Genomic DNA, 72089 nt, shown 5'->3' with positions numbered 1-72089 from the left:
TATACGACCATACTACACGCTTCTAATCATCACCAGTCCATGTTGCATGATTATGCCACTATTGGCGTAGTGCTAAAGCGTTATGATCCTTTACCAGCGGTTTTGCCTGTGCAACCCAAATCCATATGGCTATGTCATGTAACTTGCGGCGGACTGTGATTGTCGATACAGGTTATAGGGGGTGTTGCTTGAGTGTCTCACCTGCTGCGCAGTCCATGGTGGTTCTGAGGAACAATCACTTTTAACTCTAGGCGGGACCTGTTCCTGAGAGCTTTCTTCGAACCGCTGTTCCTCTTCACCGATGTGGTTTTTCGCCATGACTTTTGTACCTTACACACCGTCTTTCGCAACAACCAATACACTTGCCACTTTCGCCACGCTCGCACCAAAGCTCTGGTGCTGATTTGCCGTCTTTGGAAACTAAAGAGGCCGCTCATTTCACAGTATTCCTCTCTTCTCAGTTCACTGCACACTACCATTCTACTGCTTCTCGCGTAGTACGGAGTTTATACTAAAGCACTACCACTACCAACCACACCAATCACCACCTGACCGTTGTCAACACAGACATCTGACTTGTTTCCAAATCCAGGCGTTTCCATTAAATTGATAAGGAAGGACCTGTATATATATATATATATATAAAAGAGTAAATCACTATTCACTAATCTCCGAAAATAATAAGAATAAAATCTTGAAAGTTTGTAGAAAAATGACAGCACATGAGATTTTGAGAGATGCAATCTCTAAAGGAGAAAAGAGGATGATCTTGAAAGTTATATGCTATTTTTCAGATCTCCGATACTAGGCAGAACTTTGGAATCTATTATATAAAAGAGAACGCACAAATCCTTTGTTAGCTCATCACGCTAATACGGCTGAACCAATTTCTTTCATTTTTGGGGGGTTATTAGGATTTGGACCCTAGATGGTTTTTATCATATCACTTTAATTTTTAATTACCAGTGTCTTGAGATAATTGACCATTCAAGTGTCCATAACGTACAAATCCTTTGTTAGTTCATCATAGGTATAAAAATAAACGTATTTATATGCAACCCGCATGACCGTGTCACTCGGCGGGTTAACATAAATGACAGGCGATATAATGTTAACATTTACTGCAATCTACTATGGTTTTTATCATATCACTTGAAAGCGAAAAAGTAAAAATTATCTAAGTAACAAAGTTTATTGCGTTCCGGGGTGACCGCAGCGAAGCGGGGCGGGTTAACATAAATGACAGGCGATATAATGTTAACATTTACTGCAATCTTCTATGGTTTTTATCATATCACTTGAAAGCGAAAAAGTAAAAATTATCTAAGTAACAAAGTTTATTGCGTTCCGGGGTGACCGCAGCGAAGCGGGGTGAACGCTGCTAGTTTTCTATAAATACTAGTATTCTCCATATAACTTAGGCTGACAATAATATGTGGGTTTACTCAGCACCGTAACTTAGATTTTTTTCTGGGGGCCAAGCATTAATACGCGTATTTGGGGCCCCTAGAAAGTTTCTCTAATTCTTGGGCCCCTCTTTCCATCTTTCTCTTACTCCTTATGGCCCCCCGAGCCTGTGGGCCCTTCCGCACAGCAAGGTCTGCGGGGCCGTTAGTTACGCCCCTGGACTTGTTCCATACATGACAAATTAATTAAGGGAATAATATTGACAAATCTAAAAACCATACGAATAAATATTATTTCTAGGGCCCCTAATAGTAAACAGTTTTTACTGAAATGGGCCCCCGACTCTTTTTTGTTTTATTTACCTTTTGTGTGCTGTTTTATTTATATAATGTAGTGAACCTGTTTGATGTTTCATTTATAATTTCGTGTTCGTATCGTATATGGAGTAAGAAAATTTTGCCTTAAAATGGTACCCCCTCGAACATCGGGGAGCTTACCTGGGGAGCAGTTGTCCCCTGCCCCACAACAAGTCACGACCCTGGGTTTACGAAATATGATTCCTAAAGAAACAAACAAATGAGCGAGCGTTTACTCTACTCCAGTTAGATTGAACTTGGATCAACAATTACTTTGATACAAACCAAAAGTATTTATCATCCAAATACGAGGCTTTGTTCTTCCCGTGTGAGTGCGAACGAGAATTCTGCTATGTATTTTATACTTTGAAGTAGATGTGAAGATCAACATGAAACATATGTACTGATCTTCTAAATCTAAGTATTTTCGTAATTTATCACATTCTACATTACGAATAATCTATTTTAGAACTTGGAGACTATAATCATAACCTTTCTTATTCTTCACTTGATAGTGTTATCCTTTTAAAAAATATATCTTCAGGAGAGTATAATATCAAACGTACTCTACAAAACTCATTCAATCTTGATAAAACATAATATGGGGATCGACCTTCAGTTGTTTAATGGCCATTTACCAAACTTGAAGCATTGAGCTAGCGACATTCGCTTAAACGTTAAAGATTCTCGTCCACAGACGATACAGGAAAGCTGTCCGGTGCTATCCTCTGGTTCATATACTTCGCATCCAAAATAAATCTGAAAGATCCTGACTGCTTTTTCACGTGAATGGGGGAATTGTATGCTGATACTCACATTTTGTTTAAGAAAAAAACTCAATCTGTTTTTTGACCTCATTTCGTAAGTTAAACGGAATAAGATATTGGTTTTTGAAACTGGAATGTTATCTGTGATTCTAATCTGATGTTCGTACCCTTTTGCTACACTAAAATCATCTTCGGATAGTGAAAACAGTCTCTAAATTCAATGAGAGAATATATATATATATATATATATATATATATATATATATATATTTTTTGTCATTAAGCTGTGGGTCAATGTCAACACGCCTTTTGTCAAAATATGCAGGAAAACAACTAATTTCCAAACTATTTACCAAACCATTGTTTTCAACAATATCTATATCATTTGTATAATTTACGTCTAGCCTAAGATCAATAGCAATCCCAAGATAAAGATCTCATTCCGAAAACAACTTGACTATTCTAATGACTGGATTCGTAGAATCCACTCTAAACTGCGTAACAAAAATTTCAGATTAGAAAATATTTTTGTTGGGTTGCAGAACATTTTTTTGCACCAATCAGATCATTCAATTTACGAACGGAAACAGAAATTCATGATTTTAGTGGCAAGGTCACAGATTTTGTCGTAATAAAGTATGCTTGCACGAGATTCACAGTTTCGTCCGATACTGTACCAAATGCATAATTTTGAGGCACTGAAAATTCAGTAGGTTTTTCAATCTAACTACATGAATATCTTGATTAATGATAACATGTTGTGGCAGCATCCACTCTTTTTCTAAAAGAACGGAAGATGCAGATTCCTGTACAATTCGGAAAGTATGAATGAATAAATGTCCCTCAATTTTGAATTTTAATACAGCTTAAAGTATTTGTTTCAAGACTGTTGCCAGTCGCGCCACGAATAATAGTGCTTCTGTTTATCAGTTTTACATCGGGAGGAAGAACTTTCCTTGTACAAATAGAAATTTGACTGTCAGAATCTAACAAAACTTTGTAATCCTTTTCATCTATTTGAATTTTAATGCAAGGAAGAATTCGGTTTCGAATAATAGATGTCGTAATAGTAGGACTCCTAATTGCACGTCTCGCTTCGTTTTCAAAACGTTTTTCAACATTAAAAACTTGACGATCATTAACTTTTGTCTTACATTGTACCATGTTGCATTCTAATGCTTTGGGAGGGCAGTGTATAAAATTTTCATTTTGCTTCGTTTTCTGTGGGCGATTTTTTCTACAAGGGATGGAACGATACCTCCTATAAGCTCCCCAGCACACACTCAAAATAAACAAATAAAATCATTTCTCGAGTGCAATTACCATTTCCATAGTGAAAAGACTTATGACTAATGGGAATATTGCTTCCCAGTGCAGCAAATAAGAGCATACCTAGGGCCCCTTGGCGGGAACTATGCTTCCCATTGCCCACAAAAGGGTTAACTATTACGAATGTCTCACTTGTTAGTATGAGCAACGGAACACCTTTGGACTCTGTCATATTAGCATTATACAATTTATTACTCTCAGAAACTCTCGGAAAGGATAATGTCTGAAAAGAAACTATTTATTTACATTATCTGTCTCATTCATTTTCTGAGGCAAAGAATACCAACTATCGTGTTTTTTCGCATTCGATGACGGTTCACATCCGTTGCGAAGTGCTAACTTTCTGAGAAAGGCGAAAAGTGAAGTGAGAATCCAACAGATTATCTGGTAATGTCGATTTAGCTAAATTTGAAATTACCGCTTGCGAGCTTTATTCTAATATTTCATTTTTACACCTTCCTTTGATTGAAATCCTATAATTAACAACTAACTCAGCTGTCTGTTCTTGGAGCAAAAAATTACACAACGCATCTACACATGTAAAACTTTATTACAAGCAACTTTAAAATACTGAGCAACAATAAACCTTCAATCAAAAAATTGATTTGGTGCTGAGCAGGCACCGTTTTGTCAAAACTCAAAATCAAATCTAACTTTCTGAAAATATGACACAATGTACCCACCACACCGCTGTTCACGTGCCCTGATTATGCTTTCAGTTACTTGCTTGAGTCTATCAAATATCGCAATGAATCTCCGTTTTATGTCATTGTAGGACATTCGAAAATTCATCGGTCCTAGTAAGAGCCAAAAACTACACTAAAGCTGTATCTCTTAACATGTATGGAAGAAAATAACGTTTCTTCATGGCATTCAACTCGTAAATTTTACACTATAGCATTCGAAAAACCTAAAAATATCCTCCCCATAATTGCCATTAAAAGAAATCTAGGCAATACAATCGAATCAAACTTCGTGAACCGTGCTTGTGAAATCGCGCCCGGGATTACCGATGTCTCAAACTATATCTGTAAATATCTCGCTAAAAGACACTCAGATAAAACTAATGTGCACTATAAAATACAAGTTTCAGTATATTTCACTCAAATTTATATTCAAATTGCCACACAAAGCATACAAAAAAAAAAAAAAAAAGTCTACAGAAGTTTTGGGAGGGAGTCAAATTTCTGTTAACAACCAATTACATCACTAAAACAAAATAGCAAAAAATTGCACCCAGATGTACCAATTTGGTCAGTGTTGCCAACGAATCGTAAGTACAATGTTGCAGGTGCTTTCTCTACCACTGGATGTATATCCATGTAACGTGGCATAAACATGATTCGTCACTAGAGAAAACATATTGTGGACGTATTCCTCTCTCAAGGACTCCAGTTTGTCAGTGTTGCAAACCAATTGTAAAAATGAGAATATGTAAAACAGGTTCGTACGATAAGACGTTTGTACACCAAGCTTGGCAGAAACATCACACGACATTATAGCAAAAAGACGTTGAGTGTCAATGCCATTCCAGGTTGTCAATGTTGTCAACCAAGTGTAAACATCACAATGTTGCAAATTATGTGCGTGCCACTGAACGAATATATAACAAATGTGGCATAAGCAGCATTGGACAATCGAAAACATAGTATGAGTGTCCCCGTCTCACAAGTACCCCAGTTTAGCTGTGTTGCCAACCAATGCGAACATTCAAGATTTTTTCATGAAGTCTACAACATTAGCGGACATAATTACACTGTGACCCATGCTAGGTTTTCCATTGTCCGATGTTGCTTATGTCACATTTGTTATATATTCGTTCAATTGCAAGCACGTCATTTGTAATTGGACTTGGTTGGCACTAGTGACAACCTAGAACAGCGTTTTCCAACCGGTGTGCCGCGAGAAATTCGAAACAAAATTATTAATTCTATAGCAACCACATTGCAAGACATAAGGGAAAAAGTATATTTTTGTATTTCACAATACTAGAGCAACCTAAAAGCATAAAAAGTATAATAGCAATTTAGACATACGGTTGGTACCTTGAACATGGTTGTGGTTATTTAAGGGTCCAGAAAAAACTAATTTTAAAAGCATAATTTTAGAAAATAAAGCATAAAGCACAATTTAAAATATATAGCACAATTCTTGGAAAATTGTGTTTAACTGCAAGTTTAACATACTATATTAATATTTTTAAAACCAATATTTACAAAGCAAAATCATTGAGAACATAACAATGCAACAATGAAAAGCTAATTTTTATTTCTGTAAACTTTTCGGTGTAGGCCTAATCCTTTGATGTGGAGGAAAAAAAGAAAAGAATAAAGCTTTCCGCCAAAACGAATAGTACACAAGAACTCCACACTATATTGTTATATGTAGCTCTTGAACTTGAGCACTTTCTTTTTTTTTTTTTTTTTTTTTTTTGTGATATCTTTTACTTTCCCTTTCTGTATATATGCACCTCTAAGGCGCACACTAGTGGAACAAAAACTGACTCGAGTAAAGCATATCTCTTTACAATGCACTAAGTAGAAATTTCATTAAATATGAAAGAAACTGGTTTCATAAAATATTAATAAATAGATCAAGATATTTAGAATGTTTAATCTATAGTAAATATTTTACATTATACACGATTAATATAAAACAGTGACTGAAATTAACAATAAAGCATAATTACACAAAAAATAAAGCATAATGTGGCTTACTATGAATTTCTACCATGGAAAAAATTACTGTAATTGTAATATATTATTCAATATCTATTACTGTGTAGCAGACAGTATTTCGGCTCGTAAATATTTCCACGGTTAGCTGCTATGTTACGCTTCAATTGAGTGATACTAACACAGAGAAATGGAAGCACTTGTACGGTACGCGTCATGTGAATGTTCGTAGAACACTCATTCGCACGTGAATGACAGAACACTTTATTCAACAGCTGTGTTTTGACTTCGACGCATCGCAAGCTGTGTGATTGCAATAATATGCACCGGTTTTGGTTAAAACAGTAAAGTTAAAAGTAGAAGGCATTTATTTATTCGTTCGTTATTTAGTGATCTTCGTTCTTAGTGAAAGGTTGGGTAGTTTTCGAAAAAGAAAGCATATTTTTAAAAATCTGAGTCCTATATTTAATTGCAATTGTTTTCTATTTTAAAATTAGAATAAAAAAAATAAGCATAATGAATTAGCATAGGGGAAAACCAGTGATCGAGCTTTCATCTCTGTGAGCAGATCAGTAATCATAGAAAAAAAAATACCATGGTATTTTATATTTGCAAATAATATCTATGAGTGTGCCGCACGTTGAAAAAGGTTGGGAAACGCTGACCTAGAATGATTGGATGATGGTCACTCTCAACGTCTTTTTGCTATAGTGTCACGTGATATTTCTGCCAAGCTTGATGTACAAACGTCTCATAGTACGAACCTGTTTTACACCTTCTCATTTTTACAATTGGCTGGCAACACTGGCAAACTGGAGTCCTTGAGAGAGAAATATGTCCACAACATATTTTCTCTAGTGACCAATGATGTTTATGCCACGTTACATGGATATATACCCAGTGGTAGAGAAACTATTTGTCACATTGTATATACAATTCATTGGCAACACTGACCAATGGTACGTCTGGGTGCAAATTACCTTATCAAACTCTTGCCCGAGTCATGCTCTAGCATTGAGCTGAAAGGGACATAATAGGCTCAGGCGTGATGCATCGTAACATTCATTTTTACTTCTGGCGAATATACTGGACATAGGGTCACAAACACCAACAAACGGGCCCCTTATAGGGTCAGATTGCAGGTTTGCCCGTGATTTGAAAACGGTTTCGTACTTCTCATGGCAAGAGCTTTCAGACGATATATAGGTTTTATCCAGGTATGGAATTATCCCTAGTTAATCAAATTTCCACATATATGATTTTGTGAATAAATAAAGGGAAATTTCAATATTAAAGAAATATACCCTCTTTTTCTTTAGGAGCGGAATTGTCGAAAAATGGTTAAATATGTGTTCTCTTATTTGTATATATGAGTTTATATACCGAATTTCTCATTTCTAATGGGGCGTTTACACTTAGTCGATTTAGTCGCACGACTAAATCGACTCGCTGCATTTGCCACTAAATCGAAGCAACTAGGCCGAATCAGATTGATGGATGTGTTCAATTATTTCAACCACAGAAAATAGAACGTCTTTTAATTCAGTTGCCAGTCGATTAGTCGCCTTCGATCAACAAGCGATTAAGTTGAAGTCCAGTTTACACGGTCGATTAAGTTGAAAGTGACGTCAATTCAACTGAATCGAACGCAAATCGACTAAGTGTAAACGCCCCATAACTTAATTGATTCCCTACATTCGGCACACTATGAAGAAACAATGGAAAATTTCAATAGTATAGAAATTAGTCCTTTCCCCATAGTAGGAATAGAATTTTCAGAAACACTGAAAGACGTATTATCCTATTTTTATGTATTTCCAACTTAAGCGAGTCCTCGCATTAGACACCTTCTGAATAAATAAAGGGAAATTTCAATATGTTGAAATTGTCCTCTTTCCTCCCTTAAAAGCGGAATATTGGAAAACTTTGAAACATGTATTCCCTTATCTTCATTCAAGAGTTTATATACCGAATTTTACATCTGCAACTTAAGCGAATCCTCATATTCACCACTTTGTGAATAGGTAAAGAGAAATTTCAATGTGATTGAAATTGCCCTCTTTTTCCTCTTTGCAGCGGGATTGCCGGAAACGTTGAAATTAAAGATTTCCAACTTAAGCAAATCCTCACATTAGACATTTTCTGATCAAACAAAGGGAAACTTGAATATTTTTATACATTCCCCTCTTCGTCCCCTTTGGAACGGAATTTTTGAAAACGCTGAAACACGTTTCTCTTATTTTTATTGAAGAGTTTATTTGTCGAGTTTCATCTCTTTAATACCAGGGATTCATGAGATACATCACTCTTGGAGAAAATTTTGAGCCCCTATGCCCCCCCCCTTCAGAATTGTTATTTCCAAAAATTCTTCCTTATCTCTTACTTTTGTAACAAAGGGAATATTTTCTCCAAGTTTCACGTTCATACCTATAATAGTATGACCTAAGACGATGATGAGTTACCTCTTCTACTCTTTTATATATCTAGTAGGTATCGTATGAAATAAAAAAAAAAAAAAATGTTCTTATGATTTTTCTTACTTTAGCCTTTTTTTTTCCTTAATCTTTTCTATCAAACACCCCCTTTTTGTTTCAGTGGCCTCTTTGGAAATGAGAGCGTCCCTTGGGGGGCATTAACGCCCACGTTGAGAACCATTGATTTTAATCAATATCATAATCTCAGATCAGCAATCTTTCGATTGGTTTGACGCACCTTTCCATCCTTCCCTCTCCTCAGTCAGACTTCTATTTTTTTTGTAGCCTTTCCTCCTAACATCTTGCATTATTTGTATCTTGTTTGTATTTCAATCGTGGCTTTCCTACAGGTATTATTTCTTGTGCAATTCCCTCCATAACTACTAACGAGATTCCTCCACGTCTCCTAATGTATCCAATCATCCCATCTCATCTTCTAGAAATATTATTCAGCACTCCTTTTTTCTTCTACCATTTCCAATACTACTTCATTTGATGCCTTGTCCTCCCATATAATTTTCAACATTCTTGTATTGAATCACATTTCAAAGGCATCTATTCTGCTGTTTTCCTCTTCTAGTACGTATATCTCACATCCATATAATGCCATACTCCACACATATGCTTTCATCAGCCTTTTCTTCAGTTTTACACAGAGTTTCCGGTTAGAAGCTTTCGTTTCTTTTCTTCTTTTTTTCCCCTTTCTTTTCAGATGCGTTCTTCGCCTTAAGTATTCTGGACTTTACATCTTGTTTACACCTGTTATCGTTCGTTATTTCCATAAGGTAATCGCCTCGCCTATACTGATCTTTATTTTTCTTGTGCATTTCAACTTTTGTTTTGCTCTTCTTGATCTTTATGTTGAATTTGCTGCTAAGTACCTGTTGTATTCCATTTAAACCAGCCTCTTTTTGCTCACTGTCTGTCAACATTACGATATCATCCGCAAATCTAAGCATGTACATTTTCTGACCATGAACAGTTTATTCCTAGGCCGTAAATGCCCTTGATTTCCTTTATTGCCTTTTCAATATAGAGATAAAACAAAATTGTTCACAATGATGATTCTTGTTTAACGATTTCTAAATTGCTGCTTCTCCTCTTTCTCCTTCAACCTCAACTATTGCCTTCTGCTCTTTGTACATATATTATTCTTCGGGAATCTTGAACATTTTGTTCCACTTTACATTATCAAACACTTTTTCCAGGTCCATAAATGCTGCGTAAGTTCCTCTTCCCACTCAAACCTTTTAATGCAAGTATTGCTTCCTTCATTCTGACTTTCTTTCTTAAATGGTCATTACAAATGGTGGTTTATTCATGATTTCACAATTGATTTCTGTCAGTAGCTCACCCCCAGGTTGGAAACCACTGTAATAGAGGAATAAAGTCGGAAATGGAAACTCTTCTTGCGGTACCGATTCCATTAAAAAAAAAAAAGTTTCTTGCTATTACTTTTATATATATATATATATGGGCGATCAATTTTGAAAACGTAAATCGGAGTCTTCTACCACTCTGGTTTGAATAGAGGGATAAAGGCTCAAATGTCTTTCCAAAGAATATCTCAGCTCCTAATTAATAGGAATTCATGAAACATTGCTCTACATTATCTTTAAAGATACAGAATATCTGTACGTATCAGAGCCAATGATTTTTGAACAATTGTTATTAGTTATACACAATAACAATTGTATTAGTTATACATTTTTATACGAATATTTTTCGGAACCCTTACCCGTTAAATATTGAAAGCCTTGATGACATGGTTACTTAGTTTCACCCTGTCTTCAATGTAATTTATATTTGATTGGTGGAAATGAAATGGCTGCTTTCAAGTCTAGTAGTAAACTCTCCTGAGCAACACAAGACAGGGATAGACTAAGGTCACACGTCTAACATAACAAACATAGTACAAGTCTAACAAACAAGCTGAGATACCCATACAGTAAAAAGGCTGTTCGTTGTTGAACCGAGTCGTATAAAAAATGCACTATGAAAAATATACAACTGGATATTGTTTTCCTGTATGAATTCAAATGAAGACATTCTGCATAGCAAGTAGGAAAAAATAAGAGTATTTGGGCCAGGAATAGGAAATGAATCCACCATTCGCCTGGCTTGCAAATTTCATTCCGTTGACAACATTGCAAAATGAGTTCCGTTGATACTCACTAACATGATCGAACGAACTCTCCAGGAAAACAGAGGAAGTGGATCCTCGGAAGTGCTTATCCCATTGTAGACAAGTTAAGCATACACCATACCACTGACCTTCGGCAGGTTTGACAAGCGTTAAGGTGGAAAAGTCAATTTCTGGGTGGCACATGAATTGATACCGGCTAACAAGAATCACCATCTGGAGGTGTGTGGCGTTTTGAGTGTAAGAAATAACCGGAAAAGTTTCCTACATCGGATGGTTACTTCAGATGAAGAATTGATTTACTATAACAACCGTGATTAACGCTTAAGACAGTTTTCTAAACCACCTCTACACCCATAGGTGGTGGTGTTGAGGGTATAGTGGAAGTGGTCCACCATATTTTTCTCAGGTGAGATGAAACCATCTATATAAATAGTTACACACAACATGCTGAACTTCACAGAACGCACCGCAAACTTATCTGCAAGTATTTATCAACGGTCGGGAGAAATGGTGTTCCCATATTGCAAAACAATGTTCGCCTACATGTTGCGTTAAGGACGGTACAGACTCTCCATGAATAGCTTTATGAAACCCTTTCTCACTCACCTATTCCTCTGATATCTTTCCCACTGATTACTATTTCTTCCGGCATCTCAATCACTTCTTGGGAAGGAAGACATTTTCTGATGATCGAACGGTGCAATGAGCAGTTGAGGACTTCTTCGCATCGCAGACTTCTTTCGCCACGGAATTGAATCATTGGCTGAGCGATGGCAAATTTGAGTGGTCGCAGCCGGCGACTATTTTGATTAATTAGGTATTGTAATTTTCACTTTTCTGGCCTTTGGAAACGAAATATGTGGTCGGGATACTTACCTAATAATGCACAAGAAACATTCCAACACTATTTATTATATTAATTTTCAGCCTTCTCCAGTACAGTTGTCATTTACTGAGAGCTCTGAGTTAGAAACACTTTCTGAAGACCGTTTTTAATTTACACGCACAAAGGAAGATGAATAAATAATAAAGGATGATGAAATTTTTAAAATCATTGAATTCAAACAGAGGAAGGGACGCAATGTGTGTGAAAAACGAACAAATAGGGTATGACATCGATTTTCCATTTGCTCCCAGTACCCCGAGCCTTCACACAATGACGCCGTGCTAGTTTTAACAACATTTGTCCTTCAATAGAAATGTCCAAGTTAGAAACACCATGTGCTTTTCCAGTTATAAAACACACACATATTGCCTGCTTTGTTTCAGGTGTGTAGTGGTACCATAGGATTTGCACAAGTTCAACGACACATTTTTTTTTTTTAAAAAAAAAGCATGTAATTCTTCAGCGTACCGTGCCACGTGGACCAACAGTCGTTATTCGCGGCCCCTTGTGGACGTTTCTGAGGTTCTTTGGCACCCATCAAACATTCAATCTACGAAATTTGTCATGCACTAAATCATACACTGTACTCTACGAAATGTTGAACATATTCGAAGATGGATTCGTCCGCCAATGTGAATTGCCTCTTTAATAGCACTGAATTTCTGTTCGCTTAGAACTGTTACTGGATGCTCGCCACTTGGCAAATCCACAAGGTTCACACAGACTTTTTCTAATAATTTGTACCACCAGAGGTGTCGTTCCGTATTTGCTTTCGTTAGTGTATCGCAAAATGTACGTTTTAGTTTGAAATACACGGATTGGATATCACGTACTGATTTTTCGATTAGCTTGCTTACCATCACTTCTGGTCGGTAGCTCCGCAAGTTATTCATGATTCACGACCTAAGGTTCTTACTGCATATTTCTGCAGTTCGCAAACTTTGTGAAGACTGATAAGGAATGAGGCACCTGGAAATGTTGCTAAAGCCCATACAGACTTCCACTTACGCACACCATTTCCTTGTGAATTTAACTCGGGTTCGCTCACAAAATATACTACACCTCTGTGCTATTAACAAGTAGGTGACTGTAATACACGGTCCACCTTTGTTCAGTACTTCACGCTTCTGCAGCTAGATATAAAACCTGGGGCCTCATTCCGAATTAGCTGTCGCAAAATTTACAAACTTAACGTCACACAGAACATAAGAAAAGCAATTCGACTGAAATATGCCGAAACGCTATGCTTCATCCAATGTGAGAACTGTCCGTCATTTGGACCTTGAGGTGCTTTTTGTAGTTTTCTGTAGTTCATGTTACACTGTGCAATGTGGTGCGGAAGCACGCAATGAATGCGGGCCTTACCCAGTCGAAGCCATTTTCGATTTCCTGCCTTTGTAGTTGGTGTCAAATTGAATCGCTGGTCCATTGCACATTTGGTTGGGTGGATATCCCTGGCTCGCCAATTGGCGGATCCTCTGCAGCACTTCAGATGTCATATCCGTTGAACCCTTTTCCTGGAAATTTAAGTTGGGGTCTGTTACGTCACACGGTCCTGGTTTATGTACCGCGCCTCAGTAGCTTTAGCAGTAGTGAGCCCGAATGTGAATCCATTCTCCTGGCACTGTTTCCCAATTCATATGGAGGAAAAACGAGCATGTCATACCCTTCCAAACCCAACCATGTCCTCGTCCTTGTCCTTGTTTTTGAACAATAAATATGAATGATTAAATAAATGTATTGCAATGATGATAGCCCGTTTCGGTTCAAATCTTCAGGTGCCGAAACCGAAAAGGCTCGCCTTAAATAATAATAAAAAAAAATCCAGTAACTTAAATTTAGGCGCCACTTGACTGCACTCACCAATCTACCACTTCAGACATATCACTGCTCACGACAGTAAACGCATGGTTCTAACATCATTCCTCAGATGGCAGTGGTATTTTTAATTTGATTGAGCATAAACCGAACAACCTCTACATGTGCGTGAAACATGAAGGCTTCCTTACCAATGGTTCCCTTAACACTCTGATAGTAAGTACATTAAAATATACAGTACATTAAAATATATATTTTTACCTGAGTATATTTTGCACCTTACGCGTATTCCTCGAGACAGAACTTTACGAGATTCGAAATATTACAGAGCTTATTCTGACTTGAGGAAAGTTCACGATGTATTTTAACTCTGAAATAATGTCTTGTTGCGCAACCATATTGTTATGTATTAGTCTTCATTTTGTAAAATATTTTGAAAAATATGAGCAGGTCTAGTGACTACACTTAGTAACCAAAATGTGTTAATAACCATAAAGGTAAAGCAAAGAAAATTGAGGTTTCAAAGAACAAAGTACTGACTTCGTACTTTATATAGGGTATCCGAAAAGTTCCCGTACGCCCTAGGTTTGAATACCATAGAGTGTAATTTTAGTTTATTCATTTAGTACATATTGTAGTTGAGTATTTACATGGCAGCACATGTTTCTTTACGCGTCCCCTACGGGCCAGTCTTTGAAAACGAAATGAAATGAAATCTTTCAGTTTAAAGTCCTATGTTAAAGCCTTTTAAGTTAACGGAGAAGGATGGTTAAGGCAAGTGACTGATGATGGAAGAATTAGTTGAATGAGAATGTGGTAGGAAACGGGAGTACTCCGAGAAAGCTCACGGACACCATGTTGTTCACCACAAACGTACTTGGCCGGGGATCGAACCAAGGACCCCACGCACCAGAGGTAAACGCTCTACCACTGAGCAAACGTGCTCCTATACGCCTTGTCTGTGAGCAAACAATCGTTTCTCCGAATCAAGTAGGGTTGCTTTACGAGATTGGTCTTTGCTAAAGCGTTTTCTAAACGCAATAATTACCTGTGTCATTGTTTGCCTTGTGTATGTCACTAACCGTTCAACTGTGTAATTACAACCACTCACATCAATCATAGCTTCACGTGACATTGAATGGATGGATATCGGACAGTGCTGTCTATGACCATGAAATCAGTATTACTAATACCACAACTAAAATTACACTAACATTGTTCTCTTGGATATTCAAACCTACGGGTATAGGGACTTCTCGGACACTCTGTACAGTAGAATCAAAGAAGAATTTAGAAATACCAACTTTATTATTAAATAATTTATTTACAAACGAAGTTAAATGCCAACATACACATCACGTCTGTTGTTGATTTGCTTTAAACGTCTCCATGTTCTCCTAAAAACAAAATAGAAATAATAATTAGCAAAATCTTTTTGAATTTACACTATCTTGTTTTTTCGCAACTAGATATCTTTTCAGCGAAAGAAAATCTTATGCTGTTTAAAATTTAAAATCATAAATTCATCTTGCATAAATTCGGATTTTTATTTTATTTTATTTTTTTTATATATATATATACAGAAGGTCGTTTCACTCTTGTGGCAGTGAACTACACATGGTTTGCTCTAGGCTGTAAAATATTTTTCCCATCACCGATCATGTTTAATCTGATAGCCTGGTGATGAACAATTGCATGAATCGTAATCTTCACCTTCATTGAAGGAGGCTTCTATTCAGTATAGCCTGATCCATTTTAGCCCATTCGCCCTTGAACACTTTCCAGAGTCCCTCAAATATTGTGGCTTTACGTTGCGGGTGCGTACGATTTACTCTCACCTTATCGATGGAAAGAAGGACACACAGTGGATTTAAACGTGCAAGGGAAGTTTCTCCACAGAGTTTAAGGTAACTGGGGATTTCTGTGCCACGGGAAATCTTTCTATCCACAGAGCAGCATGAATTTGAAGGTAAATGTTACTCACTATATATAGCACGTCCTAGATCATATATATCGCCAACATACTCCTGCATTGCATGGCAATGAGACTGCCAAACTTCACATTCACAAACACACCGGCAAAACAACGATGGCCTACATGGCTCGTACGGAATAAGAAACAGGTATGAAGGTTATTCAATTTAGACACATCCCTGTTAAATTAAGAGACGCATCACAAATGGACTTCTGTGGCTTTGACCTATCAAACTGTCGAGCCATAACACTTGAAGGTCTTTGGAAAGTATTGAAGTACGAAGTGGGTTAAACTGGATGAGGCTGTGCTGAATGGAAGCTTCGACATCGTGCCATTGTTCATTGCCAGAGCCACCATATTAAACAAAATAGGTGGTAGAAAACAGGTTTTAGAACCTAGAGCAATTAACTACCATAATGATAAAACGACCTTTTGTTATTTTAATAGTATACTTCAATTAACACTGTGTGCATTCTGAGTATATACAAAGTACTTCAATCTGTAATTCTTCATATAAGAGACTCTTTGTATGTGTATTTTTGAAATACATTCAGGATACAACACTTGAAGTTAGTTTAAAAAATCCAAATTATCACATATACAAGTTGCTCCGAAGATGTGGGAACACCAGAATAACACGGAAATACAAGACTATAGGGTAATGTTATGATTGTATACTGCTTCTGAGGTGAGGGAGTAACTTTCCAACCACGTTGCCAAAATGACTGTCATCTTCGATGTAAATAAACTTCAAATGGAAACATGGGCATATTATACATAAACAACGCCAGAAAATACAGCAAAACACGACTTGAATTGATTTTTACTTCAGCATCTCTTTCGGTAACGAGATTATAAGCGACGTGGGCCTACAGTTTTATGTTGGGTCCGAACCACATGAACTCCCACCGCAACACGATGGCAGCATTAATATTCTCATATCGGTACTTATAATCAAAATATAAACCAAGATTTTCCTGCCTTGCAGATTCTGGCAGCCTTAAATAACAACGAAGTGGTTACCGTAATTGTCCGTAATTGTTAGATACATTCTCTTCATCTACTCTTCAGCATCGTACATAGAATTTTCGATGTAATGCTTGCATAACACTGTACATTTTTTCCTTTCAGATGAACAACATCCAAACTTTTACGGAGTACATCAAAAGCTTTACGTGAGCCCACTGATAAAAAATCTCGCGGGGTTAGATCAGTGCATTCAATGGGATATATGCAAACTATTCATCGTGTGAAACTGGAGATCTTGAGATTTTTTACAGCAACTAAAATATGGAAGTGCACCGTCATATCGAATGAACTCTGGAAAGCTTTCACCATCAATCACATGCGATTGGAGCACGCTTTGATCCAGCAAATGCAGATACTTGGGAGTTAAATGAAATATCAATGAAGAAGGGCCCTATAAGACGTAATCCAATATACCACTATATCATAATCTTAGCAAGAGTATTAGCAAAAGCGTATTCATTCAATGTAAATTAAATGCGAACCTGTTCTCTTCTCAGTTCAAGTAAAGTTCGTATCACTAAATGAAACCTTTGTGTGGAAAGTTAAGGTCTCCCACTACCTCTTAGTAGATTACTTGTTCCCGAAACGAACTCTCAGGTCAAAATTATTCTCACTGAGATATTGCAGCACTGGGTACCATTTGTTTACAGATACAATTCGCATAATTGCTGAACGAAACTTCCAAAACAGAGACATGGCTATAGGTACCACAATGTGGGCTTCAGTTAACTACGGCCAACACAATCCAGTTAATGTTGCTCCATCTGTATCAACTTTGGACCTGTTTGTTTTGACTTGTTCGCAATGGATTCCATTTCTGAATTTCATGTTGAGTTTTCGCAGGTGCTGCCAGAAATGGGAGCCTTGTCCGAATGATGTTGATTTAACTTTGAGGCGAAGACACTTCAGCTTCTATCACCGACCATCAGGATTCTCTCCATGTGTTCTTCTTTCATTAATTTAACTGTTCACCGTATATCCCAAAAAAGGAAAATGTGATTCTCCTTTTGGATGAATGGAATAACATAAAAACGTATACCGATAAGAATACATCAATGCTACCATCGTATTTGTGACCATTTTCTGGTGTTAATGTACGTGTAAAATATATCGAAAACGACATTTATCAAATAACGAGTTGTGATTTATTCTTATTCTATATTTCGGTATCCAATTCAGCTGACATCATCATCACAGCAAGTAAATCTGAAGAAATTTCGAACTGCTACGGAGATTACATGCCTCTATTTCTCCAAAACTACGTTCCAGGCTTTCCGTTTTCGATACGTACACTAATATCTTCTTTATTCTTTATTGTAATCTATGCCTCTAAAATTCAGCAAATGTACTGATGAAAAAGCAATACATTATAAAATTTAATTAGAACCCATCACTATTTGCAAATTTCAATTGCGTCAGCTATACTCAAACAACTTTGCCAATTACCATGTCTGGCTAATTGAATTTTTTCATGTATAGAAAATTCCCTAAAATGCTTGTGCGAACGTCTTTAAAATTCGTTCCATCCTTAGTAATTAATCTCCTCTTTCCAATATTAAATAATATAATCCTATTGTTTGTCTACTATTCTGTTTTCTTGGTTTAATTTTAGTTTCATAATTTTCACTTTATTATACATGTAAGTGCGTACAAGAATTATGAAAATAAGCATTTTCTGGCGTTGTTTCATGTGTCACACGCTATCTTTCCACTTAAAAATTCAGACTTGGATACAGGAGATAGATTTCATGACAACCATTTTGACCACTTGGTTCAAAAGTATTTCCTTACCCAAAAAGCCCATGTACGAAAACAGTATTTCTCCATACACACACGCTTCTTTGTTATTCTGATAGTTTGACACTTTTGAAGCATCCTGTATATTTTAGTAGACTAAAGAAACCTAACCTGAAACACGGCAAGAGTGTGATCACAGACAGCTTCCAGGTCCTCTAAACCTCTGGTAAGAATGTCCAAGGCAGGTACATTTTTCGTCTGGATTCTAAAATGCATCGACTTCTCAGCCGGATGGGGAATTGTGTAACCACAAAACTCAACTTCAGGGCTGAAAGTACAGGAAATCAACTTTACTCAGATATTTGATGTTAGTATATATATATATGTATATATATATATGTATATATATATATATATATATATATATATATATATATATAATAAGCATTTTTCATTTAAGAACACGTACAGCTTAACTTTAAAAAAATAATAAAATAATAAAAATAAACTAAGAATTTTCTGCAAGTTTGTCATGCCCCGACACAACTGGCATTCCATTTTATGTTGTCTTGTGTTATTTTGTGTTTTTTCTTATTTTTCAGTTTGCATGTTTGCTCATGTTAGTTTGTTTGCGTGTACAGTATACGGTACTGAAATCACGTCGTTGACATTTATTTATTTGTTGTGCAACATAATGAAACGTAAGAAATGTTGTCAAATGGATATCAACTGTTACTCAGCATATATTGTAAATTTACGAGGAATCGCGCCTGGACATAACGTGTTCAAAATGTTGACCATTACGTCGTACACATTTTCCATAGCGGTCCTGTAGATCGATGAACATGTTAGTGAAGACGGGTTGCTGGAACGACACAACAAATGACCGAATCTTCTCTTAATTCCGGTATAGTGATAGAGAGTTATCTGTTTGGAAAATTGCTTCCTTCAGCATATCCCACATGTAAGCATCTGGAGACGTGAGGTCAAGGGGATAGAAAGGATATGAAAAATCCGTTCCACGGGAAATCAAGCGATGTTCAAACTCTCGTGGACAGATGAGTAAGTGACTCACTTGCAGTGTGGGCAGTAGCTCCGTCTTGCTGCATCCATTGTTGCTGGAATAACAGATTTTTAGACGGCAAAAACCGCGCAAATCATGCAAGCATGGATCAATAATCAACTGTCGATTGATTAGTGATCAAGTTACACATGACTTTTATCACTGAGCCATATGTTGCTGATGAAATCCTCATGCTCATATGCCATAACTAACACTCCAGAGCAATACACTAGACGTACGCGCTTATCTCCTATAGTGAGACGATGCCCTACACCGTACGAACGGATATAGTGCTCGATAATAAACACCTTCTCTGTTGTAACCCCGATGGCAGAACTTTCTCTGTCTTTCTGCGATGAGCTTTAGTAAGTCAAAAATCTTCTGCAGCAATTCCAAAATAAAAAATCAAGATGACACTATCATATTTTCATTACAGCGTTGCATGGCAATTATTCCGCATAGGCGCAGCAGGTTTTTTGCAATCACATCGCAGATCGCGGCAGTTCTGCAATGGGGGTTGTAACATTATCTTCGTATCAACTACACACTATGCTAGTACACACACACACAACTGAGCACACATTTAATGCTCTAGCTCATACTACATTGCATCTGCGCACCATCCGTATACAAATTTCAGTACTGTGTTTTGCCGCATACTGTATGTATTGAAAGTCGCTTGCACTAAGATAACACTTCTGTATGCTGTAGACAACAAATGGAACTCTGGTCCAAAATTATAGAAAGTATCAACTGCACATAATAATAATAAAAGGAAAACAAAATGATATATATTGTCCCAAATCCTGAAGTACAGAAATATAAATGATCGTCGTACAAATACAAATACAAAATAAGTGAATAATACAAGACAGAATTCCAAGGAAAGTAATGAACCAACAAAAATATATTTATAAAGCCCATTTGACAAAGAATTTACAAATAATAATTATCTTCAAAGTAAGATAAGTTTTATGTTAATAGTTCTCCAAAGTAAGTAACTGTAACTGCTCCTCGGTACCATATACACTTTTGTCCCCCACTATACAAAGTAACTTAGGAAAAAATACATTTTAATATATACTTTGTGCCAAAACTAAAGCTTTTTCTATGTGTTGGTGAACAATGTTGAGGAACCAAACCCCTTTAGTTTGTCGCAGCCAACAGAATAAAACATCTTTTTATTGCAATTATTATTTTGATATTAATGATTGACTGGAAATTAAATGGAAATATCATTTATTAATTTTATTACAGATTAAAATTTTATCAAATATGGATCATTAATAATGCACCCTGAACTGACAGTTATCCTTCAAGGGGCAATTCTCAACTGTCCAACATGAATTCCTGAGATATTCTACAAAATATAATTTAACTTCTTTCTCAAAATTCAAGTATCATTTTCAATACAGGTTCAGGTTTTATTCTCTATAAAACGATATGAGTTATCGGTTAAGGAGGTAGTCACTGCGTTCAGCAACTGATATATTGCCAAGTAATGCAATTTGGCTTCAGGAAACATATTTGTAGTAAAGCTGTTTCTATATGATATAGTACTAATGGTGTTACAGTATTGGATATTTTGCATTTATATAATTAATATAAATGTATAATCATGTTTAATATAAATGTATGAAACAAAAAACACATACACATGATTGACAAAGAGAAATCTTTGTGACGTAAAGCATATTATTTGTGTGATACTTTTGTCTATTGTATGATGTTTTGATCAGCTGTTTGCCTTGATATTTTATCTGAAAAGTGCATATTTGGTATCTGTCACGTGATTTGCTGATTCGATATGGGATTATACTACTAAGATCTGGTATATTTTATAGACGATGAACATATCTTTTCAAATGAGCCTCATGAAAGCTCATTATCTTCCTTTTTTCTGTTTTTAGAATTTATTGTGCATGCTAATTTGATTTCTGTTATGCCTTTTCGATTCAATTCATTTAATTGTATTTACTCTTAAATTATTTCGTCTGTTGTTAATGGTATCGGTAAAATTTTAAATAATACACATTATATAAGTATTACGGTTTTACACTGGACTTTAACTCCAGAAAGCCCAGTTTTATTAGGACTCGATATAGCTTCTTTCTGAACTCTGAAATCGAAGAACATGTTCCGTAGGCCATACTACGGTGGCGACATCAGCTAGCTTTTGTCCGATCTTAAATAGTATAACCCGCAGAGCTGACTGATATAATGCCACACATCGGTAAAGATGGATATAAGGTCGGGGAAGCTGGCAATTGGTGTGCTCAATGTTATGGGCAGTGGGGGTGGATAAGATTATGTTAGTAGTTTTACAACAGAGCGTATGAGGATCAATTATAAATATATCATTTCACGTTTTGTGGATCTTAATACAGTGGCAAAAAATCACGAACGATGTTTGAAAAAAAAAATTTTAGTGATTTCGAATTTGATTTATTCACGACCTTAATGTTGTATATCGGTTGCAAGATACTCACAAATATAATAGGAAATTAACTCTTGCTATTGTCCTTAACTGCATTTTTTAAAACTTTCTTTAATTTTAAATTTTATTCTTATTTGAAATGGTTTATAATGATGATAGTAGTTATATCAAAATTTTAAGTTATCTGAAAAACAATAAAGAATTTCGTTTTGTTAATGTGGCCAAAATCGCTTTTAATTCTGAATTATTCTCTTGGTGCTTTTCTGTTCTTTCATTCTTGTTATTGAGATCCCAATCTAATAGTAAAGCCTATGAGGTTTTTTAAGTTTCAATAATAAACATATATATAGCCTGAAAAATCTTGTTTGCAAGTACTAGCTAGCCAAAAAATCTCTTAGCCAGACCACTCTGCAGTCACAATGTTTATACAAATAGACAAAAAACACTTTGCGACACAGTAAATATATCAATACATTTTTTATTTTGTTCATTGGCATGGCATTTTTTTTTTAAAGACATCTGCTATTTATTCTTGAATGTTTTGTGGATATGTCCAACTGTATGGTGGACTTTACTCGCCAAATGTAAAAAGGTACTCGTCAGTGGCGAGCAGGAGAGTGTTGCATTCCAATATACTAATAGATATTTGAGACCACGAGAGGTTCCGGCCAGGTACAGAGCGTATACTTAATTGGACATTGTGTCACTGGGGATCAAAGCGGTTCAAATAACAGACATGCATTTAACATAGTAATTACGTTGCTAGAGATCTTTGAAATTCCAAAATGCACACGCGATCAACTTACAGTGTATATCTCAGGGAAGAATTTCCATAAATTATGAAGACAAGTATGACTAGCTATATACAATTACATATTACAATACGCATTACAAATCAATACTTACTACCGCGCAATAATAGCTCGCAAAGCATTTCCTAGTGTGTGGCCTTCATCTTGAAATACGAATGTTCTGCAGTTTTCGCTATTCCTTTCCTCGCTCACCAACTGCAATAAACAGTAATAAAAGTAACGTTCTACTAAGTTTCACTTTTGCATTTGAAATTAATTATCTATCAACTACGAAATTATTACAGGTTGTATCAAAACAATAAATTAGGTTATTTAAATCAGTGTTCAAAGCGTCCTTTATCATTTTCAATCCACAAATTACGTATTTTTAAACACAGAAGAACATATTACATCATTAATGTTGTTGGATGATATTTTATCAAATTCAGAAGTAATATACTCTTTTAAATGGTCTAGACCCGCTTTTTAAACAAAGAAAAAAAAAAAAAAAGATTCATTACTCCCCAGAGAAGAGAGTCCCTTTGGCTGAGATCCGGTAAACGTGCTGGCCATTCAATAATACCTCGTCTGGCAATCGACTCATTAAACTTGTCGGTTGGGGGGAAGAAAAAAGGGCTCGTGAGTTTTTAACTGACTCTTGTAGTACTCGACGAGAGAAATCGATTAGTGAAGGAATTTTCGAAATCGGCGCAGGCAAACATGCAGAAAATCGTATTTTTGCATAGCGGTTCAAGTCACTTACTCAAAACAAACTAACTATGGAAGTAACTGATAAAAGTAACGGTGGAATAAAACTACTTCAGAGAAAGTATTATTATTCGATAGTTTGCACAAGGAAAACAATTGCGACGTTATTTTTATAAATTTAGTAAGCACTCTTAGCCGGCTATGAAGGCGTTTCCGCTCCTAACGACATGGACGTGGTGCTTTTCTAGGAGCATTCCTCACACACGCATTCACTTTTTTTTTTTTTTTTTTTAAATTTTTAAAATGTTTTATTCATTTCTTCCTCACAATCACACTATTTCATACAAAATTACGAACAATTACAGTGATTACTTACTACATGTTTAAATTACAAATTGCTGTTTTGAACAATGGTTCAAAATGGCCTCCAGATGGTAAGAGTCAAAGCGGTTCATGCAAATTCTTATCTGGATTGTAAGACGTAAATTCATTCATTCATTCATTCATTGTTTATTCATCCATGTCGTACATTATTGGTCAGAGACCAGTACATAGGACTTGTCAAATAATAATAAGACATTTCAATATAATTGATTTACATTATTTTACAAACTATCACCCAAGTATTCATTAATATGATAATACATTTTGTTACACAAAAAATTAAATAGTTCATTTTTGAAATTTCGTATGTTTTTGATATTCTTCAAATAACTTGGGAGCTTATTAAACAACTTAGCGGACATAGGAAGAACACTTCTTTTGGTGCACGCATAGTTTTGGTATGCTGTGAATATGTTATTCTTTTGTCGTGTGTTGTATGAATGTACATCGTCAACATGAAGAAAACTACTTTCATTTCTCTTTACATATATGATACTTTTGTATATGTACAGACAAGGCACAGTTAAAATTTTATTTGACTGAAAGACCCTTTTGCATGAGGACCTTGGTGATAGATTAAAAATAGATCTTATTGCCTTTTTCTGTAGACGGAAAGTAGTAACACTGGAATAGGAGGCTCCCCAGAAAATTATTCCGTAATTTAACAATGATTGAAACTTACCATAGTACAATAACAGCAAAGTTTCTTTTGACACTGAACCACGTAGTCTATAAATGACAAAACAGATACGACTTAATTTGCTGTTTAGCTCAGTAATATGTGCATCCCATGTAAGCCTATTGCTTATTGTTACACCTAAAAATTTAGTGGATTTTGAATAGTCTACATCAGTTGAATTTATCACAATGGGTGGTACTGTTCGAGGTGTACATGAGTAATGAAAATTTAGTGCTTTTGTTTTCTTTGCATTTATCAGCAGTTGATTCTGAGATGTCCATTTTATCAAACGCTCCACAGTTTGTTTTAATTTACTTTCTAGTTCAAGTGTATTGTCCGCTGTTACTATGACATTTACATCGTCAGCATATAGTACAATATGTTGGGGATACATATATTGAACAAGATCATTTATGTAAAATAAAAAAAGAATTGGCCCAAGAATTGAGCCTTGAGGAACACCAGCAGAGATAGTAGCAGTTGTGGATGAAAATGTGACTTGTTTATTGTTAATTATTTTTTGTATTTTTACTACTTGTTTTCTGTTTGTCAGGTACGAGCGAAACCATTCATGTACTACACCCCTAATACCATATTTCTGGAGTTTTGCCAGTAGAAGAGAATGTTGAACACTGTCGAATGCCTTGGAGAAATCAACAAATAAACCTACTGCATATTTTCCCTTATCAAGTACTGTAGAAACCTCTTTAATAAAGTTAAACAACGCTGTATCAATTGATTTGTTTTTTTGGAAACCATGTTGAGAAGACGAGATTAGGTTATGGCGGGATATAAAATTTCTCAAGCGCGATAACATTAGTGATTCAAAAATCTTCGAGAAAACAGACAAAATAGAAACAGGCCTATAGTTTTGAACATCATAAGTATTTCCTTTTTTGTGCAAAGGTATAACTTTTGCAGTCTTCAATCTGTCGGGGAAAACGCCTGATTCAAATGATACATTTACAAGAAAGCATAGTTGTTTCACTATTAAATGCGCACTCTTTTTTATAATTAGGGATGGGACTTCATCTATACCTGCAGAACGGGTACTAGAAAGCCTTTTGATACAGTCCAACAATTCTTCTTCAGTTACCGGAGTTACATACATACTATGTTTGTTGCATGGAATATTTGACTCTACAGCGAGATCCAACTTTCCAGGTGGTAAATTCGTATTAAGAAAATACTGATTAAAGACTTCAGTAATGGCAACAGGATCAGCAAAAGAATTATTTCCATAATTAACTTGTGATATTTCACGCATTGGAACAGTCTTTGATGAATTGTTTATTACGTTCCACGCACCTTTCATTTTGTTTTTATATCCGTGTATTATAGTGTCATTGTGGATTCTTTTGGCTGTTCGAATAACATTCTGATATATTCTTTTGTATGTTTTTATATGGGAAATAACTTTAGCTGGTAAATTAACACAGGTTTTCTTAAGTTTATGATAATATATAAGCTTTTGCTTTGAAACTTTTATTCCTTGCGTGACCCACTTTTTCATGTTATTAAGATCTTTCCGTAACTGTAATGGAAATGCTATGTTAAAATTATGTAAGAAAACATCAACAAAATAATTGAATTTGTCATTAGCACTAGGTAAGTCGTACAAGGGATTCCAAGATTCACGAGATAATAGAAAACAAAAATAATTTATATTTTCCGTTGAAAATAATCTGGTTGTTCTCGTTATCGGTTTCGGACTTCCCTTCACTATTCTCTCGGTAGGTATTCTACAATAAATGGCTTCATGATCAGAAAATCCAAGTTCAGTAACTTCAAACAAACATTTAAGATTATTTTTTGGAATAATAATTTGGTCGATAGCTGTCTTTCCTTGACGAGTAGGTACGTTAATAATAGTTTGTAGTTCATATAAATTTAACATATCTTGAAACTTAGATTTATCAGTTGAATTCTTTAACCAATCTATGTTTATATCCCCACAGATAACTACACTACTAAATTTTCTACGTAAGTTCGCTAGAAGTTTTTCAAAATTTTTAAAGAAAATTCCTAAATCACCAGAAGGGGTCCTATAGATACACACAATACAAATATTTAACTCTTGAAGTTTTGATGCGACTACCTCACAATGCATTTCGACGCAAAAATTCCGAACGTCAATCTCAGTTGCATGTATATAAGAGCGAGCAAAAATTGCGACACCACCTCGACTTTTTATTGTACGAGAGTAGTGAGTAATAATATTAAAATCGTTTAAACTAACAATATTAACGATATTTGCATCTAACCAGTGATCACATATACAAAGAAGCTGTACATTTGAGAAGTCGCTTTCCAACAATACCTCCAGAAGATCAATTTTATTTCCTAAACCTTGCACATTATGAAAAAGAAGGTGTAAAGAGTCAGTATTTCCTACCATAAAAAATCATCGGATAACATCTTACGCATTCTCTTCCGTCGTTCTATCTTTTGAGCACTTTCAGTTATGTTATTACATTCTTCTGCTTTATAGATTGAACTTCTTGCCCTTTGTATTAAGCTAATCCTATCAATATGATCTACTCCTACACTACCACACTCTACGTTAATATTGGAGTATGTATCAAGGGTCTTGCATACGTTATTGCTACTGTCTCTTACTACAGGTGCTAGACTTTCATTATTGTCTAACGATGCTTGCCATGGTAAAGGGATGACGCTTGTCGAGACTACAGATGATGATTCTACAAGTTCAGCAAATTTATTACACATTGAACGTTTTCCAGTGTTGTTCAAATGTAGTCCGTGCGTAGTAAAATTATCCCTTTCCATAGAGCCCAAATCAACGTACCTTACATTACAATAACCTTTGCATATTTTGGAAATTTTGCTGTTTGTTTGTTTTAAATGTACATTAACACAGGAGTTACCGTCTAAGTCATGTCTATGTGGAATACCTGCTACAATTACGTTAGTGTTATTTAACATATTTAGACACTTGTACAGATTTACCACAGCTTTGTTACCCTCACCACGTGCAACATCGTTCCCCCCGCCAATGATTATTAGTGTGTCTTTCATACTCATATCCTTGCATAGTGAACCACAGTCTCTCATTGTTTCACTCATGGTGGCACCCGGCTTCGTGATACATGACACTTCATAACTGTTGCTTAATACGTCTTTTAACAGAACCGCTGTGTTTCTGGCATGACTGGCTGGAAAACTTCTCATCATAGTTGCTATGGCTTGCTTATCGTTTTTCGTGTTTCTTATTTTTCTGAGCGTTACATGATTTGGACTATAACACCAAATAGCTCGATTTAACGACAGGGCTATCATGTGCATATGTATGTTTCCACCCCAGGAATCCGAAGATGTTCTTTTATGATTTGACGTCAGTCTCTGCAGTCCTGAATATTTTTCGGAGAAGTTTTTCTTAATTTGAAATGTCAAATTGTAATGCTTTGTTGTAAATATCTTCTCTCTTTTCCCCACATACGTTTAATTGAAAGTAATCTGAAAAAATGAGAGTACTGTTCATTGCCAAATAAAGCCAGACAAATTACATTGAAGAGGCAGTTGCCACCGCCATTTGTGTAGGCAATAACAAACGAAGGGAATAGGAATTTCAGATCACCATGTGCATGGTTATTATTGTGAATATTTGGATCATTGTACTGAATTTGCTGCTGATTTTTGATGCGCTGGTGAACACGCTCAACAAACTCTAAAGACTGAAGACAATTTTCGAGAAAGTGTGCGTCTAATGGATGTTTTCTGATCTCTGCCAAACAGGTAGAGTCATATTTGGATGTATTTGTCGTGAATATAATTTATTCTTCGTGGGACTGTTGCAGAACCTGTTTCTTGTACTGACGGTGAGTCCTTTATCTTGCTGACTGATGTCTCATGTGTGTGAGGAGGAGAATGCTGATCTTGCTCAAAGTCATTGTCAAGGATAATCTCGTCATGGTCTTCCATTGTATCGCATAACTCTGTATCCGTCTCACTGAGCTGTCGCGGCTCCTCGACAGCTGTCAAAGGCGTTTCAATAATATTTTCGGAGTGACGTTTGTTTCGGAGTGACGGCCACAAAAACCTGGATACACGCTTCGAATATCTTCAAGAACACGTTGAAATCTTGCTGACAAATCTGGGAGTTGTTTGCCATGTTTTGTGTACGTAACATGATGCAATACGTTATTAAAATAAATAAATAAATAAATAGATCAGCAAATGAAGGAGCAAATTCTACGTGCTCGCCTTTAGAGTTAATGTATTCGCGAATACACTTCATGTAGCGACGCAACTCGCGCCACATTCTCTCACATTGATTTATGGTGATGATTTTCGTTGTACAGCTTCCTGTGGTCTTGTTAATAATAGTCAAAATACGAGCGAAACTTTTGGAATGATTGATGGTAGTGTTTCACCTTACAATTTGTTTTAATGTTGCGATAACACGACTAACAATCCGTGATTACTGTGGAACCTTCTTCAACGTGTCCTTGGATTATGCGCTCCAAAGTTTTGGCATCTCGACTCCTAGTAACTTCGATGAAACAGTAACCAGTCTCAACTTCTACACCACCAACTGCCCATAACGCTTGTCCACGTAAGATTCTTCCTTTTTTAATTCTTACGCGTGAAGAGATGGCATTCGTCAATCTCGATGTTTCCTTTTAATTTTCGCTTCTTCTGATTGGCTGTGTGAATCTCCCTCAGAAAATTTGTGCAGTATGTAATACTTTTTTCGGATATGCCAATTTCTTCACTGATTTTAGTTCGTGAAAATGATGGCGATTGAATCCACAGGAATATTAAATGAAGAACCTGAGAAAAATCTAATTTCATATGTTCAAAAAAAGTGTTCTGAAGCGGGTAGTAGTTTTCTCGACATTCGTTTCTGCACTTCTGTTTTCTTCCTCTAGCACATTCGCTGCATTTACTGGATTTGTCGGTGGATTTTTTTGGGAACATCTGTACCTGAAGCCCATCTTGTAACTTGATCTTTTTTTAATGTAGCATGTTGATTTACATCGAGGACAATGAAACTGAGATACGTCCTCAAGGTGAAGGAATTAGCATAAAAGTTCTGTAGAAAACGAATTGGTGTTTCCTCTGAAACAACTATTTGAAGAAAATTCCAATCTCGAATTCCTTCAATTTCGGTCCACCGATCCATCTTGCAAGAAGAAAGCAAGTAACGATACAGTTATCAATATCTCGCTGAACTAATGCCTAATAATATCTTGTTTAAGAATAAACTGGTACTACTTAACTACAATCAGTATTCTTTATAAACTTTATTGTTATCTTCAATGACAATGGTCTAGCTTGCTAGTTCACGGACTTACACCGACAACAATTAAAACGCAGAAGTTGAAAGAATGCCGCTGTTCTGTACAATAGCTTTATCACTATATAAAACGACGTCTGGGTTTAAAGCGTGCATATAGAACTTTGGTTGACAAGGTAGAAAATGAAAGGGGCGGAGAGACCGGAGAGACTCGCTGATAACGAAAAGGAGAATGAGACAAGAAGTTTTGTTTCTTCTTTTGAAAATCATACACAATACGCAGTCCAACAATGACAACTTAAATTGTTAAATGTTTGATTTCATTCCCTGTGCTTGCCACGTAATTTTGAAAATTCATTTACGATATATTTCATGTTTGCCTGCTCTGATTTCAAAATTTTTTCCACCAATGGATTCCTCTCGTTGAGCACTACAAGAATCAGTTAAAAATTCGCGGGCCCTTTTTTCTTCCCCGCAACCAACTTGTCATATAAGAAGTCTCTTATAATGTTTCCGTAGTGACGAGATGCATCGTTTTGTAGTAGTTGTTCAAATACAAGATTGTTCTCCAATTCAATCATTACCTCATATCAAGTTTCAAGGTAATTTTCAGATGTTCCTGTATGTTCAAATGAAAACGGATAACTGAATAACTGATAGTGCCAAGCTTATGATATATGCAAGATCTGTCTGGAAAGTAATGTCATACATTTTATTGTAATACGAATGTATGTTGCAGTGCGCTCTATCCGCAGAGATCGAAGGTAGTGTAAGTTCAATTCAGTTTTCTTTTCCGAATAGATAACTAGTTAAAAAAAAAAAAAAAAAAAGTATTTTTTTCAACTCTGCAGGCGACATCTTTTTAAACAACAAATATGTATATTTCTCCCCCGTCCCGCACCAAATCTTCATTTACGCGCATACCCACTGTCCTCCTCATCCCTACAGAAGCATATCGCTGGGTCCACTAACTTCGCCCTGTTCTGATTCAGTTAGATACACTTCTTGCTTATAGCACACCAGATAGCGTAAGCTGGTTGGTGATTTTTGCAATGTCGTTTTTATGGTGTGTGTGTATTTATACATATAACAGTTAAACCCTCATAAATTGAAGAAATACACCCCACAATGCAACTACTCCCATAAGAAAGAATGTTTAAAGGTACTAAGAGTATCTTTACAGAAAGATGTAGACAAAGAATAGTCCGTGAAATTGAGAAAGCATTTTTCTTTCACTTTTCTTGCTTAAAATGATTCCCTAAGAGTTCAAGATTTTACTATCTTGGCACATGAACAAATAATTGCGTACAGATTGATAATATGCGTGCAAACTTATATGCCCTAGAAATAATTACTTGCTATTCTATTATATGCAATTATATCATCACGAAATTCACTCGTAGTACCTTAGAAATTGTTTCTCACGGTAGGAGTTGCATTCGTGGGTGCAGGTTCACATTACAAAGACTTTCCCTTACGGGTATAAATAGGCGTCCCGTGTGCTATAAAAAGGAGTGTGCAAAAAAACACAACCAAATTGAGCTAGGTAGCCTCTACAACCGACAATGCTACCTAACCAAGCAAGGGCAGGAGTATAGTACGGAAGTCCACGCTTTAGCACGGGACTGCGTCAGCGGCGGAGCGTATACGCATAAAAGAGGACAGTATAAGAAACGAGTAAGCTTTACAATACACCCCACAGCTGCACATCGATAAGTAGGACCACATTAAAAGGGTATGGTAGAGTACAGTAGAGTAGGATCTGTTTAGCTTAGCGTATAGTTAGGAAAGTTTAGACCTACTTTGTTAAAATTAATCAAATGTAATTGCTCGTGTCGGCGTAAGGATATTAACTGGAGGGAACAATGTAAAATCACTTCCAAGAAACACTTGATGTCGCATACAATCATATAGGTTAGAGCACCTGTAATGGTTTCACATGTGCAATTCTATACTTGCAAACATAAAATACAAGTTCTTCTACATTGTGTATTAATACCCCGCCGGTGGAAATTAATACGTTATACAGCCGTCCTTAATATGTATTCATTCATTATATTCCTAGCACAACCCTTGTAATGGTTTCATATCTGAGACGTTCCATTTGTAAACATGAAATACTTGTTTCCTACATTCTGAAATATTCCTCCAACATTGGAATTAAATATCATACACAATCCTCTTTAATATGCACTCATTCGTTTTAACAGTAAAACTTCAATTTTTATGACGAACTATTTTTAATAAGTACTGACTACTGGTAAGACAAATTAATTTATGGTTAAAGATGTGCGTGGGGTCCCTGGTTCGGTCCTCATCCAAGTAAGTTTGCGATGGACAACATCGTAGGCTACACATGCTTTTTTTCCCCCGGGTACTCTCGTTGGGTTAACTGCCGCAGATGGCGGCCCCGAAGTACAAAATTTACGGAGAAATGAACAGAATCAGACGAAATGTCAGCATGAGAGTAATAAAAAGGGTAATAAAGCTCATCAGTGTAAGGATGCGATTACATAAAGAGAAAAATGAAGTTAAATTCTGGGCTATATGAGTTCGCCTCGTGATGCGATATCACGTAAACAAGCAATAGAGTATAATATGACAGTGTTTCAAACCCACTCTTATTAACTAGCCTAGAGCCACTCCATGTAAAATCAAAACTTTCAGAAAAAAAAAAAAAAAAACCTCGTGGTTTCAGAATTTGATTAAACTTGGTGTACATGTAGGCCCTACGAGAGATGATCATGCACCAAATTTTAGCCCTGTACCCCCAGTAGTTTCAGAGTACATGGTGGTTAAAAAAAAAAAAAAAAAAAAAAAAAAGTCTTCTGTAGAACTTTGTTAGCTTCAATTGGTCATATCTCCAGTAAATATTGAGCTAGAGAGAAAAATAATATACCATTTTGAAGAGGAAAGAATAGGCTACAAGATGTGTCAGGAACATTTATTTGAAAATCAAATATCATTGTCTAGGAAAATTTTGGATGAGTGATATCTCAGAAAGTTCCCATTTGATTTCCTTGAAATTGGGTACTAAGGTAGCCCCATATATTCGGTATAAATGTGCTAAATGTCAACTTGGGCCAAGAATGGGCTTGGAGTCTACAATGATTTTCGTACGACCATGTCGGGAGAGAGACCTGCGGTGCCAGTGTGGCAACTTGCCAATTTGTCAATACTGGTGAAGTAATCTGTAACTGACCTAGCAGTAATGTTTTTCTGGTGCAATCTGTAATTCAGAAATCCTGTGGGGATCTTTGGAACATTAACATTCCATTATCAATCGTAGTACATTGCGATGACCTCTTGAAGATTCTCGAATCATCTAGAACATTCTAGAAAGTTTTAGAATCATCTGGAACATCCTGGAAAGTTCTCGCATCGTCTTGAACATTCTACAAAGTTCTAGAACCGTCTGGAATAGTGTTCAAGCATAGCTAGTGAGATCACAGTGACTATACAGCAGATTTTCGAGCGTCAGAGGTGGATAGTCCCGTGGTCCAGGTGCAGCATTACCTGTAACTATGTGCATTCAAAAACTGCGTTGCTGCTTAGGTGATTCCACTGTGTCAGCATTGCCACGTCTCTACTGTGCCAATCCATTTGGCAGTCAGCAGTAAGGTCAGGGTTCGACTTCGCCCGGTGCAAGTATGGATGGCAGAATTGGCTCCAAAACTCAAAGCTCAGAGTCTATGCAAGATGTGCATCAAGTGCAGGAAACATGGTGTCTAGCAAATTTCTCTCAGCAATTTCCCGACTTTTTCCAGACTTTCCCCGACCATTTCCAAATTTTTCCCGACTCATTCTAAAAACAAAATGTTTTCGTAAAATTAGGAAAGGTTGAATGTAATGAAAAAGTGTACAAGTTCTTACCTGATCATATAATGTCTCCTTCTTCATATATGCAATAAAACAATCTAATCATGCAATTTTTTGATCTCCTCCTCTATGGTAGCAACCTGACAACTGATTTACAATTTTCTGTTTCTTTGCTTCAAGTTCTTTCGTCTCTGTTCTGCTCTTCTTTTTTTAACGGCCCTGCGATCTTTTTCTGACATCACTTTTCTGCGGTGTTCTTTGGCTTCCTTGAATCTCGCGTAAGCGTTTCTCATTGATAGAATCATCTGCTTTGGGATAGGAAGGGCTTGTATGCCACCAGCCTCATTGACAGCATCATACACTACACGCTGCGCCTTCAACTACTATTTCCCTGTTTACCGAAAAACCCCTTTCTAATGCTGCATTACCGTGGGAAAGAATTAGGCATATCTTTACTATTTTGCACAGATATATATCATTTGGTGATAATACACTCATCCAGAAGTCTGTGTTCATTTCTTTTGTACGACTCCATTTTCTCCCGCACATGTGTCTGATCTACTAGAGCATTGTATTCTCTGTCTGCCTTTTCTGCATCAGACGCTGAGACAATATTACTCTGCACTAAAATTTTGAACGTTGCTCTCATTTGTTTAATAGCTTCTTCCTGTGAATGACCAACGGTTAAGGGATTAAGAAATGTCAGCGCTTTTGTAAGGGAATATTTTAGCGGGGACCTCTCCTGCAGCTTGGACACTAAATGTTGATAACATTCACGTACTTGCTTTCGGAAACACATTTCCTTTTCACTAACTTCTGTACATCTCCTCAGTGCTGACTTAGTTGCATACCCAAGGTCAATTTCCTTGATACGAATTAAATTAATATATAAGTTTTCACTTTTCTCCATAACATCAATAGCATTGATACTCTTCCTGTCCATTATTTCTTTTTTAACGAAGCGAGACATCAATACTTTCAATAACTGAGTAAGGCTAAAATGCAAAAATGGAGTCATAAGAGCGTCTGACTGATATTCAGTCAGGAAAGGCTCACAGTCCTCAGCAAGAGATTGAAAAAACGCTAATTTTGCATAGAGCAACTTGTCGTTCAAATTTCTAGCTACTATTCTGAAACTGTTACAGTTGGGTTCTTTGTCTGTTCCCTTAACCGTTTCAACATACTTTCTCACATGCGGTAATATTTCTTGGCTTCGCTTGGCTACCTTCGCATTTTCTACCCAACGAATATGGCAAAATGGAAGTGGAAACAATGACGAACCTGTTATTTCAAGTACAAGTTATACAAGGCTCTAAGAAAAGAAATCAAATCCCATCCAGTTTTTTGTATGCTAGTCTTAAAACCACCGTGAACAACGTGAAGACCACACGAGCCAAGTTCAAGGAGCTGTGGAGCGTCTGTACCAAGGGAGGTACAACGTTCCTCTTTCATTAGCCGTAAAAGCCCCCAATTTATATTTGGCCCATTCATTGAAACTTGCAAAAGCTTAAATGGATCAAGCGATTGCAATACATTCTGCAAACCTTGTAGTAGGTCTGTAGCTGTACTATGATCCATAAAAACAGAATTCAAATACCGTGTTCTGACTCTGTTCCTGTTATCGTCCCAGAAGCGTACACTTAAATCCATTTGAATTCTTTGCGAAACACTATTTAAACTTTCATCAAATCCAATGACATAATGTTCGCACTCTTGTAATACGGATTTAAGTTCACGTTGAAAGTATGGACACAATCCGTACACGATGCTATATGACACTTTATCCTTGTGTTATCCTTTTAACGTTACACTTACTGTTCTGCACAAAGTAAAATCTTGCCCAACTTTGTGTATTAGTTCAAGTTACTACATTCTAATAACTTGTTTTTAAATTTTAAAAAATGAGGTACACAATAAAGTAAACATTTATTTTGAGCAGAACATTTCAAACATATTACTGTCTTTAGGTTAGGAAAACTTTGCTTAGGTCTTTGTTGTTGTTGTTGTTGTTGTAATAGTTGGTAAAATAAACTTATTTATGACGACAGGAATGTTGAATACTCAAAATTGACATGCCTGTAATTAGTGATGTGAGGTGGAAAATTTTCCGCTATATTTTTCCGGAAAATTTTCCGTTCTAAAAAAATATCAGTAATCAAGTAACAATTCCTCAGCAATCATGAAATTGATTGAATTCATGTATAGAAATGTTAAAAAGTGAAAGATTGTTTAAAGAATCTGAAAATTTTATGGCTCAGACATTTTCAATACTATGTAGGAACGAGCTAAACAATTTTTCAAGAATCGAAATATTTTCTGCCTTATATGGAAAAATTGAAGAACTTTTTATGAGTCGGAAAGTTTTCATTTTGAAGCAAAAAGTAAAACAACTTTTTTGTGAATCGGAAAGTTTTATTGCTCTGTAGAAACAAGTGAAAGGAATTTTCATAGATCGGAAAATGTTCATCACGATGTAGAAACAAATGGAAAAAGCTTTTCATAGGCCGGACAATTTTGGATATTATGTATAGTGATGTTAGGTGGAAAATTTTCCACTATATTTAACTGCACATAGAGCTACAAAATTGAATTTCAGTAGAGGAAAGTTAGTTAGCAACAAATTATAATTTTCCAAGTAGCTTTCGGGAACCGGAAAATTTTCTATTTCAAGTTGGGAAATTAAATTTTACAGTGTTTCTCTCTCTCTCTTGCTCTGCGAGCTTCTTCGATGCTAAGCGGTTAGCATACGCGCCTTTGGCATGGAAAACCTGGTTTCGATTCCCAGCGGGAGCTCCTGTAGTTCGGATTCCACGTTAATCAGTTGGTACCGTTTTATATAGTCTCGCTGCTGAAAGGGACATTAAACTCAAAATCAACTCAATACAACTACTCTCTCTCTCTCTCTTTCTCTCTCTGTGTGTATGCAAAATGCAGAGAACATACATCGAGTTCATAGAGTACAAATATCCTATTCTATTATTTAAAATTTCAATTTATTAAGTCATGAATATTTTCCGATTCATAAAAACATACTCCACTTATTTAATCGATTCATGAAAAATTGTTCCACTTGTTCCTAAAATAGTACTGAAAATTGTCGAAGCCATGAAAATTTTCAATTCTTTAAACGATCTTTCACTTTTTAATATTTTTATATACGAATTCAATCAATTTTATGAATACTGACGAATTGTTACTTAATCACCGATATTTGTTAAGAACTGAAAATTTTCCGGAAAAATATAGAAGAAAATTTTCCGCCTCACATCATGGCTAAACAACGATGTAGGAATAAGTGGAGTGTGTGTTTATGAATCGGAAAATTTTCATTGTACAGGACAGACGATTTTTCGATTCATGAAAAATTGTTCCACTAGTTCCTACATAGTACTGATAATTGTCTACGCCATGAAAATTTTCAGATTCTTTAAACGATCTTTCACTTTTTAACATTTCTATATATGAATTCAATCAATTTTATGAATACTGACGAATTGTTACTTAATCACCGGTATTTGTTAAGAACGAAAAATTTTCCGGAAAAATATAGAAGAAAATTTTCCACCTTATATCTCAGCTAAACAACTATGTAGGAATAAGTGGAGTATGTGTTTATGAATCGGAAAATTTTCCGGAAAAAATATAGAGGAAATTTTCCACCTCACATCTCTCAACTAAACAACTATGTAGGAATAAGTGGAGTGTGTGTTTATGAATCGGTAAATTTTCATTGTACAGAACAGACGATTTTTCGATTCATGAAAAATTGTTCCACTAGTTCCTACATCGTACTGAAAATTGTCTGAGCCATGAAAATTTTCAGATTCTTTAAACGATCTTTCACTTTTTACCATTTCTATATATGAATTCAATCAATTTTATGAATACTGACGAATTGTTACTTAATCACTGATATTTGTTATGAGCGGCCGGAAAAATATAGAAGAAAATTTTCCACCTTACATCTCGACTAAACAACGATGTAAGAATAAGTGGAGTATGTTTTTATGAATCGGAAAATTTTCATCACTGCCTGTAATTCATGGCAAAGTAAGAAATGGCATGTGGTTTGACGTGACACTAAAACAACTAGCCTTTAAAGTGTTGAATTATTTACGAAATCATTGCCCAGGTAAACTTACCTGTACGTGAAAAACAATCCAACATTTAATTTATACTAAATATTATATACGCATAGTACGATGCAACGCCCAATTAACCACCCGTTACTCCTGAACCGCTAAAATCTTTCTGCTGTCAGCAAACACTGTTGCCAACCACTCACTCACCACTCTTCTTCGTAGAAAATAGAAAAACGGTTGAGATAGATCGCGATGTATTTATAAACACTTTTAAAAAAAATATGATATAAACGTACTACATCGCGATGCATTTAGGAACGCGAGGTTTATCGGAGTCGCTCCGACAAGCGTCAGCATCATTTCCAACATGTGGAATTTAATTCCATTTTTCCCGACTTTTTTCGCAAATTCCAGACAAATCCCCGAATTCCCGACCATTTTTTAAATTTAAGACAAATTCCCGACTTTCCCGATTTTCCCGACTGCTAGACACCCTGAGGAAAGAACTAAGTAGGCGTCGTTCCAGAGCAGCTGACGTACCTGATGATCAAGAATCATCTGATAGCCAGTCCTTTAGTGCAAATTCTGATCAGCCTTTCACATCACCTGACGCAACAATTGACGAATTGAACCAGAGCCTTCAGGTACTTGATGTATCACCAATTTAGAAAAAGAAGCTGAAACAAATACGGTACTCCAAAAATAGGCTGAAATCTATAAGCAAATCCTTCGGGGAACACCTCCGCAGTGTTGCTCACCACTGATATAGACTGAAATAGCGATGTCGTTATTTCCTCTCCGTTACTATGGTGATCGCCATATTTTGTTCTAAACAAATGCATGAAGCGAAAGGAATACTGTTAAGTCAACTGTCAATAAGCTAATTGTAGAAAGGCACGATGAAATAAAGTGCAATGCGAAGCCAGTGTACAAGGTCGTCATAGAAGTTTCGCAAAGCTGTCCGACAAAAAGGCATGCATTTTTTTTCCATATAAAATATTACCCACTATAATCATTTATATATATACCCCCATCGCTGACACACCCATTCGCTGGCGCTCAGGCCCCCCAGCTGCGCTCCTGCGCTGACTCGATTAGATAGAATTCGTGCTTTCGTTAGTGGAAACTTAACACGCGTTGGTTTGTGTTTTTAAGTTGCTTCGTGTACTATGTACTGCCGTTTATGCTATATGTGCACGCATTGTAGTTATACTAAACCCACCTAAAGTCAATCCGCACCCATTAATTTAACTCCTCCCTTAAGATAAACATTCTAAGGCAGTAAGAGTGCATTTCCTGCTGAAAGAAGTTATGAATACAAATATCTCCTGTAACAACCTAGTACAGAAAAGAATAATTTTTGCATGGATTTGGTTGGTAATTTTTGATGTCTCAGGAATGTATTTGATAGGGGGCTATGCCCCTCCTAAAACTTTATTGTAATAGCGTGTCGTTTATAGTACTGGTTGGAAACATGTGAAGAAAAGGATTTATCGTTATTTCTAAACAATGTGTAATTTGCAACACGTATGTTTGGAAGGCACTAATATAATACAGATGAATATGTATCTAGTTAAGAGCAAAGAAAGTATTAAAAAAAGAAATATTTGTAAATAAAAATTAAGACTGAATTATGAAAATGAAAGAGAAGTAATTCTAGATAATGTATATTTAAATACCAGGAAGTAAATAGTAATACAACGTTGAAAACATGTTTATGAGGGTCGGTCTTGATTCAGTGTCGCCACCTCCGGAAGATTAGCCCACTGTCTCCTTCCACATTCTCATCCCACCAATTATACCATCATCATTCACTTGCCTTCATCATCCGTCTACTTTAGCCTAAAACCCATAATCGTGGACATTAAACTGAAAGATTTCATTTCATTTCTATAGCCCAAGATTTTGGAACTGCGCAGTTTATTTTTCCATAATAGTCCTATCTTCAAGTATCCTAATGTATTCAGCATTACTCGAGCACCCAGTTCTACCAAATTTTTAACACATTTAAGACATTTTCAGGTCAGGTTAGAGCTCTGCATTTGTTTTAGCAGTGCATGCATTAAATGAGGAGCTCCATTATTACTTGCAGATTTACTTTAGAAGGGCTCAGTACAAATACAGTATGGACATATGGCATAAAACACGAACCAACTTGTGCTAGATGGCCACTAAAAACACGAATCTATCTAATCTAATCGAATCAGGGCAGGAGCGCAGCAGGGGGCCCGAGTGGTAGCGAGAGGATGCGTCCGAAGGAAGCATGCGGGTCAGTGACGAGGGCCATACGCATAAATAAAGCTAGTAGAGCATACTTACACATAAAATAATTTCACTATCACTCAAAATTCATTTCAATATGCTGTGCACTAACAGTAATTACTTATATTCTCACTCATTCCTACACGAAAAATGTTTCACATCGTAGGTTTATACCTATACATTTTTTATTTGGTACAACCGTCTTCTCGAGTGAATACCTGTATTCTACCAAATTACATGCAGTTTTACTATACGGATCCACAGTATAATTAGTAGTAGTAGTAGTAGTACTAGTAGTAGGAACGGATTAGAAGCCCCGCAGGTGTTTGTTGGGTTCTGTTCTTGACATAAAACGGGTAACTTAAAGACTTCCCCAAATTGTTTTCGTACATTTTACAATCTCTGGATGCGAATAGTAAAACTGCACCAATACTTGAACATCTGCAAATAATTTCAGAGGAATATACCATTACGAGCCTCTTGGTTTTCTCCTCCATCTTTAACTTTAGACAAGATTAAAATAATTAGCGTTCAATTTATCTGTAACAACATGTAATATCGAAGTTACAACTACAATCACCGATTAGGCCACTACAGTATAATAATACTATTAACCATCGCGGTTCGCTAGTGCGCTATACGCTTGTCAATTTAAATGATTTTGCCAAGTATAGTATTCTAAAATTACTAGTTAAAGTGAGACTACAATTAATATTGGTATAAGGTACAATCTTCATTAGAAAAAACATGAAAAAGCAAATAAATTATCAAGAAATGCTTAAAAATTTGATAGCTATAAATACTAATAAATTTATATAAAGACTAAAAATTAGTGAAAAGTCTTTGCACTGAAATTGCATTTCTAGTTCCGAAATCAGACTGGCTACTCTGTTGGACTAAAGAGAAAAAAGAAAGAAAAATTCTTCGTCCATAGATAGCTAACAAATCCTGCAGATCTGTAAGTGCAGGTAAGAATTGTACATACATTTTTGAAAAGTTTTCAGTATAATTTGAGGGGGGAAAGTTACGATTATTTTATTTATCAATTGTTCTCCCAATCTGTACCAGATATTTTAAATAACTAAGTAAGCCAACTTCCCTGCCAGAAGTTAGCACAAGAATGTTAATCCTATGTGATTGTAAAACCTAGTTCACTTACCATTAAGTAGTATGTATACTACGATGAAGCTTATTTTGTGACTCATTATGACGTCAAATTATGTGGAATTGCAATAACGAATAGCATTGTAACGGAGAAGGCAATAAATAAATAAGTCGTACTTTCGTGCATATATAATAGTATATGACCAACGAGTTGGGAGTTCTAAACCTGGACGTAGTGTAAAAATATTTGTAGCGACTACTCGCTTGCGTTTTTCATGATCAAGTATAGCTAGAAAGCTAAAATAATGAGACTGAAATATGTTTTAGGACTTTCTTCTGTAGACGCAGGTTTGAGCCAGAAGCATTCAAAACTTGAATAATTTACAAGAGAAATAGAATACTGAAATGGTTTCGGAAGTAACTTTACTTTGGGCAAGGCAGTGATAATGTATACACACATTGCCGAGTGAGCGTGAGCGAGTGAAGGTGGGTTAGAGCCCCGCAGGGTACGTTGTTTCCTGTCTTTCCTTCGGAACTAACTAACTGCGGGAACCGGTTCAGATGAATCGGTTAGTCACTGCCTTGCCTAAAGTGAAGATTTACCGTTTCGGATATATCGTTCTGTTCACCATGCATCGGTGCATTTAACTTCAACATTACTATATGCAACATCTTTCTCTACGCAAATATTCACTGTCGCTGACGCGCCTGCTCCATACGGACGCTCACGTGCGTTCCCAAAATTGTCAGTTTGGCAACACACTCCTAGGGGAAAATGATTGTAGTGAAGCCTTTCCAACACCCGCGAAACGATAAAGGCTCAAGGACTGCTTGATAGATCAGTATGTAGAGGGACAAAACTTAGGAATCACGTTCGTTTTCAGAGGCAATAATCAAACCGAAAGTTATAGAAATAAAGCATTACCGGTTTTTACGTTAATTACTATAGAGCAAAAACAGTAACATATCGAGAAGTGATTTTTATGCAATCAATTACGCGTTCTAAAAATACATTTCATCTAAGGTTTTACTCTCTGCTAAAACAGGAAGCAATAGAAGTCTACTACAACTTTAGGTTTCAGTTTTGATCTTCACAGATTACAAGTTATAAAACAGGGCGAGAAGCGTTTCTCTTGAGTCAGTTTAGCGTTCTAAAGAGTAGGTAACATCCAGGCCCGTGCTGGCCCATCGAGACATGTCTCGGTGCGCCCTGCTTTACATTATAAATAAAGGTAAAGAACCGGTATTGGTAAAGAACCCGTGAAGGGTACAGTGCGCCCTACAAAACATCACTTTATAAGTGATTTTAGTTGTTCTTCTGTATAGCAGTTCTGTATAGTAAATTGAGCTCCTCCGTGGCTAAGCGGTTAGCGTACACGCCTTTGGCGCGGGAGTCCCGGGTTCGATTCCCGGCGGGAGCTCATGTGGTTCGGATTCCACGTTAATCAGTAGGTCCACGTCTCATATAGCCTCGCTGCTGAACGGGACGCTAAACTAAAATCAACTCAACTGTATAGTAAATTCATATAGTGGCTGTTGGTAAAGAACATGTGAAGGGTACACTGCGCCCTTATAAAAGGTGGCCTGAGAAATATTACATTATAAATATTTTTTTTAATTCTTCCGTATACAAGTTTTGTATTATACAATCATAGTTGTTATTGGCTGAGAACAGGTAAAGAGTACAATCACTTTTCAAAAAAGATGCATAGTGCCAGTAAAGCAATAATCATCTAGGTGTCTTTGGTAAGATAATATAGGAATTTTTCGTGCTGCTACTCATTTATTGCCAGAAATCTTACAGAAGTTAAGCCCGATCGATATAGTACAGTTTATACAGTTAAAGTTTTTTTTTTTTAAGCTCTTTATTTACAAATTTGATTTCCTGTGTGTTTTAGAGCAATGTTCGAATAATCAGTGCCTATTGTGTATTTCTAAAATGTAGCTCTATTGATTTATTCATATATATTTAGCTTTATTTTGTTTGACTAAAAAATAATTACAAGAACTAAGAAGTGTTTCTCTAGTAAAGACGTTTTCATAGTTTAGCTATTTACGTTACTAAATAAATTTGATAGTTTTGGTACACAAAATGACGCCGTATCTATACAGAGTGTAACTTAATTAATATAACAAACATCGGGAAGTGATTTCTGACACGGAGATAAATCGAAAAGTATAGACTAACCTGGCTGTAAAAATGCCTCCTTTCGGCGCCTTGATCACCCGAAAATTTGTCGGAAAAATGTAAAAATAGCCATAACTCAAGAACAAAACGTCGGATTGAACACAGATAAAAAGTGAATGACCATCAGGGTTTGCCCAAGTGGGCCCAGCCCGAAAAAACCCACCGGGTTTTTTCGGGTTGGACCCACATGAAAAAACCCATCTTAAAACCCACCTGGGTTTTTGACTTTTTTGTTAGTGTATTATTAGTACAACTAAGGTAATCACATTAAAAGTTATTTTTATCAGATTTTAAACTTTCTTTGGGCGAATTATATGCTTTCATGTTAAAATGTTAAGATATACAACAATATTCAACAATATTCAACATAAGACCTTTATAAAGCTCTAAATGCACTGAATGAATGAATGAATAAATAAATAAAAAACCTCACCTTAGCTTGAGATAATTGTAGAACCAATAAATGTGCGGATTATGCTTATAGCCTATTTGAAGTAAAGTAAACGATTATATATTTTAGAAAATACTTTCCGTGAATAGTGTGTTTCCTGACTCAGCGCCGCCGAGGGACGTTATCCCTCATACGTTGACGGGTTTAAGGTCATAGGTGCCGGTACTAATAGTAAATATGTAAATACATTAGTAAAACTATTAGTATTATTTCTTACCTTTGATGGTAACAAAAGTATTCAGTAAAATTTGGTATTCCAACAACAGTTAAGTTCAGTCATTTGTTGCTAGCCTTTAAATAAGCATTCTGTAGAATCAACACTAGTAATAACGTAAAAATTCTTGTCAAAATTAAGAAGCTTAGTGCTCGGAACTCCGAAGACTACGTAACGCATATTATTTCAAGTGCTGCATTCAAACTTAAGTATTAATGGAAGTTTCGATGTACAGTAAAGCAAGCTGCATTTTCAGGGAAAACCCGTCGTGAAAGAAGTGTTCGGGAAATTCCCGCAATTGAACCCACAAAGCATCGAAAGTGAATACTTCAACAATAAATCTATTTATTTTACGTTGGAGGATATTTAATTTCATTTTAGACATTTTGAAACATTTACTTTATAAAATATGAATTATAGGCCTATCTTTGTTAATTGTTTTAAATTAATTTTCGGAAAAGAACGGTCTTGCAACAAGTGCTCGGGTAATTCCCATAATTGAATGCACAAAGCATCGAAAGTGAACTTCAACAATAAGACCATTTATTTTACGTTGAAAAATATTTAAGACATTTTGATGAATTATGTCTTTGTTTTAAATTAATATAGCTATTTGGTATTCATATTTGGCGAACGTCACTGAGGCTCCTAGGATGACTCGATCTACATTTGTTGGTTTGTCTGCCTTTACCACACAGTGTTCAACTTTCGGTCTTTTAAATTTTCAGGATACAAACCAGAGACACTCTAAATTTTCTGTGTAGATTTTGGCAGCATACCAACGTAAATTACAAAATGGCGCGCTTTTTTTTTAAAAAAATAGCTGATATCCACTGGCGAGAATCCCGGGGGGATGATGGGGACATATCCCCTACAATCGTGGAACTGTCCCCCTCAATAATCTGATTGGAAATGTGTCTTTTAGGAAGAAATGTGATGGTTTGTGTCCAACTGTCACAAAGGAAAGTGAGATGAAATTGATACCTCCCAGAATAAGCCTCAAATCTGACCGCCTCCCAATGTTGAAGACAACTCTGCTCCCCTACCCATGTTGTCCCGGAGTCCCACACAGGGGACATAAAATATAACGATATTATTATTGCTTTACAACTTTAAAATCAGACTGGCAACATTGAAAACTGTTTACAGGGAATGATCATATTTGGATCATCCCTTGTAAACAGTTTTCAATGTTGCCGGTCGGATTTTAAGGTTATAAAACAATAATAATGTCGTCATATTTTATGTCCCCTGTGGAGGACGCCGAGACCGACATGGGTAATCCTCCTCAGCATTGTTTTTCGCCTTCATAAATATTTTGTACATCGCATATATATATATATATATATATATATACCGTTACCCGTCCCCCCAATGTTGAAGACAAATTTGCGCCGCTGCTGATATCCACGCTACAAAGCGCAATTTTAGGTCTTTCTAGTTGAAATTTTCAAAGTAGAAGCACGAGAGACTAAATTAGCTGTATATATTTTGGTGGCATAAAATTTCAAAATGGCGTCCATTTTTCAAAATAGCGGGTATCCGTGCTACAAGGTGCAATTTTCGGACTTCTTAAGTTGATATTTTGAGGGTAGAAGAACAAGACATTCTAAATTTGCTGTATAGATTTTTTTGGCGATCCAATATAAAATTTCAAAATGGTGGCATTTTTTTCAAAACAGCAGTGAATAGAAAGTTGTTGCAAGTTGTGACAATGACACTCATGAAATGTAAATCATATTTTAACATTTTTACCCCAAAGAGATTGAAATATTTCGAAAAAAACCAATTAAACCCGAAAAAACCCAATAAAACCCGAAAATACCCGAAAAAACCCACATGGGCCCAGGTGGGTTGGGTTTTTTCAAAAATACCCGGGTTTTTTCAAACCCTGAGGACCATTACTTTTAATCGTAGATTTCATTAGTGTACAATCGGATATAGTGCAGTGGCGAAGCAAGGGAGACTCCAAAGATGCTGGAGTATTCATTCGAGTATTTTATCAAACGTTGAATGAGGAAAATGAATAGTAATCAAGTATCCAAATATACAAAGATCATATGTGTTGAACGAGTGTACATGAGATTCTAAACATGACAAATATTACGTGAATACATATTAGGCAAAAGTAAGCTGCATTAAAGGGTTTCCTCCTTGTAATATGATATGCCGTGGAATATGATACTTCTGTGCACAGACGCAACAAAAATGGACGAAACATGGGAAGTTGTACACGTTGTATAACGATACAAAGAAATGCTCTGGGACAGTATAGGTACTTGATTTATCCGTTAAGTGAATCTTCTTCCAGGGATACTTTCGAGGGACTTTTCCCCTTCTTTGGAGTTGTCAAACCGCCCCTTACCCTTGAGTTACGAAAACCTACATTACTATTGTGATATCAAAATAACGTCCTAATGTAGCTCACTTGCATTTTGATTTTGTCACTGCTGGAGAAATTTTCTAGAAGAAAACTCGATGGAATTACATCCAGAAAAAAAAAGGGAGAAAATATTTTTTCGACGTTCTAATGTACTTTGGAGCTGGATGGAATACGTACACGGAGGAAAGAGAATGTGGCACGTTTGCATACACGTAGCAGACATACGTAGCGCATTGTACTTTCACTAAGGGCATGATGCTTTGGTTGCACACTACGGAACTATCGTCCCTTATTGCGAGTGACTCACAGAAGGTTGTCTGGCAGTTTTGTTGTGGAATGGCGTCAATTAGTGTAGCTGTATTATAGTAGGCATCCACGTAACTTGTGAGGGATATACATTGTCTGATGCTTTGGTATTACGTGTGGAAGTACAGTATAGCATGATGGAAAGTGTTGCTTTCAATGGTAGTGGGTTGTGTCCAGGTATTCACGGTAGTGTAAAAGTGTAGACGTTTTTGTTTAAGTATAATTGATTGTGTTAATCGGTACGTGCCTGCGCAATGGCAGATTACCCTGTCCACAAGTTGGCAGATATGCACCTCATTTGTGGAGAGGCAAGGGATAATAGCCTAGAGGCGAGGCGTTTATATCGTGAGTGTCGCCGTCAAAGGAGAGTAACTTTCCCTGTATTTTTGTTTTTCCAACGCTCCATATTTGCCTTCGAGGCATAGGGCCTTTTCAATTTCCCCTACGTGAAATCTGGGGAAATCGCACTATATGGACAGTTTAATTTGAAGACAGCGCACTGGGAATAATCAGAGACCGTCTGGAAACTAGCAGTAGTCATGTATAGGGCGTAAAAATCCACATGCAAGTCTCTTGAACGATCAGCAGCAGTGATTTAGTGTGAGCGTGCGGTGCGGTATGATGGATAATTTTGTGGTAAGACCGTAGTTATTACCGGCTCGCCTGTGTGGGAGTACGTATTTTATTTTTACCTAATGTTATCCCAAAATTGTTAGAACATTTGCCCTTGAACATAAGACAGCAGATGTGATCTCAGCATGACAGCGCACCTGCACATTTTGACAGGAATATGCAGACCTACCTAAATAAAACATTCCAGATCGTTGGATTGGAAGACAAGGACCTGACCACCTCGTTCACCCTATCTCACGCCCCTTGATTTCATTTTTAGGGGAGTAAAAAACGCCTTTTGTATGCAAGTCGAAGCCATGACTTGCATATTAGCCATGACAGTCGAAGAACTATTTGCTCGAATTAATATAGCTGCGGCAGTCATCTCCGAAATTTCAGGTATGTTTGACCACACGCGGGAAAATTTGCTTCGTTATTGTCATCTTCACAATTAGGTCTACGGTGGACAATATCAGGCTGTGAACTGTTATTCTTCAAACCTGTCTCTTGTACACATACTGCATTGAAGAAATACTGTACAAGGTACGTCCGAGTATTTCACAGTTATCCTATTTTGTATGAAACATAATAAATCGGTAGATTGAAACTATATTTCTTTGTATCATTGTGCAACACCCGCAACAGCTTGTGTTTCGTCGAGTTTCATTGCTTCTGTCCACGGAATTGCGTATTACGAGGAGGAAACCTTTTAATGCAGCTTACTTTCGCACAAATTGTATTCACATAATTTGTGGGAATCCCCATTGTCATGTGGAGAATCCCTTGTACACGTATGATCTTTGCATTTTTGGATACTACATGTTATGTTTCTTTACATGCCGCCTGTCTTATGCACAGTCGTTTTAAACCTAATATGAATCAATGTTATTTTTGCCATTTTCACACACTCGTTCACTTATCCGTCAGCATTATCCTAGAAGATATAACTGTGATACGTTAAAGACTTCTTTTCATTTAGACTCTTCTTCCGGGAGTTCATTCTGTGCTGAGACAAAATTGGTCAATTACACATGCGTATCTTTCTTTCTTTCGAATTCTAAGTGTTCTAATTGAACGATGTACTATTACTTTTGATTGTTGAACTCTTGTATTTGATTATTGTTCATTTTCCTCATTCAACGTCTAATAAAATACTCGAAGGAATACTCCAGTTTCTTTGGGAGTCCCCGTTGCACCGCCACTGCACTACATCCGATAGTGCACTAATGAAATCTACTAAAAATAATGGCCATTCCCTTTTGCCCGATTTCGATCCGACATTTTGTTCTCGAGTATGGGTGCTTTGGCATTTTTTCGAAAATTTTCGGGTAGTCACAGCTCCGAGACATTTCTACACCCAGGTTGTTCTCGGGGACAGGAATCACCTCGTGATGTTTACTACATTAATTAAGTTACTCTCTCTCTCTCTCTCTCTCTCTCTCTCTCTCTCTCTATATATATATATATATATATATATATATATATATATATATATATATATATATAATATCACGTTTGTATGGGCGCCCTTTTGGCAGACTTGTCACCGCCCTCGTTAGTATCCCAGCACGGACCTGGTAACATCATCTCTGTTAACCCTTTATTCAATCGAGAAGCTTCAGATATAAAACTTTTTCGAGTTTAACATTAGTCGCCAGAGAATAAAAAACCATAATAGATAGCGAGAACCGGTTTTGTGTGGCAGAAAATTAACCATGTCTGTTTTTAACGGTGACCGTTATGAAGTGAAAGCTATAATAGGTAGCCAGAGTAGCTGCAATCAATTAAGCGTTGTTAGAATGTATTCCGTTTTCACTCTAATCTTTCTGCTACAACCGGAAGTATTAGAAATCTACTACCACTTGCTGTTTCAATATTAACTGACAAGGTGTCTATCGGTCATGAAAGTCAAGAAGCTTAGCTTTTGGGCCACGATTTTTTTTAATCTATTCAAATATAAGTACAGACTGGAAAAATTTGTTCTATGAAACGTCAAAATTCACCAACAAAAGTGTCTATGGTAGGCTTTAGATGCTACCAAATCGCAGGCAACGCACGCTTCTATCGTATGCATGAAAATTCGGCCCAATTCGCACCCAAATTCACTCTGGAGGATGTTACGAAATGTTATGGTTTGGTAAAGAAAAGGTCACGAAATTTCAGTTTGGAATTTTAGTAGACACCCTGACTGAAAAGATATAGAAAATATCTCGCGTCACAAATCACTCCTTCACATGTTACTATATGTAGATCGTATGTAATTGCATGCTTGCCCAACAAACTCAGTGCGACCATACATTATAAAGTAGTAGTAACACGTGTACTCTACGCGAAGGAGTGGGTTATGATGGCATTTATATATATATATGCAAACGGTTCAACTTCCAGTGAGTACTTCATATTTCTCTCTCTCTCTCTCTCTCTTTTTTTTTTTTACGTTTCGGTCCCACAATTATTGCCGCTGGCCTAGTTCAGTTTCAGTTAGTAATTCGTGAACTTTGTGTCGCTGTTCCCTGCTGCTCCTTGACATTTTCAATAGAACCGCGAATTATTTAATGATGTAATTACAAACTTATAATTAATATTTTTGACACAACTAATTTGTGAATTGTAACCAACGTTTACTTATTTCTAAATTTAAACCAACAATCCTAGGTAGACTTTAAGTTCTGACTTTCGCGCATTGCTAGAATCATAGCGCATTTGCTAAGGACAATGGTATTCTTGATATACTGACCAGGGGTCTCGCAGAAAGATCTAATATACTAGAAAAGAATCTACTTGATTTTTAGGATGGCATCAAACGAAATTGTTTGCGGTCCTTGACAGATCTCTTTTGGAAGAGCTGGGGCCAAATAGTTGCATCTGTGGATAATGTTTTATAGGTCCTGAAAGATTGTAATTTGAATAGGCAAAGTCGACACGTAGGTGGAGCAAGTCAGGCATTTGTCCCAGGCAACATCGTGTTCGTGGGTTTTCTCGGAGTACTTCCGTTTCCTCCCACTTTTTCATTCCACCAGTTCTTCCATTATCATTTACTGCTTTAATCATAGTCTCCCTTAGCCTAAAATGCATAATTGTGGAACGTTAAACTGAAACTTTAACATTTTCATTTCATTTCAGCCATTTGCCCCAGACCCCACTCTATATAGGTCTGCAGGCTTGCCAGCGACCTGGAAAACCTGAAAAACCTTAAAATGTCAGGGAATTTTGTATACTGATGACATTAATTAAAAAACAACTTCAAAAATTATTGAAAAATGCCCATTGAAACACAAAATAGTGCGAAATCTGTCATGTCTTATTCTAACGTAAAATTTGTACTAACTAAAGTGTAAGCGAAGGGAAGATGTATACTTTTTCTTGAATAACTGCATAAGAAGAATATAGTTGTAGCTGCCAAAGCTGAAAAGTAAAACATCAATTTTCCAAATTATGTGTTTCAGCAATAAAAGAGAAGAAGGAATTCGAATCATTTAATGTATACATAGATAGGTTAAATTTCTTTTATTGCAGTCTACTTGATAATTGTGAATTCGTCGATTTGTGGGACATAATTACAATGTTACTTGTCCTTTCTCATGGAAATACTTCTGTTGAGAAGGATTTCTCAGTTAACAATGACATGCTGGTGGAAAATATGCATGAAGAATCTTTGGCGAGTTTACGAGTTGTTCATGATAGTATATAATGTGCTGAAGGGCCCTTGGTATTTATATAGACGAAAATGCTTCAGTACGTACGTGGATCATATGCACGTTATGAAGAAGCCATGCAAAGGAAAATGACAAAAAACACTGCAAACGAATCAAAGAAAAAGGAAAATAAGCACACAGCCGATCAGATTACCATTTTAGAAAAAAAAAAAAAAAAGTAAAACTTTCATTACAGACTTCAGTTGAATGCAAAAATTTGGAATATGAAATTGAGACCTTGAAAGCATCTCTAAGATAGAGAAGTGTAGAAACTAAGGAAACATGTAGTAGTAATTTGTTTAGTGTAAAGTTCCGTAACAGAAATTATTTATGCAGACTGCAGTCACGAAAGAGATATATCAAAGGTTTAAATCTTGTTAATTGTGTTTGCGAAAAGAAAAAAAGTGAATGGAAGACAGTGGGTGGATGTTGTGAAGAGCTTTCCATTCATTCATTCTTTGAGGAAGGAGTTATGTCTGGGAAATAACCTGGAATACCTGGAATTGATTTTAAAAATCCCTGGCAACCCTGGTCTGAGGTACAGGAAGAAATAGTCAGTTGAAGAAAAGTACCAACTTACTCTTTTATTCATTCGTGGAAATAAAAATATTTAGAGATAATGAACCATCATTTTGTAAGGCACTTTCACAAGTGTTACCATTAATATCGCGAAACGTACTCATAAAGTTAGCAATGATTTAACTGTTATGCATATCCAGTTTAACTTTTAACACTCCTAAAGTTTGTTGTAAAATTCATATGGAGTGGATAAGAATTTGTACATTATTAAACTCTAAACCTAGTTGCCTTCTTTTCAATAAAATAGAGCACCGCGTATCAGAAGATTTCACAAGTGAATTCGCCAATAACTTGTTATGTTACGTTAAGACTGAAGCGATTGGTCCAATCATTTTTCCACCGAATGCCACAGCGCTGGATACTGATCGTATATGTCTTATCCCAATATAACAGTAGTCTACTACATTTTCCTCGCCATTTCTATTCAAGTTACATCGCAGTTTTCAAAGCTAATAATGATAATAAATATCCAAAGATATCCACAAAGCAAAAACGTATATATTGACCAGTGATATAACAAAGGTATTTATAAAAATGAATTGATGCAGGGTTTACTTAAAATGAAGAAGACGAATAGTTGCTTTCTCTTAAAGCTAAGCCATCTTGGGTCAAACAAACAGTACAATGTGATTATAAAAATCTAATAGTGGCAATGGTAATAATTAACCGAAAATTAAATATTTTCTAGTCTTATCAGTGTTATTAACTGACAGCTTAAATTATTATTCAGTTAATGTTTTCTCTTTTCAATGAACAAGTGTGCTGCGTTACGTGTTGCGAAACAACTGTAGATTTCGAAACAACGCGTGTTAATATTAAAACCAAAAGTGGTAGATCTCTAACTTTCGATTGCAATAGATGGAACGTGTTCTTCAGACGCTGCATGCATACGAAAATATTTTTTCTACTTATCACAGTTTTTGATCGAAGATGATCAGAATTGAAACCAGAAGTTCTATAGATGTCTGCAGTTTCCAGCTTTTCTATAAAAATAAGGGCGGAAATAGAACCTATTCATGCGATACTGAATCCATCCCAATTAGAACCCACTTTTAGCTATTTTTCAATGGCGATGTAAAAACTTTAAAAAAAAAAATATTACTCGTAAGTGTGAACAGAGGGATAAAAGTGAGGACAAATTCTATTCTTGAGACGCTGAATTCATTTCAAAAAATAACTTTTCGCTAACTATTACAGTTTTAGTTCTATAGTGATCAACATTGAAGCCGGAAATTGTTGATTTCTACCAAATTTCGTTATGAATAAAGGCTTAAGGAATCTAACCTATTCTTGAGACACTGAGACCTATTTAAAAAACGTTTCTTGATATTTCTTACAGATTTTGCTATGATACGATTCGACAGATAAGACGGAAGGACGGACGGATATATTCATTCTATAAAGGTAACCAAGAAAGTTCTGTCGCTTTTTCACCCACCATCTTCGAACACAGGTTTGAAAAACCCAGGTATTTTTGAAAAAACCTAACCCACCTGGGCCCATATGGTTTTTCGAGTTTTTTTATTTATTTATTTATTTATTTATTTATTTTTTTGAAATATTTCAATGTCTTTGGGATAAAAGTGTTAAAATGTGATTTATATTTCAAGATTGTCATTGGCACAACTTGAAACAATTTTCTATTCACTGCCTTTTGAAAAAAAAAATGGCCGCCATTTTGAAATTTTACATTGGATCGCCGAGAAAATCTATGTAGCAAATTTAGAATGTCTCGAGTTTCTACTCTCAATATTTCAACTTAAAAATCCGAAAATTGCACCCTGTAAAGTGGATACCAGATATTTTGAAAAATGGCACCATTTTGAAATTTTACGTTGGGTCGCCGCCAAAATATATACAGCTAATTTAGTGTGTCTCGTGCTTCTACTCTGAAAATTTCAACTGAAAAGACCGAATATTTGTTGCATGAATACTCACTATTTTGAAAAAATGGACATTTTGAAATTTTATGTTGGTTTGCCACCAAAATCTATACATGAAATTTAGTGTGCCTCGTGCTTGTATCCTGAAAATTTAAACGAAAAAAAAAAAAAAAACACGAAAGTTGTACCCTGTAGTGTGTGTAGTAACAGGCGGACAAACGAACAAATGTAGATGTGGCGTTCGCCAAATATGAATACCAAATATATATATTAATTTAAAACAAAGATATAATTCATGTTTTATAAAATAAATGCTTCAAAATGTCTTATCTGTCTAATATAAATAAAACAAAGAGTTTGTTTGTCTGTCTGTGCGGCCTGGGGACCAGACGAGTGGACCGAGAGTTACAAAATTTTGGTCAGGGGTACCTTGGTCCAGGCCCCAGATCAAGACGAATCGCTTTTTTCAAATTTCTAACCAGGGTGGGCGTTTACCGGGACCGGCCTGGGGATCAGAGAATGTGACCGAGAGTTACGAAATGTTGATCCAGGCTCCAGACCAAGGCGAAACGTTTCTTATCAAAATTATAACCAGGGGTCTTAGGAGTCTGTTTACCGGGACATGTAAAAGAAGTAGAAAAATGAGCGATATTAGTGTCGAGTTCATAGTTTTCGCGGTCGCTGAGATCAATGGTGAAACTCCCATCGCATTAACTTCCAAATTCGCCCTATTCGGCTGAGTGCCGGGGGTCACCGGGGGAAGGGGGGTGCGAAACGTAAAAATAATCTAAAATAACAGATATTAGTGTCAAATCTATAGTTTTCGCGGTCGCTGAGATCAGTGGTGACACTTCCATTAGCGATGACTTGCAAATTCAGCTACCATTGTATGCGGTCCAAGGGTCACCTGCGCGGAGGGGGGGGGGGGAAAGAGACGTAAAAATAATCCAAAATGACCGATATTAGTGTCAAATCCATAGTTTTCGGGGTCGCTGAGATGAATGGTGACATTTTCATTAGCGGTGACTTGCAAATTCATTTACCATTGTGTGTGGGTCGGGGGTCACCTGCGGGGGGAAATACTGAGACATGTAAAAATACTCCAAAATGACCGATATTGTCGAATCCATAGTTTTAAGGGTCGCTGAGATCAATGGTGAAACTCAAGATCGCGTTTACTTTGAAATTTAGCCCCCATCACTTAAGAAACGGGGCCACAATAGAGGGGTCATCGAAACATGTGAAAATAATTCAAAGTGACCGATATTACTGTCAAATCTATAGGTTTCGCTGTCGCTGAAATGAATGGTGACACCCCCATAGGCGTTGACTTCCAAATATATTCCCCATCGGCTGGGGGCCAGAGGCTTTTTTTTAAATTCGAACCAGGTCGTCTCAGGGGGCATTTAATGGGATATGTAGAAGTAGGAGAAAATGACCGATATTTTTTTGTTGTTCAGTTTGTTTACATAGGGTGCCTTCCATTTCAACTCAGGCAAAAAAAAAAAAAAAAAAAGTACCATCACCTCTCAGATATTGTTGAAACTTTTTTTTTATAGCAACTAGACGTGTTTTTAAGAGATCCATATTTTTTTTTTGTTTTGTCGAAAAAAGTTTTCCCGCCAAGTAATGGGCTATCAAAGACGGGGAGTACAATTTATGAATTGTAGAAGACATGGAAAATGGTCAACTTCGGAGCCCCACCATTCAGCTATGGAGACAGGTAGAGTTATAATTCTTGTTGTGGTATGTATATAGGTATATAAAAACCAGTCAAGAAAACCTTTTTTTCTTCATTTAATGAATGCGAACCACAAATATCATCAAATCATGCACTTTTATTGTTTCCAGTGTTGCTAACTGTGACATCAAAGTTAACGAAACTTCGCTACCTTCAAAAGGCTGTAGTTCATTCATGAAGCATTGGTCGAGAATGGTATTTGGTGTGTTTATTATAGTTTGGTTCGCGCATGCGTATCCTTTTGTACATAAATTAACAAATGAACGTCAGTTTATCTGAAAAGTCGAAGTTTGCGAATTTTTTTCGAGCACTTCCGGTTCGAATTTTAAAATTCAGTTTTCACGGTTGGTAAGACCTAGTTACCCGCTTTTCGAAAAAAAAAATTGTATCGCCTCTGTGTGCAACTGTGTTGTCGCAAAAAATTCGAGAAATTGCAAAATTTTCAAAAATCGCCCTTTTTGGGCGCCATTTTCTCGAAAACACCTTTAAAATTCTGAAATTTTGTCAGATGGTTCAACCTTACATGAATAATAAACACACCAAATACCATTCTCGACCAATGCTTCATGAATGAACTACAGCCTTTTGAAGGTAGCGAAGTTTCGTTAACTTTGATGTCACAGTTAGCAACACTGGAAACAATAAAAGTGCATGATTTGATGATATTTGTGGTTCGCATTCATTAAATGAAGAAAAAAAGGTTTTCTTGACTGGTTTTTATTATTTTGATCAAGAAGGCTCTCTGAAATAGTAAAATGAGCCTCCTCTTACTCCTCTGTTTTCTTAAACTGAAGTAATCTGAGATGGAAATTACGATTACGAAACACACAAATTTGAAGTTCACTTACTTAAAATGTTCTTCGGAAACAAAATTTGACTTTTGCTTGCTTGCTTGCTTGGTGTCTTCTTTGCTAATAGCATGTAACCGTTCAGATGCCCAATAGATGTTGGTGCACTCACAACTCGTCCAGGGTTGTATCCAAGGGGACGATCGCTTCCCCCCCCCCCCAGAAGAAGAAACTTTCTTATTTTATATATAAATAAAACCATCCCAGAGTCTGGAACTCCTAAAAGTAGCTCTAAGTAGCAGTATTACAACCCCGCCCCCAGAATGCCGTCCTGGATCCGCCCCTGCGTAGCACATTGTCGATAGTCACAAAACACCGGTGTATTTTCTCTTCTCTTATGCTCTTCTGGAAACTTCTACCCTGCTGAAGGTCCATGTGGAAGGCTAAACACCACTTCAACTTCACGTAATTCATGATTTATTCATAATATTTCTGCTACGCATCACTGGTTATCATACGTATATGTATGTAACAAAAGTTCCTTTTTTCAAACTTCTAAAATCTACACTTTTAATTGTAGAAGCTCGATTTTGGGGGAAGCATGAAGTTAGTTCATGGTGACCCGTTACTGCCATAAAAACTTGGCCATTTTCCGAAAGCCAAATCCGTTTACCGTTCGCACACTTTTCCCATTCTTGCTTTTTTTTTTCTTTTCTTTCTTTCTTTCTACTTCCGGAAGTTGTCTAATTCAGTTCCAGGCAACAAAACGAGAGTAATACCCGGAGTTTGTACTTGCACTATACTCACGAATTCTTCTGCGGTTTTAATACTGTGTATCTATTTTCGCCTAAGGTTATGCCGCGTTGCCTCATTTTTTACCCCTTAACATAAACCAAGTTCTGTAAACCAAGTACCGATATTGTATTGTATCGTGTCCGTGAGTTTTCACGGGATACTCCCATTTCTGCCTACATTATCATTCACTTGCCTTATTTATTCATCTCCCTTAACGTAACTGCCCCGTGTAGCCCCAATTCATTTTTGATTTCTCCTGTACCAACTTTATATATATATATATATATATATATAAAGAAGAGTGAGCAAAACTCGCTTGTGAGCAAATCAGAAAGATGCAAGCAAGTTTTAGTAAAAATTCGTAATTCAGTACATGATTTACATCTCCCATTTTGAAACTGAGGCAAAATTTTCTGCCCCATTGGAAGAGAAAAAAAGTATTACGTAATTTTATAGCCTCTGTTTCATTTTTCAATTACATTGATAACTCCAAACTCTATTCTGTTAAGGTGTTGGAAGAGACAAACTAACTGAAGCATATTTCACTAAACCAAAACAACTTTTACATGTCTGATATTTTGATCACATGAAAACAAGCAAATAGCTGCCGTGATTATAGAATCACACTTCGCGTTTCGACAAGCAATTGTCATGCTGCAAAAAAATATTTGCAGTCACGTAACATCTAATTGCAAAGTTCTTCAAGAATAATGATGAAACTCGAAAACTTAGCAGTTTGCAAAATTTTCAAAGTGAAAAATTGCAAAGTTTAATGTAGAATAAGCCCCAGATCGTTTTTTTCTCAGTAAACTTTTGAAAAGCAGAGAACAAAACAACTTGTATAGGAGAATCTTACAAAAGAAACAGAACCACGCATTTTAATTCAATTTTGAAATATCAACCAAAGTAAAGTGATAAGATTTCAACGGTGGTAAATACTTCGTTTTCCTAAGACATATGACAGCTGTTGACGACTTGCTCATTGCCTTTGAAGAAGCTACAAAAAGCATAAATTCAAGAAAACATCATTCGGATATCCATGGAGAGACCAGTAGTTAATCGGAAATTCTTTAATAAATGAAAGAATGTGTATCAAGCATTGACTCAGAAGATAGAATATTACTTGAAATTGATGACTTTTACGTTGTTCGCGGTGCCTTCAAAGCATCCATTCAGAATTGTGACTGTAATTTAGTATTGTTCGTAAGAGCTATTTATGACTTATTCAAAAATGTTCCAGCTCAAAAGTCAGGTTTTGTATCAATTTGTAAATCATCTATATTCCCTCAAAAATTTTGTTCGATTCGATGGGTGTAGAATACATGAACATAGTTGAGAGGGCAGGGCCATTGTTGTTATATTTGAAGAAGTACGTTGATACTGTTTCAAGTGCTAATCGAGATGTATCGTGTGATAGTAGCTACTGATTGAAGCTGTAGGGTACATAATGTAAAAAATATGTCACGTTTCATATCATGTGACAGCTTTAAAACTGTCTAATGTTTGAAAAATCCTTGTTAGGAGCTAATTTAGCTTTCTTCCAAACTATTGCCGTTAACGTTCAACCTTTTCTCATCCGTTTTAATCAGATTCAGTTATAATTCTTTTTCTGTATGCTTCTGAAAACCGTTATGCCTAGGTTTCTAGATAAAAATGCCTTGATTGAAGCAGCTGCTTCGCTAAAGGCTTCAGAAAAATCAGTTTAATGATGGCAGTATTAAGGATTTGTGTTCGGCAAGACGAGGTGACATCGGTTTTAGAACTTGGAGATTTTTAAAGACAGAGAAGTTAACTGAACTTGATATCCTACGTTTCCGTAAGGACTGTTTACGTATTGTAACTGTCTGTGCAACAACGTTTCTTGTAAGTCACCGTTGAAATTCCACCAGTCTCATCTATGGTACAGTATTTCTTTCTCCAAATTGAGTCTTGGACTTTAAATTTGGGCAGGAACAAATGAACGTGGCATAAGAAGGATTTGTGAAAAATCCTCATTTGTCTGGTCCTGCTGCTGGTGAAGTAAAGCGACTTTACAGTGACATTTGTACCGAAGAATTAGTAATTTTGACATGACTAGCAATCGTTTGGATCACTTATAGTTGTGAATTTTCGGTGATACTAACATATTGTCTATACTTGGTGATATTAATTTTTCAGTGTTCGTTAAGAGGATTCTTTCCGAATCACATGGAGATGCTTCGGTTTCTCTTTGAATAGGGAGTGCCTTGGGCAATTCACGCGAACAGTCTGTAGTGTCACAGATATTAGTACATGATGCTGTCGTATCATATCCAGATATTGAGTCACTGGAAACAGTTAATTCATACAGCCGACTAAAGAGAGGCTCTTTACTGAAAGAAGTTGACAATTGAAGCTGAAAAATATCATTTGAAAGAAAAAAAAATATCCCTGAGAAGTCATCAAAGGAAAGGAGATGTTTAAAGATTCGTCTTTTTTCGCCTATGATTGTCATAAAAAGTAAAAGTGTTCATAAAAGCCAATATATCGTATGAAAATGAAGTTCAGCCATCTGCGATATTTCTGTAAAATGCATATGAAAAATATTGTAGCAAGTCGTATAAAGAACTCCACAAACATGCATAGCTATTGATATTATGCAAGTTTAAAACGTTTTTCTCCGAATTTGAAACAACAATTTCAATATGAGACGTATTTTGAAGCACATTACGTGAATGTTTCTTAATAAGCTTATTGACTCTAGTCTTTACGAAAACAAGAAATATAATGGTTTATAAAGCAGCGGCTCATATTAAAATTTTGTTATTGCAAGTTCGAAAAAACTTCTACACCATGTTTGGCAGGGTTCTTCATGTGACTGATTACAATAGTTTTCATATGCATCTTACAAAGATATAATGTTTAATGCTTGTACCTCATATTCGTACGATATATTGGCTTTTGTAAGCAGTTTTACTTTTTATGACTATCATAGGCGGAAAAAGGCCTATCTTTACCCACCTCCTTACGGAAGTTGATGAACAAATGAAGGATTTTAAGGAAACATTCCAGTAATTCAATAGAAGATCATAAGCGAAATAAATCAGCAATTCCTTATCTTATGATGGTTTTCTGTTTATATATCTTATGATTCATTATAAATATGTTTGTAATACTTACACATTACAGAAACACTCCTTTTATGTATTCATATATATTGTTATTTATATATTGGAGTATTATATATATTTATATAGCAAGAATATTAGAAAAAATAGCAGAAAAACATAAGTGGCTAGGGATAGTTATATAGGGATATAAAAGAACATGAAAAATTTTTCGAGGCCAACGTTTCTCCAAGTGACTGCCACATATCTTCATCAATAGTGGTATTTTTAACACCCGTCATCTATGAAAACCTAAAGATTTTCGAAGGAGTTTGTAACCGTAGTGATTAATAGATTGCAGAGCGTTTATTTAATTTCACTAAAATATAGTATGGAAATTTTTCTGTCTTGGTCTGGAAATTTATTTTTCCAAATAGTAGACACCTCAATGTCATGTCTGTGAAAATGTATGTCAACTTCAGAAAATACGGTACTGATTTCTGGTCCTGAAAATGAGTTATGATCTTACTTCGTCCTAACATGTTGTAGCACTCATAATTTATTATTATAACTTAGACTGTTCTTATTGCATTCTTCTTTGCAATTATAGGACATTTTAAATATATTGGACGTTATACATTCTCCTTTATGTACTTGTAAGATGTTTACAATATATTTTTTTCTTTCTTACTTCAGATAAACGATGGGGAAGCATTTTGGCGAACTAGCGTACGTTCGTGGTATCATTACTTTTAAATTATCGCCATTTGAGCAGAAGGCGCTTGGTGGGCTTGTGTCCAAAGGCTTTCCTAACCTTTTGAGAAGATTCAGGAGTTCTGTATTCCGTGTCGTACCTCGTAAGTGCTATAGATAATCTCATAGCATGTTTTAATTGTCATTTATATCTGATGTTCTATTATGTCTCCTAAAACAGTGAAGTAGTTATATGTGAAAGCAGAAGTTCGTTTGTGTGAAGTTCAGCGTCCTTTTTGAGCACTGAGGCTATATGAGAGATGGAAGTACAGTTGAAGATGGAATCCGAACCACTGTAATGCGTTCAAATTTTTAATGCTCTCCTACTGGGGATCGAACAGGGCTGCATGTACCAAAGGCACTCGTGCTAATCACTAAACTAAAGGGGACGGAAAGCTCAAAAAAGGAAAATGTTAGTAGTGGCTAGAATAAAAGTATCAGGAAAAAAGATGTCGAATTAAGTCCATAAGAAGCTAATTAATTTATTACAATGAAAAATGGCAGAACAATTTTCTTGACAAAAATAAATGTAATACTTTCACAGAGCTATAATGGAAACTAATTGAGCTTCTCATGGTGTAATCGTGAACTTAATCTCTTTACGCAACTTCTCACTATTCACGCATGGCATTAATGTAGTAATGTCAACTCTTAAAGTAATGTAATTTTGAAGTCTTTATTTTCTGCCTCTTTAAAAGTTTCTGTTGTGTGCCTTTGGATTTGGTCTTCGTTCGAGTATTTAGTATTATTCTCCATTATACCAGCTTTACCTATTATATCTATAATCAGGGTGTCTAGCAGTCGGGAAAATCGGGAAAGTCGGGAATTTGTCTTAAATTTAAAAAATGGTCGGGAATTCGGGGATTTGTCTGGAATTTGCGAAAAAAGTCGGGAAAAATGTAATTAAATTCCACATGTTGGAAATTATGCTGACGCTTGTCGGAGCGACTCCGATAAACCTCGCGTAAAGTGTCGTATAGCATCATGTACGGATTGTGTCCATACTTTCAACGTGAACTTAAATCCGTATTACAAGAGTGCGAACATTATGTCATTGGATTTGATGAAAGTTTAAATAATGTTGCGCAAAGAACTCAAATGGATGTAAGTGTACGCTTCTGGGACGATAACACGAACAGAGTCGGAACACGGTATTTGAATTCTGTTTTTATGGATCATAGTACAGCTACAGGCCTACTACAAGGTTTGCAGAATGTATTGCAATCGCTTGATCCATTTAAGCTTTTGCAAGTTTCAATGGATGGGCCAAATGTAAATTGGGCGCTTTTACGGCTAATGAAAGAGGAACGTTGTGCTTCCCTTGGTACAGACGCTCCACAGCTCCTTGAACTTGGCTCGTGTGGTTTTCACGTTGTTCACGGTGGTTTTAAGACTGGCATCCAAAAAACTGGATGGGATTTGATTTATTTTCTTAGAGCCTTGTATAATTTGTACGAAATGGTACCAGCAAGGCGTGCCCAGCATTCTGAAATAACAGGTTCGTCATTGTTTCCACTTCCATTTTGCCATATTCGTTGGGTAGAAAATGCGAAGGTAGCCAAGAGAAGCCAAGAAATATTACCGTATGTGAGAAAGTATGTTGAAACGGTTAAGGGAACAGACAAAGAACCCAACTGTAACAGTTTCAGAATAGTAGCTTGAAATTTGAACGACAAGTTGCTCTATGCAAAATTAGCGTTTTTTCAATCTCTTGCTGAGGACTGTGAGCCTTTCCTGACTGAATATCAGTCAGACACTCCTTTGACTCCATTTTTGCATGGTAGCCTTACTCAGTTATTGAAAGTATTGATGTCTCGCTTCGTTAAAAAAGAAATAATGGACAGGAAGAGTATCAATGCTATTGATGTTATGGAGAAAAGTGAAAACTTATATATTTAATTCGTACCAAGGAAATTGACCTTGGGTATGCAACTAGGTCAGCACTGAGGAGATGTACAGAAGTTAGTGAAAAGGAAATGTTGTGTTTCCGAAAGCAAGTACGTGAATGTTATCAACATTTAGTGTCCAAGTTGCAGGAGAGGTCCCCGCTAAAATATTCCCTTATAAAAACGCTGACGTTTTTTAATCCGTTAACCGTTGGCCATTCACAGGAAGAAGCTGTTAAACAAATGAGAGCAACGTTCGAAATTTTAGTGCAGAGTAATATTGTCTCAGCGTCTGATGCAGAAAAGGCAGACAGAGAATACAATGCTCTAGTAGATCAGACACACGTGCGAGAGAAAATGGAGTCGTACAAAAGAAATGAACACAGACTTGATGACTTCTGGATGAGTGTGTTACCACCAAATGATGTATATCTGTGCAAAATAGTAAAGATATGCCTAATTCTTTCCCACGGTAATGCAGCATTAGAAAGGGGTTTCTCGGTAAACAGGGAAATAGTAGTTGAAAATTTGTCAAAGGATTCTTTAGTGGCGCAGCGTGTAGTCTATGATGCTGTCAATGAGGCTGGTGGCATACAAGCCCTTCCTATCCCAAAGCAGATGATTCTATCAGTTAGAAACGCAATGGGAAACGCATGTAATTTTACGAAAACTTTTTTTTTTTAAGAATGAGTCGGGAAAAATTTGGAAATGGTCGGGAAAAGTCGGGAAATTGCTGAGAGAAATTTGCCAGACACCATGTATAATTAAAAATAATCTAATCCCTGAACAAAGCAAACCAATTTATTATTATAAAATAATTTAAAAAATATATATATTTAGTTTCCACTGTGAGCAGTAGATTCCTCCCAGCTTTTTCCAACATTTAACTCCAAAAATAAGAAATATAATGTACGCAATCTTCATGGGTTAGCTAATAACGCTGACCATTCGTGAATTGTGTCTGTCTTCTGTTTGTGTTGTGCTGGGTGATAGCATTACACGAGGCATTGGGCAACAGATTTGTGTGTGCAATACTCCAAACATTGATGATGCAAAATAATGGATAGTTGTACGTGTATTGGAATAATGATATAACATTAGTACTAAAATAAAGGAGCGGATCAGGGATTCTGAAAAAGAGAATTCAGCCACTCGGGGTCCTTCAAAGCATCTATTTCAGCACAAACATTAAATCTCAGTGTTACTTACGAATGCTATATAAGTCTCGTCGCAAATAGGAAGAAATGCCTCCAAATCGTTCCATAGACGTAGTAAAAACAGCTTTTCAACGTGCATAATGTAAATTAAAAGTGAGGCATCATCGTACACAGTTTTATTAATAGGCAGTAACATTGATAGGAATCAAATAATGTAAGTACTTTTGTAATACTAAAAATCATATACGGTTTTATGTTTTATTCAGTTCAAATCTAGATACACCATAGTATTCGGCTACTGTTGCAAGAAAAGAAAGGAAAGAAAATAAGAATAACGTACAACGAATATAGATTTTTTGAAGAAACAAGCTTTATGAAGACAATTTTTTTCATAAATAATGGAAAACTAAACACATCACATGTAATTTCCCAGCTAACAGTTAGTATCCTTGAGAAGTGCGCAAATTCAGGTTAAGGCACCAATGACTCCTACCAAACTGTTAAGAATTTCTCAATGTATTTTATCCCTTAGTATCTAATCATTACTAATATCGGCTCCCATTAGCAATATCATCTACACCATTTTTTAACTACTACTGCCATTATATGTTTAAACTGCGACTCTTTGTTCAGTATTATCAATTATTCTAATCATAAACCACTTTAGTCTACAAACCACACCACGCTATTCTTGTAATTCAGAAAATCACTTCACTGAATTATCAACAACAACTGCTTTAGAAAAAAAAATATATGTTTTTCGGCATATACCCAATATGGGCGACAGCACTTGCACCCCTTAGTATTAACTTTCACTACAAATACGAAAAGACCTTACTGTGTTTGGTTTACCTTCTTTTAACTTAAATACAAATCCATCCTTAGTAATTACTCTTAAAAGGTGACAGGTCGAGAATCGCTGAAAGCATTAGGAATTAAAATAAAATATAGAGTACCCTTTATTACAGATCATTTACATTTTTAAGCATGTGTTCTTTGCATACTTTAACAAGTTACAAGATGATATATTTAATAAATGTTGTTGTCTATTTAATGGTTTATTAAACTCGAAATGGCGTTGATGGGAAGGGATGAGAGCGTTGTGGCTCAGGAATAAGTAACTCAGTCCTAATGAAAACTGTTGCATATTCGATCCCAAGCTGAAATGGATAACTTTATGAGTGTGTGGGTTCTCATGTTCCCTTTCACTTTTATTTCACATATTCATCAAAATTATTATCTTATAGAACTCAAACGCTGGATATTAAACTTAAGATTTCATGTCATTTTTCATTATATGTGAAAGTATTAAAGATAAAATTTGATAATAATTGTGGTTATTATTGTTGGTGGTGATGTTCAAAGTTGAACTTCTCTTGTCAATCCTACAATTCGATTGAAACTCATAGTCCTGTATTGTAGTCGAACTCGATCTTCCAGTTTTGAAATGATAATATTATGCCAACACGTTCAGGAATTTTAACAATCATTTCACTTACATAGAACTTTGATTCCTGAAAATTCCATGCACTCCCAAGCTGTTATACTCTATGAACAGGACTCCAGAGGAGAGCTATAGAGTTTGGAAATAGAAGGGATTTTCAGGAATTAGAATTTCAAGTAAGTGAGATAATTTGACCACAGACGAGCTCTGTGTTGTAAGTATAATTTTGCCCAATTATTTATTTATTTTTTAATGCATTTTTCTATTATCTCGTCATAAGATGTTTTGAGACTGCATTGTTTACATCTACTTGGTATGAATGAAATAAATGTGAATTTCTTGTTTTCTTTTGTAGCATTTGCAATTGCTTATCTAATCTTCGATCAAGTAGAGAAGAAGCACGATCAGCTGATGAGAAAGAATCCTGCTGATTTTGAGAATGACCAGTGATCACTTGAGAAGTAATATAGTAGTGGTCTCATGTGTTGTTTTGGACTGAACAATGTGTATAGAATATTTCGTGCGTAGCATCTGAAAGAAAATAGACAAATGTGTTGTGGATCTTACGTTGTTTGTAAGATATGATATAAATAAATTTCCGTTAATTATACTTGTTTCATAAATTAAATATCGTCTTTCTTTTATCTTTCGTAATTATTGAAGCATATTTGTTACCATGTGTGTACTAGAAGCTTTCAGCAACTATAATTATGCAATGCAATGCCGTATTATTCAGAAAAATTTTAAAAATATTTCATATATGATCTATAGGTTCCAGTAGCATACGCAGGATTTCATCAAGGGAGGGGGAAGTCCAAGCTCCCAAGTTCATATCATTTTAGGTTTTATATGATACATACACATTTTAATATGGCACAAGGGAGGGACTTAAATCCGAAACCCTTCCTCATGCATATGCCATTAGTAGGCTGTGATAGTAAGCTAGAACTGTAGAAAAATCATAAGATGGCTAATTTCATATTTGCACTACCTTAAATATATTCGGTGAACTTAGTAATATAGGCCAGTCGAATTGGAATTTGCTTGTATGGTGCGCGTGCTCGCAGCTTTTTTCTTTCTTCGTAGGATAGTAATTATCTTCCTTATCGACATATTAAAAGTTCTTACTGATCTGTCTTATATTAAAGCTGCCGTCTTGGAAAATAGCTGACGAAGAGGTGCATTCATTTGGTTGTTGGCTAATTTCTCACAAATAGCTAATTTTAGAAAAAAAAATGAGCAGTACTAATTCGAAAGAGCTGGAGAATTCCTGTCAATTTTCAGATTTTTCCTAAGACCCACCATCTTCCAGAAGTGATGGTGAGAATATTAAGTAAAAATTGCCACTTTTAACGGAATGTTGAAATGTATTTGCGATTACTAACAATTATTCAGCTCCAAATGTTTTCATTATGAAGGGTGAATTTTAGGATATTTCTTGTTTCTTGACGAGCGAGTAAATATCCTCTCAAACCACCTCTACTAGCAAAACTGTATTTTGTACTGCGTCATTTCCCCCTTTTTAAAATAAAACCTTTTGCATAACATTATTCAAAATATTCGTTCAGTTCAGTCGTCTATATCGGAGCTGTATCCAAAAAACAGATAAGATTCCGTACCTCTCTTCTAATGCCGTAAGTTATAGGGGAAGCAGGAGAGGCAACTGCCCCTTCATTTAAGCTTCCCGTCGTTCGAGAGGGCCCACTTCAAGATTAAACTTTCTTACTCTATACATATATATGATATGATATTCCATGAAATAAAGCTTGAAATATATTCACGACACCCAGAAAACAAAAATAAATAAATAAATTAAAAGAAAAAGTCTCAAACGAAAATGTGATCTGAGCTCATTTCGGTAAAATGTCTATTAGGGTTCCCAATTTAAGGCTTTAATTCTGTCAGATATTATTTCCTCAGTTTAACTAGTAAAGTATGGAATGGGCCCATTGTACCATTTTCAAAGGAACTGAAAAAAATTTAAGGTCCTACTGCGTCCCATTATTTGAACAAAATATATTTCCCTAAGATGAAGCATAAATGTAATCTGGACTTTACTTCAGTAAAATACCAACTGGGACCCTTAGAAGTGGTAAAAAGGTTTTATTAAGGTTTTTAATTCAAGGGGGCCCAAATTTCACATTTCTTTCTGTCTTTTTTTTCTTTTTTAGGGGATCCAAATATTTGTGCATGATCACCCAGAAAAAGTTCCTAGTTGAGTCGCTGCTTCCTTCTCATTATTTTTTTTTAAAATTATTAATCGTAGTCGCATAGCCCGAAATACCATCAAGATTACCGTAGTACCAATGATTACACCTGGTTTAATATCACAACAATAGATCTTTATTTAAGCTGATACATAAAACTACTCTAAAGAAATATCCTGATGACTGTACTGGCGTCTTGCTCCTCAAAAAAATCCACAATACGGCCATGGTTCATATAAAAGTATATGCATTTAAAAAATCTCCTTCACTTCTTTTCATATTACAATCGTTGACTGGAGGAGATTTTGTGATTGTTTCGAGATGAGTTTGCAGCAAGAGAAAAAAAAGCACTGTTGACACGTTGACTGTTATACTGCGTTCGGAAGGCACTAAATAATCATCCTTGACTAAAATGGCAATACAAATTAAATCCAGATAAGGATTTAAAAGAACTTGACTGAGTCTTTCCATTTCTTGGTTCCTGAAGGTTGAAATTTGTTGGGTTGCAATTATTGAGAGTCTTATGATTTAATTATCTGCTGTTACTAAATAGGATAAGCAATTTAAAATATGTTCATTTATTAAGGCGTGATAACGAAATACCAACTTCTTGATTGTAATTTATATTATTGGTTTCGAACATTCAATGAAGAATATTGAAAACATGTAAGTACTACAGTCTATATAATTTAAGGTAAATGTGTACTTGTACTCTGTTTTTGTAATAAACTCTACCACGGTGGCTCAATAGTAAAGCGTTTACCTCTAATGCGAGTGGTCCCTGGTTCGATCCCAGGCCATGATATGATTGAATTGTCATAGCAAAATGAACTGTAGTCCACATTCTGCTGTCTTTCTGCGAAATACAGTCTATATCTAAATTAATCAAGTCTTGATACTAGGAATCAATATCGGAGTAACTAGCACTAAGAAAAGAAATTGAAATTTGCATTACTAATATTCCATCGATTCGGTGCTATTTATATTAGTACCTATCTTTGCCAAAGAATGTCATATTTGCCGAGACTTTAGAATTAGTCTAAATACGTTTTCTGAAACAGGAATTTTTTCGCATTTTTTTCTACATTGGCTAGTAACTGGAATTTATTCTCTAAACTGTTTCATAAGTTAAAAGAGTTAAGATGTAAATCTTTGTTAAACGTACCGCGATTATGCCCTTTAGGCTATAAGAGAAACGGATGATTAAGGCAAGCGAATGATGATGGAAGAATGGTGGGATGAGAAAGTGGGAGGAAGCGAAAGTACCCGAGAAAACCGGGAACACGATGTTGTCCACTACAAACCTACTTGTTCGGGGATTGAACCAGGAATCCCACGTACCAGAGGTAAGCGCTCTACTAGTGAGCAAAGCCACCGATTCGTCCAAGAGTTAGGATGTAAAATAAGTAATGCTATTAGTTAGCTAGCTATTATTATAGTGCAGGTAATGGAAAGCTGGTTTCTGACAGATAGCTACACGAAAGGGAGGGTACCAATCACTGCACTGTTCTTTCACGCTGTTTCTAGGCAACCAAGGGCATTATCCGCGCTGTTGCCGATAGTGGAGGGTTGAATATTCTGCTAATAGTTGTTTCTGTTGTGACATGGTGTGAATAGTTGTTTTAGTATGTGTTGTTTTAACTATTCTTTCCGAATTACTTATAATTGTTAATTGTGAATAGTTGGTGTTTACAGAAGGAAGATAAATATGACGACTGAGAATGCTGGAACAATAACGAATAAAAGTGGTTGAACATAAGTCAGTCACAGGAAATGACATATAACATACAGTGCTATTTCGAAGGCAAGAAATGAATTAAAGCCCCCGCCCCATTTTTCCTCGCCGAACAGACGCTGAAGTGCACTTTGAGTTTTTTGAAAGTCTGTAAATGAAGTATTATTCACGAGGTTGCAGAAAAATTCGAATACACTAACGATACTTCTTCAGTATCACAATACCTGCTTAAAAAAATCACGAGCAAGTCCAAACTAAAACGTAGATTTCACGAAGGTTGCAAATAGACCTCACATTTAAAGACAGTACAACGAAAGAAGTATCCAATTTTAAATTCTCTGCTTGATTCGTTACGAAAAGAACTTACACGAGAAGATACGTTTATTCATTAATGGGAAGATAACTCTGCGCAAATAATTTTTAAACTTTAAACGCTCGTTGACGCAACTGCTGCGTCAAGCTTTTAAACCTCAATAGCTCAGCCCTAATTAGCTAGGAAGATAATGTTGGTATCAATGTTTTCCTGAAGGACGAAGCTTTCCGCCGATATGCATTTTAACTATATGGGTAGTAACACGGTGGAGGGGGGTAAATTTGGTGCTTTTTTCGCATTTTTTTTTTTATGAGTCATTACCCCCTTTGGGGATACACTCATAAAAATTGGTATATGAAGCAATGAAGTAGCCCACTGTATGGTAATACCTTATATGTGTACTTGTTGCTTACATGGGAGGAGGAGGGCGAACTTGGCCAATTTTTGGTGTCTCAGTTTTGTGACGTAAATTACATTTATTTTCAGGACGGTTCCATGTAAGACATGATATCTTTTCACTGAATTTTGGTCTAGAAGCATAATTCTTGTTGCTAAACACGTGTGCAGCAAAAATGGTGTGCATATAACATGGTGGGGAGGGTGAGAATGTCAAGTTTAGTGAATTTTTCTTCTATGCATAACTTTTTTTTTCTTTTTTTTTTTTTTTGTATTGCAGCAATGGCTATCATTTTTTAAAAAAATATTATTGTCACAAGTATGTTGTCTACACATTAACATCATTTTGTTAGCGTAGGATGACTGCAGGGGTTGCCAGGGCCCCCAAATTATATTTTTTTCATATTTTTAGGACTTTTGTCCTTCTAAGAATAGGGCGGGAATTGCACATATATTACTTCGTTGGATTCTATGTTCCATAAGCTTTCCAACGATATATCAATCATTACTCTGTGGTAATGAAGGGATCACCAGGGTCCCCAACGTGGGAGTCTACGATTTCGTTCATATCCCTGGCGGGCCTAGAAGTTAAAAAGATAGGGTCTCGATATAAGAAAATTTTAGGACGGAAGATTTTACAAAAGAGGGAGGATGTTGTTATGCGGTGTTGTTTTTTTGAGGAAGATGGTAAATATCGAACGTGAGAGGATATGTATGATTTGACGAAATATGGTAAATGTTAATCACTTAAATAGCAAGTGCTAGACTGATTCGACACGTAAAAGTACAAAACCTGTCCAAATTGGTAAAATATATTTATTTTGTTACCTGCAGGGAGGTGCGAGGGTTTCATATAAAATAGTCTCCTGTCTTATATCACATAAGACGACAGAAATTGCGGATTTTGTGGGGACTCAATGCAAAAGCAGGAGGGGGCCATTGAAACATTCAATCGCATTTCCTCTCAGGACGATATAGAAGCGTAATTTAGTAAATGTTTATTTTTCCATGTCTTGCTGAAAGGAAGGATGAATCCAGAAACCCAACCCTTGCGCACGCCATTGTTCAAGCAATAATAAGCAGTTATTATTATTTAGAAATCATACCTTTCTGTCATACTATTACGATTATAGAATTATGACTTGTTAAACGTCCTAAGTGTGTCATCGGAACTGCTGCCTCTGTGGTTGCAGAGCCTTTGTCAACAGCGCCATCAGTACAGCACGTGCTCTGTGAAACTGTCGGAAGCATTTTCGTTAACTGCATTACATTATTGTGAACTTTTAAATTCAAGTACTGCTTTTAAATAGTGCAAAGGAAATTAAAATGTATGTTATTTTTTATACATTTCTTAACTTGAGTACTTACATCATGAGAGTACTTTTAAGAATTAATTTAGACGAGCGAAGTGGGCGATGACAAATTGTTAGAACTGTAATGATGAGTTTATCCTAGTTTCACCCAATTCTGCATAGGTTGTTTTTAATAATTTGGTACGAAGTTAACGTCACTTTTCAGCTTGGAAGTTATATGAGACGTGGAGGTGCAGTTTAAGGTGGAATCCGAACCCCCGTAATCCGTTCAAATTTTAAGATTCTCCCATCGTGAATCGAATCTGGGAACCCGTGCACCTAAGGCGCGCATTAACCACTAGACTAGCACGCAGGGCTTTTTTCAGGTTACGATTAATCTCTTACCAAGCTATAACTCGAATTATTATAAATATTTATTCAATATGATGTTTTAAGGTAAAATTCATGAATTACTTGTTTCCATTTGAAAATTAAACGTAGAAAAGGAGAGCGCGAGTACCTTTATCGCTGTCGCATTGCTAAGTCCTTTTAAAAGCGTTTTAATGTAATTTCCTTCTCAAACACAGAGATTTTCCTTCAGTCAGATGAAAGTTTTAAAAACCACTAGGAGTGAGAAAAATGGGAGGATCTATCTATTTCTTTTCTAAGGAATTCCCAGAAATTATCAAATTCGTTTATATACTCATTCAAGATTGTACTGCAGTAGCCACATTTTTGCTTGATTCTAAATTTTTTGGTAAAATATTGTCAGTGATTTTGTCCAAAAAATTGTTATTACCTTAATTCCAAAAATCTTGTGCTCTTATTGGAAGTGGTGTTAAGAATACAAAGTTGCATTTAAAAAAATCGAAAATACAACTTCCAGTTATGATAAGCTCGTGGTAGGAATATAGATAGTCATGATTCATCAACACAACTTTACATTCATTGATAATTCTACTTCAGTCACAAATTAATGTGTTACATATATTAGATGGCAAGTTTTTGTTTGTGTGAA

At 36.0% G+C, this 72089-nt stretch overlaps 2 protein-coding genes across 3 annotated transcripts; one reads left to right on the top strand and one right to left on the bottom strand.

Moving 5' to 3' along the window:
• Nucleotides 1-15147: 15147 nt before the first annotated feature.
• Nucleotides 15148-40710, bottom strand: Polr1D (RNA polymerases I and III subunit AC2 l(2)37Cg). The gene is made up of 4 exons (XM_081751673.1): nucleotides 40552-40710; nucleotides 23006-23106; nucleotides 18771-18927; nucleotides 15148-15255 (listed from the first exon to the last, which is right to left on the bottom strand). Exons 1-4 carry the CDS (start codon nucleotides 40579-40581, stop codon nucleotides 15214-15216), a joined length of 330 nt encoding a protein of 109 aa, XP_081607799.1. The 5' UTR covers nucleotides 40582-40710; the 3' UTR covers nucleotides 15148-15213.
• Nucleotides 40711-40915: 205 nt separating this feature from the next.
• Nucleotides 40916-65756, top strand: UQCR-Q (Ubiquinol-cytochrome c reductase ubiquinone-binding protein). 2 transcript variants are annotated; one of them, XM_081751675.1, is made up of 4 exons: nucleotides 41003-41052; nucleotides 52956-53020; nucleotides 60585-60745; nucleotides 65484-65756. In XM_081751675.1, exons 3-4 carry the CDS (start codon nucleotides 60592-60594, stop codon nucleotides 65576-65578), a joined length of 249 nt encoding a protein of 82 aa, XP_081607801.1. In that variant the 5' UTR covers nucleotides 41003-41052; nucleotides 52956-53020; nucleotides 60585-60591; the 3' UTR covers nucleotides 65579-65756. The 2 variants fall into 2 exon arrangements, with proteins under 2 accessions (XP_081607800.1, XP_081607801.1); XM_081751674.1 differs by lacking the exon at nucleotides 52956-53020 and having other exon boundaries at nucleotides 40916-41052.
• Nucleotides 65757-72089: the final 6333 nt, after the last annotated feature.

The sequence above is a fragment of the Thermobia domestica genome, chromosome 3 (genome assembly GCF_964235325.1).
Source record: "Thermobia domestica chromosome 3, izTheDome1.hap1.1, whole genome shotgun sequence".
Classification (NCBI taxonomy): Eukaryota; Metazoa; Arthropoda; class Insecta; order Zygentoma; family Lepismatidae; genus Thermobia; species Thermobia domestica.
This window is presented reverse-complemented; position numbering and strand designations above follow the sequence as displayed.

Excerpts from the sequence above, each read along its gene's own strand:
- Polr1D (XM_081751673.1), bottom strand. The coding sequence starts at position 40,581 with ATGGAGGAGAAAACCAAGAGGCTCGTAATG. Across the intron at positions 23,107-40,551 it reads AAACCAAGAGGCTCGTAATG|TTGGTGAGCGAGGAAAGGAA; the intron begins GTATATTCCTCT and ends TGTTTATTGCAG. Across the intron at positions 15,256-18,770 it reads ACACTCTTGCCGTGTTTCAG|GAGAACATGGAGACGTTTAA; the intron begins GTTAGGTTTCTT and ends TTTTGTTTTTAG.
- UQCR-Q (XM_081751674.1), top strand. The coding sequence starts at position 60,592 with ATGGGGAAGCATTTTGGCGAACTAGCGTACGTTCGTGGTATCATTACT. Across the intron at positions 60,746-65,483 it reads TGTATTCCGTGTCGTACCTC|CATTTGCAATTGCTTATCTA; the intron begins GTAAGTGCTATA and ends TTTCTTTTGTAG.